General features: G+C 49.0%; 4 protein-coding genes across 12 annotated transcripts in view; 1 reads left to right on the plus strand and 3 right to left on the minus strand.

Annotated features, from left to right (window-relative positions):
* Positions 1 to 22,796: 22,796 nt before the first annotated feature.
* Positions 22,797 to 28,167, minus strand: Pold4 (DNA polymerase delta 4, accessory subunit). Of its 4 annotated transcripts, XR_003711895.1 has the most exons (5): positions 27,872 to 28,150; positions 27,446 to 27,535; positions 27,133 to 27,244; positions 23,556 to 23,649; positions 22,797 to 23,314 (listed from the first exon to the last, which is right to left on the minus strand). XR_003711895.1 is itself a non-coding variant. In XM_028770915.1 (4 exons), the coding sequence occupies exons 1-4, from the start codon at positions 27,966 to 27,968 to the stop codon at positions 23,628 to 23,630; spliced, it is 321 nt and encodes a 106-aa protein (XP_028626748.1). In that variant the 5' UTR covers positions 27,969 to 28,150; the 3' UTR covers positions 22,797 to 23,627. The 4 variants fall into 4 exon arrangements, 3 of the variants coding, with proteins under 3 accessions (XP_028626748.1, XP_028626747.1, XP_028626746.1); XM_028770915.1 differs by having other exon boundaries at positions 22,797 to 23,649; XM_028770914.1 differs by lacking the exons at positions 22,797 to 23,314; positions 23,556 to 23,649 and adding an exon at positions 26,366 to 26,775 and having other exon boundaries at positions 27,872 to 28,167.
* A 9,917-nt stretch (positions 28,168 to 38,084) lies between these two features.
* On the minus strand, positions 38,085 to 48,023 carry Clcf1 (cardiotrophin like cytokine factor 1). 5 transcript variants are annotated; one of them, XM_028770919.1, is made up of 3 exons: positions 48,005 to 48,023; positions 40,978 to 41,144; positions 38,085 to 39,205 (listed from the first exon to the last, which is right to left on the minus strand). In XM_028770919.1, exons 2-3 carry the CDS (start codon positions 41,128 to 41,130, stop codon positions 38,711 to 38,713), a joined length of 648 nt encoding a protein of 215 aa, XP_028626752.1. In that variant the 5' UTR covers positions 41,131 to 41,144; positions 48,005 to 48,023; the 3' UTR covers positions 38,085 to 38,710. The 5 variants fall into 5 exon arrangements, with proteins under 5 accessions (XP_028626752.1, XP_028626749.1, XP_028626751.1 ...); XM_028770916.1 differs by lacking the exon at positions 48,005 to 48,023 and adding an exon at positions 47,260 to 47,740; XM_028770918.1 differs by lacking the exon at positions 48,005 to 48,023 and adding an exon at positions 47,128 to 47,371.
* Positions 48,024 to 60,090: 12,067 nt separating this feature from the next.
* On the plus strand, positions 60,091 to 66,813 carry Rad9a (RAD9 checkpoint clamp component A). 2 transcript variants are annotated; one of them, XM_028771109.1, is made up of 11 exons: positions 60,091 to 60,270; positions 60,354 to 60,424; positions 60,858 to 60,986; positions 61,359 to 61,473; positions 61,570 to 61,669; positions 64,281 to 64,390; positions 64,481 to 64,590; positions 64,664 to 64,728; positions 64,814 to 64,951; positions 65,651 to 65,855; positions 65,934 to 66,813. In XM_028771109.1, the coding sequence occupies exons 1-11, from the start codon at positions 60,237 to 60,239 to the stop codon at positions 66,027 to 66,029; spliced, it is 1,173 nt and encodes a 390-aa protein (XP_028626942.1). In that variant the 5' UTR covers positions 60,091 to 60,236; the 3' UTR covers positions 66,030 to 66,813. The 2 variants fall into 2 exon arrangements, with proteins under 2 accessions (XP_028626942.1, XP_028626943.1); XM_028771110.1 differs by lacking the exons at positions 60,091 to 60,270; positions 60,354 to 60,424 and having other exon boundaries at positions 60,869 to 60,986; positions 61,262 to 61,473.
* The window catches only part of Ppp1ca (protein phosphatase 1 catalytic subunit alpha), a 3,287-nt gene continuing 1,794 nt past the window's right edge, over positions 66,588 to 68,080 (minus strand). Inside the window, exons 5-7 of the mRNA XM_028771111.1 lie at positions 67,332 to 67,555; positions 67,116 to 67,250; positions 66,588 to 67,040 (exon numbers count right to left, since the gene is read on the minus strand). Coding sequence (XP_028626944.1) covers positions 66,930 to 67,040; positions 67,116 to 67,250; positions 67,332 to 67,555 — 470 coding nt within the window. The 3' untranslated portion in view covers positions 66,588 to 66,929. The remainder of the gene's footprint in view (positions 67,041 to 67,115; positions 67,251 to 67,331; positions 67,556 to 68,080) is intronic.

Raw genomic sequence — 68,080 nt, forward strand, 5'->3', positions numbered from 1 at the left:
CTCCCACGGCCAGAGTCAGATATCCCTGCGCTCCAGGGGCCCCATTCAATTCCCCCATACCGCAGCCTCTGATTTGAAAACTTGGGGTACGAGGAGCTCTTATCTCTCAAACTACCCCGATCCTGGGCTAGGTTCCACCTTCAAGTCTTCTCCTTGTGTCCGGAGTCAGGGTAACACCTCATTAGGCTGTTTTAAAAAACAGCAAAATCAACTTCTCCTCACAGCTCGGGCTTCCGCCCCTACTCCGCACCGCACACTCCTCTGAGGCAGGGCATCCAAGAGTACGACCTTTCAGTACTGGGCGGCCTCTCCCCAGGCCGTAGCAACAGCGTCAGCAGAGACTCCGGCTCGTTAAAACCAACCGCGACGCTCGGGCGCCATCTTGTGTCCATTCCTCAGGTCTATTAGTGGCAAATTGGAAACTACATTTCCCAGCGTGCCTAGCGCAACTGCACAGGCGCAAAGAACGTCCTCTTGTTTCCATGGGAACCTCGACCCAGAGTAATCGGGACAGTTCTGCTCTGAGGAGTTAGTTAGAATATTGCCTTCTCAGACACAAAGGAGGTAGGACAGGGTTTGCAGACAATTACGGAGACAAAGTGAGGAATTTACCTTGCCTCCCGGGACCAGCACTGCCAAATTCACCTGGGTGTCCTGGAATCCGCGCGCTCCCGGGGCCTCGGCGTCCTAAGGAGTCAATCCGGCGAGACTAGAATTTGGCTCTCTGGCCTGCCAAGGTGCCACTCGCCTTGAGCCAATTTCTAAATCTTGTCACCCTCCTGCGGAGGGCCTACGCGGCACACACAGGTACTCCTCGGGAACGAGCTGACAGAGGGCGGGGATGGTGGATGTTGAGTGAACGTGGAAGTAGAATCTTACCTGGGAGATACCCATGCATCTAGGTCTTGGACCCGACTCTGTCTCCAAAGAAGTTCGAACCCCAGGCTGATCCCCAGTTTCAGTATTCGTCCTTGTTCCGCCCAGTACAATTGAATTTACTCTGGAATAGAAGACAAATCCCTTTATTATTTTGTTGAACCGAAGTTTCAGTCTCTGTAAATAAGGAAGGTACTTGAGTAGGTTGTAGTGGTGCATGCCTTAAGAAGAAATGGGTATCTCCGAGTTCAAGGCCAGCTCTACATATATATCAAGTTTAGGCCAGCCAAGGCTACATAATGAGAATCTGTCTCAAAAAAAAAAATACACTTAATCTTAGCCAAAAGGCTGAGAAACGATATAAAATAAAATAAAATAAAATAAAATGACACTCGAAACAAATAATCCTCAAGATGTTTTCTAGCCATGCAATTTACCTCTAGCTATAGTTGCTGCCTCTCCTCGAGTGCAAAGAAAAAAGGGGGTGGAGGGTGGGGAATGAGTTGGTTTAAGCAAGAATCTCAGCTTGGGATGTGAGCTGTCAACCTAGATTTGTGATTTGGGTACAGGTTTATGTTCATGGGTGTTTTGTCTGTCTGTCTGTCTGTGCACCATGTGAGTACCTGGTGATAATGGAGATCAGAAATGATGTCAGATCCTCTGGAACCGGAGTTAACGATGGTTATGAAAGACTCCCCCCCCCCATGTAGATGCTATAAATCAAACCTAGTCCTTTGCAATAATAATTGCTCTTAGACCCCCACCTCAGGATTTGTTTTGTTTAATTTTTTGTTCAAGATAGGGTTTCTCTGTGTAGCCCTGGCTGTCCTGGAACTCACTTTGTAGATCAGGCTGGCCTCAAACTCACAGAGATCCCCCCATCTCTGCCTCCCAAGAGCTAAGATTAAAGTCATGCACCATTACTGCTCAGCCCAAGTCAGGTTTTTAATGATTAAATGAGATAACATTGCATTTTTAGTTAAATGCCTACATACAGTAAGCACTATTCTAAGACTAGTGCTTAGAATAGTCCTAATTCTTGAAGTAACTTCTTTTATTTCTGGGCATGTCTGTTCTCCTCAAGCAGGGCTAAAAAAAGGAAGCTTGAGTCTCCTCATGCAAGTTTCAATGCTGAAGGCCAGTACACTTCCTGGCACAGCATGGAGGGAGGATTCAGAGTCCCGCATCAGGTGGTGGGGAAAATACTCTTCCTTCCTTAGGATTCGTAGAGGATGTGAGCACTTGTTATATGAAAGTTGCTGAATATACTTAAATATTTTTTAGGAATGTATTTGAGTGCTCTATCTGCATATTCACTGCAGGCCAGAAGAGAGCGTCAGATCCCATTACAGATCGTTGTGAGCCAACATGTGGTTGTTAGAAATGGAACTCAGGTCCTCTGGAAGAGCAGTCAGTGCTCTTAACCGCTGAGCCATCTCTCCAGCCCTTACAAAACATTTTCTTTCTTTTTTTGTTTTTTGTTTTTTATTTTTTGTTTTTTGAGACAGGGTTTCTCTGTGTAGCCCTGGCTATCCAGGAACTTACTCTGTAGACCAGGCTGGCCTTGAACTCAGAAATTCGCCTGCCTCTGCCTCCCAAGTGCTGGGATTAAAGGTGTGCACCACCACCGCCCGGCAAAATATTCATTTTTTATTTGATATGTATGGGTGTTTGGCCTGTGGATGTCTTACACAACATACATGCAGTGCCCACAGGGGTCAGAAGAGGGCGTCAGAGCCCCTAGAATTGGAATTAACAAGCACTTGTGAGCTGCCATGTCGAAGTTGGGAACCCAACCTAGATCTTCTGCAAGAGTGTCTAATGCTCTAAACTGCTAAATCGTCTCTCGGCCCCCGATACTCTCTATACTCTAATCTGGGTGTCCCCCCCCAGATACTCTCTATACTCTAATCTGGGTGTCCCCCCAGATACTCTCTATACTCTAATCTGGATGTCCCCCCAGATACTTTCTATACTCTAATCTGGGTCCATAGTGTCACAGAGGAGACTCCGTTCATCTAACAAGCATTTTTTATGTGGAAGCTATTCCATAAACATTTGTTTGTTGATTTTAAAATTTTTTACTTTATATGTGTATGCATTCTTGCTTGCATGTATGCATGTATATAGTATGTATGTATGTGCATCATGTGTATGCTCAGAAGAGAGCATCAGATCTTCCTGGAACTTACATTTGAGCTTCCATGTAGGTGCTCTGCAAGGTAACAAGTACCCAAAGCCACGGAGCCACCTCTCCTACCTCCGCCCCCAGCACTTTAAATTCTATTATGTATGTGATACTGTGTATATACTCTGAGGCATGTGATGATGTATAATGCAGCCTTTGCCCCCAGAAGACATAGTATCTGACAGAGAAGTAGTTAGGAGTCCAAATACGTAAGTTAAGTCCAAATACGTAAGTTAAGTAAAAATTAATGTAGCATTCAAGGACTAGGCCACTGTGCTCTGGAGATCCCAGAGCAAGAGAGACCACTCCCAACTCACAATACACCTAGAAAAAGAGGAGGCTTCACATGAGCTTCCTAATGAATGAAATGTATTAGGAACTATAAAGCATGTATGTCAAAAATTAGGGCAAAGGTATTCTGGGGACTCTTCTCACAGCTTGTGACCATAGAAAAAAACTGTCTGTGCTCCTGACTAGATGGTCCCAGAAGACAGGTTCTGGTGATTGCTTTACTCTCCATGTGATGTATGATCCACGTATATGTATCAGTGAATAGTTCTCCTGTAAAGAGAAACTGGCTGGGCACTTAATGACACTAGGCATTCATACACTCCTATAGGAGGAAGAACATGGTCAGGCAGGTGACTATGAGGCACGAGCCAGATTGTTGGCATATTCTGTACAATACCAGCCCACTGAGAAAACAAGCCAATAGTCTCTTAAAAGTGTAGAAAGTCTATGAACCTCCTTTCCTGGAGCTTCAAGGAAGAGCTATAATGGGAGGAATGAAACCTAAACCACAAGGCAACCTTAAATAAACAAGGAGGACACCTCTCCCTTCAATTCAACCCTTTCCCATAACCAACTCTTCCACAGGGACATTTGCCTCCTATCTCTAACCCACTTGGTAGCAGGAAGCTATTTCTACCACACCAGGCTACCAGGCTGCTGCAAAAGGGTGAGCACCAGCAGCTCCATCTGCAGGGTGGTTTGGGGGGTTCTGATTTTCTCCTAACCCAGAAGTTAGCCCTCAGAGACAGGTGTCCAGGGGTTCAAGGCAGTGGTGTCTCTTAAGTAAGGCACCAACAGACATGACTGAACAGAGGAAGCCTGGAGGAAGGGCCTCTTTACAAAGATCTGAAATTTTCCAGTCCTCTGGCTTGAGGTGGGTGTAAAGTTACCTTCGAACCAGGGAGACTGGGGAGATGTTGTACAAGACAGAGAGCACACAACCAATTGCCTTTTTTGTCCCTAGATATGGGATGGTTCAGAACTTCAGGGGACTACAAGTGCTCCCTTTATTGGAAACCTAAACCAAGGAGAGATCTTAGCCTCCTGATGGCCCTTGTTTGTACCTGGAGGCCTGCTGTTGCACTACATTTGCTTCTTCTCCACTGGCTGTAGGTAGGTAAGTGCTTGCACAGTGTGTGAGATTCTTTTGCAGCTAACTGTCATATGAAGCCTGGTAAGTCCAGGCCAGATGGGTAAGAAGTTATGGTGGTTCCATGTCTACATGGAGGCTTGTGCCAGCTGGTTTCAAGAGTATAATGGTCCTTTACCATTTGCAAAGCACTGCCACTTACATGAGACCTCATTTGGTCTCAGCAGCAGCAGATTCTTGTGAGATAGCTTCAGTTTTCAATCTGAAGGTCCTATTCTTAGGGTATAGATCAAAGCACTAAATGATAGCGTGGAGACAGTAGTCTTTCCTGCCTGTTACCACTAAGGGACTGGGGAGGTTACAGTCCTCAGCTGGATTCCAGAGAGCAACTCTCTCTCTCTTCCCAGTTCAGCCAGAATTTCCTGCCTATTTCCCACAACTTCCCAGCATCTACTAACAGATATCTTAGAAGAGTCTCTCATTCTCATGCCTCATTAGATGTAAATCTGTTCCTATATGGACAGTCCCATTGAGAGGTATAGCTCCTTTCCTTGATTCTGCCAGGTTTACCCTCTGGCACATGGGTACCCAGATAGCTGAGACACTTGGGGAGTTGTGTATCTGGCTATAGGAGAAAGAATAGGAAATCTGTTACCCCAACTGCATGGGGAAGGAAGCTATAAAAGTTTGCCTGGTAAGGCTGGCCTGGGTAGGAATTCCTACCCCACCCTGCTGGCACCCCCAGATTCAGGGAGCTGCAGAGGTACAGGGACAGGTGAGTATGACAAGGAAGGGCACACATAGTGTAAGGCCATGCCAAAGCAGAAACAACTATGGGGTGACACAGGCCTGGGTAAAAGGCTACATTGACAAGAGGGTGTGTCCCTGGTGTACTGAGCTTCCAGGAAGATAGCTCTGATTCCATTCCTATTCTCTGACAAAGGAGAAAGGACCCAGATAAGAGAGGAGGGCAGGGCAGGAGTGCCAGGAACTTGGAGCCTAGGAGAGAAGAGACTTGGTTAAAGGGATGCCATCATGGAACTGAAGACCAGGGTACTAAGGTGGCTTGGCCTTCAAGGTTTCTGACAATGGGTTGTGGAGCCAGGCAAAGGCTGGTCTGAGCAAGGAACTGTCCTTGGAAGGATTCTTTTCCTCCTTGGAACTATGTTGGATTGGAGTATATGAGGACCTGTGAAGGGTCTGTGTGTCAGGACAGCTGGGACACAAAGTCCATTCTCTTTCCTTCCAGCTTATCTCTGAGTCTGGGAGCTCCCAGCCAACCTCTTGTTGACTCCTCCATTCTACTTCTGTATCCCTTACACCCAGATGTAAGCCTCTGGGTGACAATCCAGTTTCCACACATAATGACCAGATTCTGATGGTCTTTCTTCAAACACCTCCTTTTTGCTCCCCTGTCCTCAACCTTGCCCCAGTCCCTGTCACCATGCCTTCATGGTTCCTAGGCCTTCACTGCTGTTTCTAGGCTAATGACAGGTCATGTCATTCCATAGCCCGGAGACTAGGTCCATCTTTTGGAAGCATTACATTTCTTTCATGTTATTCCATGTCCAGTGCCTTCAGTGGTGCTTTCCTATGGCCTCGCCAGTACAATTCTAACTTTTGATTCCTTCATGACTCAGGGCCATTTTCACACTGGCACCAGCCTGCCTTTCTAGCTTTATCCTCTAGGAATCCTTGTGTCTTCTTTTTTTCTCTTCTCTTCTCTCCTCTCCTCTCCTCTCCTCTCCTCTCCTCTCCTCTCCTCTCCTCTTCTTTCTTTCTCTCTTTCTTTCTTTCTTTTCTCTTTTGTTTGTTTGTTTGTTTGTTTTAAGACAGGGTTTCACCGGGCAGTGGTGGCACACGCCTTTAATCCCAGCACTTGGGAGGCAGAGGCAGGCGGATTTCTGAGTTTGAGGCCAGCCTGGTCTACAGAGTGAGTTCCAGGACAGCCAAGGCTATACAGAGAAACCCTGTCTCAAAAAAACAAACAAACAAACAAAAACAAACAAACAAACAAAAAGACAGGGTTTCTCTGTATATCCCTGACTGTCCTAGGACTCACTCTGTAGACCAGACTGGCCTTCAACTCAGATCCGCCTGCCTCTGCCTCATGAGTGCTGGGATAAAGGCATGCGCCACCACAATGACTGTCCCTTTGGAGCACTTCCAGCTTTTTGCACTCATTGTTGCTGCCCACTCTGCCTAGAAGGGATCCTCTAACCTGTACCTTTTTTTTTTTTTTTTTTTTTTTGGTTTTTCGAGTCAGGGTTTCTCTGTATATCCCTGGCTGTCCTGGAACTCACTCTGTAGACCAGGCTGGCCTCGAACTCAGAAATCCACCTGTCTCTGCTTCCCAAGTGCTGGGATTAAAGGTGTGCGCCACCACTGCCCGGCAACCTTTACCTTTATACCTAAGAAATTTTTACAGGAATGGGGAGAGGGCTAAGTGTAGAAGATGCTTGCCATGCAGCCCTAAGGACCGAGATCCTTAGAACTGTGTAAACTCAGACACAATATCGTAGGCACCTGAAATCCCAGCGCTGCTATGGGGCAAAGAAAAAACAACCTCTGGAAGCCTGAGGCATGCTCAGAAAAGAAGAGCTATCCTGTTTCAAAGAAAGTAGAAGGCAAGGACTAACACCCCAGATGGTCCTCTAGCCATCCCCTGCATGCTGTGGCATGTATGGGTCCACACTAGCACACAGACATATCATACATATCCACAAAACAAAATATTAGCACACCATACACATGGGCAAGACATTTCATACAAATAAATATTTTTAGAAAAGGAAAGAAAGAACAACAACAGAAACTATACTAACAAAATTACAAACGGGGCTGGCAAGATGGCTTAGCATGTAAAAACACCAACAACCCTGGCTCTCTGAGTTTTATCCTTCGAACCCACATAGTGGAAGTAGAATGGGAGAACCAACTCCTTCAGATTGCTGTCTGACTTCCACATGCTGTCTGTGGCACAAGTGCGCTCCCCTTCCCCTAGATAAATAGGTAAATTTTTTGAGGGGGTGGTTGTCTCTGTAACCCTGGCTATCCTGAACTCTATAGACCAGGCTCTTCTGGAAATCAGAGATCCACCTGCTTCTGCCTCCCATGCACTTGAATTAAAAGTGTGCATCACTACCTGGCGATAAATAAATGTAAGAAATTAATGTAAAAATAAATAAAACATTGCTGGGGAGATGGCTCAGTGGTTAAGAGCACTGACTGCTCTTTTAGAGGAAACTGAGTTCAATTCCCAGCAACCACATGGTGGCTCACAACCATTGGTGATGGGATCCAATGCCTTCTTCTGGTTTGTCTGAAGATAGCTACAGTATACCCATACATTAAATAAATAATATTTAAAAAATAATTTTGGTAAAAATATGCGTAACATAAAATTTACTATTTTATCCCTTTTTGTAAAACAGGTTTTTGCTAAATAGTTTAGGCTAGCCTTAAACACTTCCTGATTCAGCCTTCTGAGTACTGAGATTCTAAGCATGCACTACCATAATTTACTTTAGATATTTTAAAATATATAATTAGGCCAAGCATGGTGGAGCATGCCTTCAATCCCAGCACTTGGGAGGCAGAGATAAGCGAATCTCTGTGAGTTCGAGGCCAGCCTGGTCTACATACATAAAGTTCCAGAATAGCCACGATTCTGATAAGATGACCTGTCTCAAAAAATCAATAACAACAGAAAACCCAACGTACATAATTGTTTGAGGGCTGAGCAATGCCTCAGTGGTTAAGAATAGTTAAAAGTTTCAGAGGACCTGGCTTAAATTCCCAGCATCCACATGGTGGCTCACAACCCTCTATAGCTCCAGTCTCAGGGGATCTGATGCCTTCTTCTGACCTCTGTAGGCACCAGATATGCATGTAGTGCACAAACATACATGCAGGCAAAACATCCATACACGTAAAATACATAAATAAAAATTTGAAGTATGCCGGGCAGTGGTGGTGCACGCCTTTAATTCCAGCACTTTGGAGACAGAGGCAGGCGGATTTCTGAGTTTGAGGCCAGCCTGGTCTACAGAGTGAGTTCCAGGACACCCAGGGCTACACAGAGAAACTCTGTCTCAACAATGCAAATTTTTTTAATTAATAAAAGTTTTAACAAGTATATAATTGTAGCATCAAAAGTATTCACAGGCTACAGCTATAGCTCAGTGGCAGAGCATTTGTCTGTCATGTATGAGTGAGATCCTAGATTCAGTCTCCAGCATTGGACACACAAAGTACATTTGTAATGTTATACAGCCCTCAGCACTATCTGTGTCTAGAAATTTTTCATTATCACAATCAGAAACTCACCTGTGATACAGTATGCTTTCTGTGAATTTGCCTCTTTCTGTACTGCTGTATATGGAATCTTACCTTATTTGGGTTTCTGTGTGTGGTTTAATTCACTTAGCATAATGTGTTCAGGTTTCAGCCAAGTTGTACCATAATCAAGATTTCATTCCTTATTAAGGTAATGATACTCCTTTTATGTACATATATATACACCGTTTATTCATCCATTATCGTGTTCTTAGGCATTTGGATTCTTTTACCTTTTGTCTGTTGTGAGTAATGCTGCTGTGGACCTTGTCTCAAGTCCCTGCTTTCAGTCTGCATGCATACCTAAGGGTGGAATTGCTGGATCATTCTGTGCAACTTTATGAGGAACTGCCAAACTGTTTCCATACCAACCAAGAAATAATAAGGAAAGTCTAGACTATAGACCATAATCACAGTAAACAAACTTAAACAAAACACTCTAGTACTATCTGAACCAACTCCTCTATCAAAAACCTGCCCCTTTTACTGTTTTTACCAAGTGATAAGTTGAAACCATGTGGATATCCTATTCCCCAATAATCTATCAACCATTGGTTTTATTTTTATTTACTTTGTGTGTGTGCTAGGTTCTCTGTTATTAAATTGCACTCCTAAACTCTCAATCACTAGTTTTAGCACCAGGTAATAATTTTGCCTAGATTATTTATTTCGCTATATTTTTAAAATTGTGTAATTTTTCTAAATTATGCATTTGTTTGACTTAGTAAGCTATTATTTTTCAGTAAAAAGACTTTTTTCTTGTCATATTTATCCTTGCAGATTCAATGTGTTACATTATTGCAGTCAGAATTGTTTTTGAGGATTTATTTATTTTATGTGTATGTCCCTGAATGTATGCATGTGTACCATGTATGTGTGGGTACTTACTGAGGTCAGAAGAGGGTATTGGATCCCCTGGAACTGGAGTTAGAGGAAGTTGTGAGCTTTCAGGGATATAGGTGCTGGGAGCTGAACCTGGATCTTCTGCAAGAGTAGTATCAATTGAGCCATTCTCCAGCCCCACATTGTTCTTTCTGGTATTCAAACTATCCTGTATTTGGGCAGTAAGAGCTCCTATAGCTGACCCTAGGTCTCTGAGCATGTTGTTGCTCCCGTCCTGTCATAGTACACTGTTCCAGGTACACCTTGTATCTACCCTGATGACTATGAGCCATTCGTCCAGAGATCCTTAGGTTCTTTAAGTGGGAAAAGCTGTTTTCCGAAACTAAGAGCAACTCCAGATATGCTTATTGCTACAGCGGTTTACTGCTTCTAGGCTTTTATGATGGATGGTAAATGGGAAAAGATATTGAGTTTTAGGACTGTTAATTCCACCTATGGCAGAGCCCTGCCATTGTAAATGGCTCTAAAATTGGGTAAAGTATATATGGCCACTATTATTGACTTTTAGAAATAGGTAGAAATGATCCCTGAGGGAAGGAAAATATTTGAGGTTAACCCCAGATAACTGGTTCCTCCCGTCTCCTGACAGAGCACAGAGTTGGCACTCTAGCAGAGCACAGGGGTTCTGCTGCACTGTTCTCCTGACAGAGCACAGAGTTGGCACTCTAGCAGAGCACAGGAGCTCTGCTGCACTGGAAGGCAGCACTCATAGTTGAGGTTCACCAAAGCAGGTGGAAATTCAGAGGCAAGCTGCAGGAAAGATAGGTATGGAGAATGCCCAACGTCTGTATGTGGCTTCTCTGTGCATCCTTAGCTGAGGCTGGCTGCACATGTGCAGGGTGACTTTGAGAAGCTGATAGAGATTTACGATTGCTGGATGTGAAGTTGAGATACTAAAGATCCCATGGTCCTATGAAAATTTGGATTGTGGATTAATCAGAATGAAAATACTTCATTAATATTCTGGTTGACATCAGACCTCAGTGAAGCTATGCTGTAGGAACAGAGACCGTGACCTGGAAGCTGGGAGGACAAACTAGAGCCTGCCCAAATGTGGCCCACCACAGGCCTACCACAACCTGTGCATTTGCTTGCCTCCTCTATCTGGCTGATCTCTACTACAGTGGCAGATACCATATGGGCTAGAATAGCTGAACCCACTATCTTGCTCTTTACAGAGGTCAGCTCTTTTCTAAACCCTTCTGTAGAATAAAGCTATGTCAAGCCTGTCTAATACAGCCTAAAATCAAGTTGTAAAGAGATCATGGAGAGGAAGCTGGAAAGATGGCTCTGCTGTTTAAGAGCACTATTTGTTCTTTCAGAGGACCAGAGTTTGGATCAGTACCCATGTTGGATAGCTCACAACCAGCTCCAGGGGATCCAGCATCCTCTGTTGGTTCTGTAGGCACTTACATAGGCACACAGACACACAGGTGCATACATACACACACATGTTCAGGTAAAACATTCATGTACAAAAAATAAAAATAGAGTATTTCTTAAAAATTTTAAAATTTGCCATGGTGGTGCACACCTTTAATCCCAGCACTCAGGAGTCAGGAGGCAGAGGTAGTCAGAGCTCTGAATTCAAGGTGTGGCTCTTGGTTATGGAAGTCTGTCCTAGTTCTTTTGTGCTGTTGCAATATAATATCTGACTAAGTAATTAACAAATAATAATAACTTTATTCTTTTACATTCTCAGATTCCAGGCATGCACATAGTACACACATATATAAATGCAGTCCAAATACCCATACACATAAAAGAAATACGTTTTTAAAAAAATTTTTAGGCCGGGCAGTGGTGGCGCACGCCTTTAATCCCAGCACTTGGGAGGCAGAGGCAGGTGGATTTCTGAGTTCGAGGCCAGCCTGGTCTACAGAGTGAGTTCCAGGACAGCTAGGGCCACACAGAGAAACCCTGTCTTGAAAAACCAAAAAACAAAAAAAAACAAAAAAACAAAAAAAAAAAAAATTTTTAAATTTTAAAAATTCTTTTTATGGGGTCATGAGAGATGGCTCAATGGGTAAGAACACTGGCTGCTCTTCCAGAGGACTCAGGTTCAATTCCCAGCACCGCATGGTGGCTCACAACTGTCTATAACTCCAGGATCTGACATTCTCACACTGACATACATGCAGGCGAAAAGCCAGTGCACATAAGATAAAAATAAACTATTTAAAAATATTTTATGGCCGGGAGGTGGTGGCGCACGCCTTTAATCCCAGCACTTGGGAGGCAGAGACAGGCGGATTTCTGAGTTCGAGGCCAGCCTGGTCTACAGAGTGAGTTCCAGGACAGCCAGGACTATGCAGAGAAACCCTGTCTCGAAAAACCAAAAAAAAAAAAAAATTTTATGTTTGTTGGATGTTTTGTTTGCATCTATAATTGTGTACTACATGCATGCTGTGTCCTCAGAAACCAGAAAAGAGTGCCTGGTCCTCTGGGACTCGAGTTACAGATGGTTGTGAGCTGCCATGTATGGGCTGCAATTTGAACCCTGTCCTCTGGAAGAGCAGCCAATGCTCCCAACCACTGAGCCACCTACTTAGGAGTCAATAGATAACTACATGATTTTGTTTGTTTCATTTTCAAGACAGGGTTGAGATGCACTCGGGAGGCAGAGGCAGGCAGATCTCTGAGTTCAAGGTCTGTCTGGTCCACAGAATAAGTTCTGGGACAGCCAGGACTACACAGTGAAACTTGTCTCAGAAAAACAAAAACAAAAACAAAAAACAAAGCCGGGAAGTGGTGGCGCACGCCTTTAATCCCAGCACTTGGGAGGCAGAGGCAGGCGGATTTCTGAGTTCGAAGCCAGCCTGGTCTACAGAGTGAGTTCCAGGACAGCCAAGGCTAAACAGAGAAACCCTGTCTCAAACAAAACAAAACAAAACAAAACAAAACAAAACAAAACAAAACAAAACAACCAAGCATGTGAACAGGCCCAGCTTGGTTGTCCATTCCTTTAAAACAGAAAGACCACATATTGCATAATTCTATTTATTTATTTTCATGTCATATTTATTCAATGTTTATGTTTCACCTGCAGGTATCTGTGCAGTACATGCATGCAGTGCCCACAAAATCCATAAGAGGCATCAGATCCCCTAGAACTGAAGTTACAGATGGTTATAAGCTGCCATGTGGGTGCTGGAATTGAACCCAGGTCCTCTGGAAAAGCAGCATGTGCTCTTAACTACTGAGCCATCTCTCCAGTCCTGCATGATTCTGTCTGTGTGAAATGGTCAGAATAGAAAAATTCATAGAGACTGAAAATATGTTGGCTGTTGCCAAGGGGACTTGGAACCGACTGTTGGTGGCTGCAGAGTTTCTCTATGGAGTGACTGGAATGCTGTTGAACCAAGTAATCATGTTAAAGATATGGTCCCCTGGTTAAGAGCATGTACTGCTTTTCCATAGGCCCCAAGTTGAATTCCCAACTCTCACGTCAGATGACTTACAACCACCTGTAACTCCAGCCTCAGAGGAGTTAGTCTCTACAGACACCTGCACTCATCTGCACATACAATAACCCTTGCCACACATACATAATTAAAATCTTTTTAAGCCAGGCAGTGGTGGCGCACGCCTTTGATCTCAGCACTTGGGAGGCAGAGGCAGCCAGATTTCTGAGTTCAAGGCCAGCCTGGTCTACAGAGTGAGTTCCAGGACAGCCAGGGCTACACAGAGAAACCCTGTCTCGAAAAACAAAAACAAAACAAATAAAATATTTTTAAAAGATGTGTTTATTTATTATGTATACAGTATTCTGCCTGCATGAATGTCTGCAGGCCAGAAGAGGACATTAGATACCATTATAGACAGTTATGAGTCACTATAAGGTTGCTGGAAATTGAACTCAGGACCTCTGGAAGAGCATGTGGTGTTCTTAACCTCTAAGCCATCTCTCCAGCCCTGTCATAATTAAAATCTTTAAAAAACTCCTTTACATGCATTGGTGTTTTGCCTGCATGTGTATCTGTGTAAAGTTAGTGCTCCAAACCACTGAGCCGTCTCTCCACATGGACTGCTGAGATGGCTCATAGGGAACAAACCCTTGCTGCCAAGTCTGGCAACCTAAGTACAATCCCCAGAACCCATGTAAAGGTAGGAGACTCAATTTCATAAAGTTGTCCCTGACTGCATGCTTGCACACATACGAATCTGCCTTGTCCTCTGGCTGCACACCTGCACACACACACATCTGCCCTGCCCTCTAACAGAAGACCAAGCTTTCTTAACTGCTGAGCCATCTGCCCACCCCCAATTCAGACATTTTTAAGAAGAATGACTGAAACTTAAAAGGCCAGTACCATTAGTTGTTGGTGTGGATCTAAGGCTCTCAGGCACCTCCACTCTTCAGTTCTGGAGATAGAGCTCAGGGCTTCACACATTCGAGGTATCGATGCTAGCAGCATTTGGGCGACACCCCCTAACACTATCCTGCATGTAGATGGGAATGTAAAATGGTAGACTCATTTCTTCTAAAATTTATATACATGGGATGGAGAGATGGCTCAGTGGTTAGGAGCACTGGCTCCTCTTCTAGACCTGGGTTGGGTTCCCAGCACCCACATGACAGCTCACAATCCTCTGTAACTCCAGTTCCAAGGGATCTGATGCCTTTGTCCAGCTTCCATGGGCACCAGGCACGCACATAGTGCACAGACAAATGTGCAAGTAAAACATTCATACACATGAAAAAAGTCTCTAAAAATAAATAAAACTGAATACACATATGATATACAACCCAGTAATCTGATTTTTTGGCATTTACCCAAGAGAAAATAGAAAACATTATACAAAGACTTGTACATGACTCCTTATAACGGCTTTATTCATCAGGGTTCAAAACTAGAAGCCATTGAACATGTCCACCAGCTGACAAATGGCTAATGCATCTGGGCTTGTTCACATGATGGAATATTACACAATCATAGAAATAAATGAGTCCAGCTTGACTCATTTGTGACCTGCCTCTGCCCCAGGCCTGCCTGTGGCCATGGAGACAGAGTCATCAGGTATTCCTTCATTCCTGACTAGGCCTGGGTAACAAAAGCATCACTCTTCTCTGGCTAACTGGCTGGTAAAGCTCAAGCCCGTCTATCTCCAGATCTCACTCCTGAGCTGCCATGTTACTCACATCCTCTCCCTGGCTGGTATCAGGGAGGGGCAATGTGGCCTGAACCTCCCTCCCCATCTCTGTCACCTTAACCCTGCTCTGCTCTCACTGGCCCCACCTCACATAGTCAATGAAGTGCCTGACGCCCAGCAGTGTGCCTGGACCTCGTGGGGGATTACTAATTTTAATCTTTAAAAAAGTTTTATTTGGAGAGTGTATTGACAATTTTGGAGTTTTGGTTTATTTGAAAAACACAGAAATATTATAAGAATATGTTTTCATCTTAATCCCAGGTGTGGGATATGGGCTGCTTCAGCTGTAAAGCATCAAACTTGCCCCAAAGGACTCAACATCCACTAATCATCAGGAAGGAGCCTAACTAACTTTACCCACTTGCCTTTCTACCCTTTTTTTCTTTCCTACCTTGTGGTATGGGGTTGACAGGGTTAAAAAAAGGGGGGGTGGAGAAGTATAGAAGAAAGAAAACCCCACAAAATAGCAAAAGTCAGGTTAAAGGGGTGGGATATCCATGTGTAGGTCAGAGTACAACTTTGTGGAGTCAGTCCTAACCGACAGCTGTGTGGGTCACAGGGACTGAATTCAGCTTGCCTGGCTTGAACCTTCATCTGCTCTGCCTTCTTATCAGCCCTCTTACAGATATCATAACGTGGTGAAGCAGGCAGGCTCATGGTGGTGTTTATGAGAAATTCTAGGAAAGACAAGGTATGTCTGGTTACAGAAACCATGTTGTATATGATGAGGGATATACAAGGAAGAGCAAGAAGCTTCCTGGGCTAACGGAACGTTATAAATTCTCATGCTGTTGGTGGTTAAGATAGTTTATACATTTGTCAGAGATGTGCACTTAAAATCCAATTCTGGGGGCTTGGTGTATATCTGATCCCAGTTGCCTAGCTTGCACAAGACCCTGGGCTTCATCACAATACTGCTAAAAACAAAACAAACAAAAACCCTGTAATGTTGTTGTGGATAAATTATATCTTAGTAAAGATGATTTTCTAAAATGCACATTGCTAATATATCTAATTCCAGATCCTACCCTGGAAGGTTTTCTCTCATAATTTTTCTCCAATTTTTTCCATAGCATGTGACCTTTTATGGGGAGGGTTGTAACCTTATGTGGAGAGGGTTGTCCAGACAGGGAGGATTTCTCTGTGTAGTCCCAGCAATCCTGGAACTCAGAGGTCCTAAGTTAAAGATAAAGATAAAGATATAAAGATAAAGATGTCATAGAACATCTTTAACATCGTTACCCAACTCAAGAACCAAACTGTATGAAATGTCCTTAGAGAAGCCTGGCTCTGACCGCCCCCCCCCTTCTTAGCTAACCCAGCATTTCTACTTACCTTTCCTATAATTTGTTTTATTTATCAAATATATAGTTTACTTCTTTTTCTTTCCTAAAACAAATGAGTTTCCTATGGATTTTACAATTTATCTTGGAAACCAATCACTGCACATCAGCCAGGAAATCTTCCATGTCGGTAGCTATAGAGCTACACTGGGCAGCCCGCTGGGGGCAGGGTCGAAGGCTGTTTTCAGTATTCTGCCCTTCACACAATACCACAGTGAATAAGCTTGTGCACGTGTTGTTTTGTTTGTTGAAGCAATTCTTCAGGGTAAGTTGTAAGTTCAGGTAGCATTGGGATTGTTGAGTCAAGTAATAAATGGCATGTCCTCATACAGCTTCAGATCCTCCCAGAGCCTGTCTGCTGTGCCTCAGTAGCAAAGGGTGCTGTCTGAGGGTACCAGAGTGGAGCTGAGCATATCAGATGAGATGAAGCAGGGCTCTTCCTTCCACATGCTACCACACCTACAGGTGTCCCATATGTGTTTGGTTTGTTTGTTTTTTTTTTTTGTTTAATGTATGTGAGTACACACAGTCGAGTAGATGTACCAGAAGAGGGCATCAGATCCCATTACAGATAGTGTGAGCCACCATGTGCTTGCTGAGCATTGAACTCAGGTCCTCTGGAAGAGCAGTCAGTGCTCTAACCGCTGAGCCATCTCTCCAGGCTCCATATGGGCTTGTTAACCAACTAACTGAAAGTGTCTGTGTTTATTTTAAAGTCACCATATTTGAACTTCTGCTAAGCCTGTTGTCTTGACAAGTTGCCCCTTGTCCCACTGTTAGGGCACTGCCAGGTAAAGGGGCAACGAAGCCCACTAGAAATAACATTTTGAAAGGATACCTACTTCAGGACTAGGTAGGAATCTCTTCTCTCTCAGTGACTGTAACACAGAGAGGGCAGTATTGTGAGTCCAGATTTTACCTAACACTGTTCCTCTTCCTCCTCTTCCAGTTCCTCCTCCTCCTCCACCACCATCCACCACCACCATTGTTTTTCTGTGACTAGGTGACAAGGAACCCACGTTGACCTCAAGCTCACAGTATAGCTGAGGCTCCCAATCTCCATGCCTCCACCTCCCAAGAGCTGGAGTTATAGGAATGTTTGGTATTTCTATTATTTTTAATATTCTTTAAACACATAGGCATGAATTTGATAATGTGTTTTTTACTTGATTGAACAGGTAGTTTAATTAAATAATTCAAATTTACTACTCAAATACATTTTTTTCTATTTTTTTCTCCTTTTTCTGAGACAGGACCTCATGTTTTAGCCCTAGCTGTCCTGAGTTCACTGAGTAGATCAGGCTGCTTTTAAACTCACAGAGAGCCACATGCCTCTGCCTCCTGACTGCTGGGATTAGAGGCGTGCATCCTGTACCCAAATTAACTCCCGTCGAAGGCAACTAATATTATAAATTTATTTTTTTTAAAGATTTTATTTATTTTATGCATACGAGTATACCACCATTGCTCTCTTTTGACACACCAGAAGAGGGCACCAGACTCCATTACAGATGGTTGTGAACCACCATGTGGTTGCTGGGAATTGAACTCAGGACCTCTGGAATAGTAGTCAGTGCTCTTAACCACTGAGCCATCTCTCCAGCCCAATAAATTTATTATTTTAATTACATTTATTTACTTTAGTGGTAGTGGGGGCACATGCCATGGTGCATGTTTGGAGGTCAGAAGACAATTTGTGAGAGTTGGTTTTCTCCTTTGGTTGTGGATAAGGATCCAACTCCTGAGGATCAAATAAGGTTTGGTGGCAAGTGTCTTTACACTGAGCATTCTTTTTTTTTTTGTTTTTGTTTTGTTTTGTTTTTTGTTTTGTTTTTTTTTTCGAGAGAGGGTTTCTCTGTATAGCCCTGGCTGTCCTGGAACTCACTCTGTAGACCAGGCTGGCCTCGAACTCAGAAATCCGCCTGCCTCTGCCTCCCAAGTGCTGGGATTAAATAAAGGTATGCGTCACCACTGCCCGGCTTACACTGAGCATTCTTGCCAGCCCTAATGGCATAAAATTCTTGAATTCTTTTTTAGAGGAACTGTATGCATGAGGCAAATTGTGTGTGTGTGTGTGTGTGTGTGTGTGTGTGTGTTTTACTGGGCTCAAATTCAGGGTCTTACACATACTAAACACATGTTTTACTACTGAGCCACACGTTCAGCCTTATATGTACATACTTTTGCTCAAATGCTTTTGAGCAAAAAGTATTTGCAAAATACTTTTCTGTAAATCTTTTCCTCACCTCTCTATATGTCTTAAAACTAAGTCAAATAAGCCAGTTCATGAACAGCTTTGTGGAACTTCTGCAGCTTTATATCCATCAGGTACTTAAACTTCACTCTTGGCACTTTTATGCCTTTATATTCTGCTCTTACAAAAAGTGTTAGTTAGACAGGTGTTTTCCACAAACAGGTGGACCTGACAGATAGGTTTCTAGATAGAGGCTGCAAGGAATACATCTACACTCATGATTTCAATGAAGGATGTCAAACTAACATCCTTGGAGTTGGATAAGTTTGCCCTTCAACAGTGTGAGACTGTAACAGTAGCATCCTGGCCAGTGACCTAGGAGCACCTGGAGAAAAAGCTGGACAGTGCCAAGTACTCCCGAGATGAAGACTGTCTCTACTGTGTTCCTCAGTGCACTGAATAGGCTGCCCACTGGAGGCCTAGGCTTGCAAACAGGAAAGGGCCTGCTTCTTAACCAAAATGTTATTATTTATTTTATGTATATGAATACACTTTAGCTGTCTTCAGACACACCAGAAGAGGGCATAGGATCCCATTACAGATGGTTGTGAGACACCATGTGGTTGCTGGGAATTGAACTCAGAACCTCTGGAAGAGCAGTCGGTGCTCTTAACCACTGAGCCATCTCTCCAGCCCAAGGGCCTGCTTCTGAATGTGACAGAGAGTGATTTAGGTAGAGCCTAAGTTTCACTGAAGCTTAGGAGCAGCTTTCACACTGTAAATTATTCCACAGACTGGAGAAATAAACCAAAAACAGATGTGAGCATGGCGTGGGAAGGGTGTCAGCCACAGCACTGACCCTGCTGGGGGTCGGGGAGGCAAAGATCAAATCCTCTCTAGCAGTGATGTCAGTGGTGTGGACTGTTGTCCTAACGTGATAGGTCATAACAAATACAAACAGACCACCACAGCTCATCTTTAGGCAAGGATTCACAGAGAGAAAACCAAGATTCAGGAAAGGCTAGAGCCAGTAAGAGGAGAACCTCATAGTGTGGTGTCAGAGATAGCCTCAAAGTTAGAACAGGATACCTTTTCCTTCAAGTTACAAAGAGCCAAACTTGGGATGGAGAGATGGCTCAGCGGTTAAGAGCACTGACTGCTCTTCCAGAGGTCCTGAGTTCAATTCCCAGCAACCGCATGGTGTCTCACAACCATCTGTAATGGGATCTGATGCCCTCTTTTGGTGTGTCCGAAGATAGCTACAGTGTACTCATATACATAAATAAATAATTCTAAATAAAAAACAAAACCCAGTATACAAAGAGCCAAACTTGGGCCCAAGAAGGAGTGGGACCTAGCACATCATCTATGATCACTTGAACCCTGCTGTGGGCTCATCTGTCTAGTCCTTAGGCAGCCTCTGTGGGCCCTCCCATCAGGCTTGCCCTGGCTGGCAACATGTTCTGAGGGAGGATGAATGCTGCCACACCTGAATCAGTGCGAATGAGTCAGTGTGCGCCCCAAGGGTACTGGGGTCCCCATTCTCACCACAGCATGGAGAAAGCCCAATTAGACGCACAAAGCAGAACAGAGGGGGGATGTGAGGGGATGTGGGTTCTTCTCTGCTGTTCCTCCTAACAGCACCTGTCCAGAGGTGCTCTGCAGCCAGCCTCCTTCTCAGCCTTGTGACACTGCACCTCAGTCAGTCTTCCTGCCATGCTAAGACCTTCCTCTTTGGTTGGCTGGATCTTCTTTCAAGTTCCAGACAGAATTTTCCTAAGTGCTGTCTTTGGTCTTCTTGTCCTACCTTTTCCTGTCTCTTTTCTCTCAAAAGATTTACCCATATTCTTGGGGTCGGTGGTCACTTCTGTGCACAAGTCTCTTCTGTCTCTGGATGTCATCCCTCCCCTGTCCTCGCTTCTGGACTTAATTCTGTTTACATTGGCAACCAAGTTTTCCCTCTGAATATCTGTCATCACCTCAGAGTAACCATGTGCAAAACTGACCCTATTCCCCTCTCATCTCTACTTTTCTGCTCGAAAATCAGTGTTCTTTTTTTTTTTTTTTTTTTTTTTTGGTCTTTCGAGACAAGGTTTCTCTGTGCAGCCCTGGCTGTCCTGGAACTCACTCTGTAGACCAGGCTAGCCTCGAACTCAGAAATCCGCCTGTCTCTGCCTCCCAAGTGCTGGGATTAAAGGCGTGCGCCACCACCGCCCGGCGAAAATCAGTGTTCTTTCAATCACACAAACTCAAAAGTCAGATCTCATGCCTCCTCCTGTTCCCAACCTCCTTCCTAACAGTCTTTGTCCTTCCCTTTGTCCCTGTTAATACCAGGTCTTAGCACTCCATATCTTTAATATTCAGTAGCTTCCTATTTGTTTTTTTTTTCCCCTGGGATACTGGTCCCCCTGCTCCAAGACACACACACACTCTGTCTCGCTCTCATTTTTTTTTTTTTTTGAGACAGGTTCTCTCTATGTAGCCCTGGCTATCCTGTAGCTTTCTGTGTAGACCAAGCCAGCCTTGAACTTACATAGATCTATCTGCCTCTGCCTCTAGAATTGCTGGGATTAAATGTGTGTGCCACCATTCTGGGTGACAATCTTTCTTTCATTCTTTCATACCTGACCAGACAGATGTTTTTAAGACAGCTCTTTTGGTCTTGTCTCTTCTTCCCAGAAACCTTCAGGCACTCCTATTACCATGGCTCAAGAACCTCTTCTTGGCCCAAGCTTGCCTAACTGACTTTATTACACATGACAAAGAGTACAGGCTTGGAGCTGGACTCTAGGATCAAACCTCACATGCCATGTTGCCCAGAGCCAACACTTTATTTTCTCTGCCTGAGCAACCTTTTAAAAATTGCTGTGTAAGAAGTGTTATAGTTGCCAGGCGGTGGTGGCACACATCTTTAATCCCAGCACTTGGGAGGTAGAGGCAGGTGGATTTCTGAGTTCGAGGCCAGCCTGGCCTACAGAGTGAGTTCCAGGACAGCCAGGACTACACAGAGAAACCCTGTCTCGAAAACCAAAATAAAACAAAAACAAACAAACAAAAAAAGAAGAAGTGTTATAGTCAGGCTGGAAAGATGGCTCAGTGGTTAAGAGCACTGACTGCTCTTCCAGTTCAATTCCTACCAACCGCATGGTGGATCACAACCATCTGTAATGGTATCTGATGCCCTCTTTTGGTGTGTCTGAAGACAGCTACAGTGTACTTATATACATAAATAAATAATCCTTAAAAAAATAAGAAGTGTTATAGTTGTGTCTAGAGAAGCTGTGAGGATAAAATGCACACAGACCAATGCTGGACACGTAAGTGTGTCTTTTGGCTTTTTTAAATGTTATGTCTCTGTGTATGCATGTGTAGCACTTGCGTGCCTGGTGCCAGCAGAGGCAAGAAAAAGGTATTGGACCCCCTGGCACTAGGATTACAAGTGCTTGTGAGATGCCGTGGGGGCTCTAGGAACCAAAGCCAGCTCCTCTGCAAGAGCAATGACTACTCTTTTCCTTTTTTTTTTTTTTTTTTTTTTTTGGTTTTTCAAGACAGGGTTTCTCTGTGTAGCCCTGGTTGTCCTAGAACCCACTCTGTAGATCAAGCTAGCCTCAAGCTCTCGAACTCAGAAATCGGCCTGTCTCTGCCTCCCAAGTGCTGGGATTAAAGTCGTACGCCACCACTGCCCGGCTGCAATGACTACTCTTAACCTGCATAGCCATCTCTTCAGCCCCCTAGATAGCTTTTGGTTGTACTACGACAATACACATGATATGCCCTGCATACATCATGTGTCCTGGCCATATATGTCCCCTGTCTAAGTTTGATTTTTATTGCTATGATAAAAACCACAACCAAAGGTAACTGCAGGAGGAGAGGGTTTGTTTCGTCTTATACTTCCAGTCCACCACTGAGGGAAGTCAGGGCAAGAACTCAAGCAAGGCAGGAGCCTGGAGGCAGTTACTCAGGCAGATGCCATGGAGGAGTGCTGCTTACTGGCTTGGTCCTCCTGGCTTGCTCAGTTTACTTTCTCATACACCTTAGGACCACTTGTCCATGGATGGCATCACCCACCATGGGCTGGGTTTGTCCACATTAATCATTAGTCAAGAAATGCCCTACAGGCCAATTTGATAGGAAAATTTTCTCAGCTGAGGTTCCTTCTTCTCAGAGGATCCCACTCTCTGTCAAGTTGACAAAAACCACCAAACACCCCCTGTCCCCAACACACCACACACAATGTTTGCTCAGGCCACAACGCCAGTCTCTGCCTGCAGGCTCTAGCTCACCCTTCAAGGACTGGATACCTTCCATTTCCTCTGGCTGGGTGCTTATTTACTGTTACACAGTGTTGCTTAGACTGAGCTAAGCTGTGATAGGTGTCAGAGGCTTATGAAGCCAGCCTCAAGCTGCACAAACACATCTTCCTGAAGGGTTTTATTTTCATGTTAGAACAGCTACTTCCAACACATCGATAGAGTCTGGAGTCAAATGTAAAATTGGCAGATTTTAAAAAGACCAAACATAAAACTACTGAGAATACTCAGAGACTGAATTAATTCTGTAGTGGAAGGTCTAAGAAGAAGGAACACTGTGAACCCAAAGGCTTGGTACAAATGAGGGTCAGCAGGATGACTTCAGTGCAGCAGGGGGAGGCTTCTGCAGAATGGTTTCTGTACACCCCTGCCCCAGATGCTCTCTGCTTCCTGAGAACCGGGCACCTCTGTGTCTCTAGATTCCTAGGTTGCCTGGGGGCAGCACTTGTATTACATGAGGTTTTTTTTTTTAACTTTCCCCATATGTAGGCCTTATCTCATCAAGTCCATCCTAAACATCTGGAGTGCAGGTGTTTGGCTAGCCTGGTGGGGCAGCTGTGAAGGCTGGCTTTGCTGTTTGCTGGCTGTGCAGAGCATTTTCCCTCTCAGCCTCAGTTTCTTTATCTGTAAAGCACAGACAATAATTAATGTTCTCAGGTTTCAGCTAATAACACGCATGCAGTCCTCAGCACAGCAGTTGGCAGGATAAGCACTTAACAAACATGCCATGCTACCCAGCACTGCCAGGCTCTCAACGAGCATCTGCTCCTCCAGCATCCCCACCCTCAAGACGTCCTTTCCCTATACCTACCTCTCTTGCATGGTCACAGTCATTTACCTAGAGCATCCTGTCCTCCCAGCTGACCTTAACAATCACCTCCTTCCCGTGCATCACATCCTGTCCTAGGCACCACTCTTGATTGTGCACACTGTGTAATTAAGCTGCTCTGCTGCTCCATCTAAAACAAGAGACAAAACAAACCGTTCCTTTGATCTCATTCCTTTTCCAGCTACTACTGCAGTCTCCGGTCCTTTACAGTAAAATGTTCCTCAAAGAGTTGGCATGTGCTCCTGTCGGCAGCACTTATGCTAAAGTTGGAATGACAGGATGGCATAGAATTTGTGAAGTGCTCCAGATTTTTCTTGCTCATAGCCCAGTGTTAGAGTCAGAGGCACTCCTGCCATTATCCCTTCCCTGGCATGATAATACTGCCTTTACCACGAGCCGAAATAAATCAAACCCAAACTGACAAGCTTCCTGTCCCCAGTTCTCCAGGAAGGCTCTTACCTCAAACCACAAAGCTGTTCCTACCAAAGTTCCCAGGGACCTCTGTGTGGCCAAACCCTCTCAAATTGCATTTTACCGGCTTCTGGGGGACACCTAAGGGTTGAAACTCTCTGCTAGGACTCTCCAGGCTCTCCATTGCCTCCACTGTTCCGCTCTGCAGGCTACCCTCACCCCTGTCTCCTTTGCTGTATTCTCCCACTTCCCTGGCCTAAGAGTAGGGCTGGGCCGTTCTTGGATCCCTCTTCTCTCAATACTCTTAATATGCTGTGATTGATGATTAATATACTAGATTAATATACTGATTGATGGATGGATTTGGATTTTTTTTAAGACAGGGTCTTTCTGTGTAGCTCTGACAGTCCTCGAACTCTCTACATAAACCAGGCTGGACTTGAACTCACAGAGCTCTTCCTGTCTCTGTCTTCTGAGTGCTGAGAACATTTTGGAGGCAAGGTCTTGCTATGTTACCAGACTGGCTTTGAAACTTTAGTCCTGAATCAGGTTCCAGAGTGTTGGGATTTTACACATGATCAAGAACTAGTGTGCCCAGCTCATTCTTGTGACCTTAAATGCCATTTGAAAGTTCCTCCAAAGTTATATCTCAAATCTAGACCTCTCCAGAACTCCAAATTTACCATATCTTCTACCCACACTCCATCTTTACTAGCATACATTGCGAACACTTCAAATGGGACATATTGACTGGGGGTGTAGCTCAGTAACAGAGCTCTTGCCTGTTATAGGCAAGACCTCAGGTTCCACCCACAGCCCCTCCCCAAAGCCAAGCATCTAAAGCTCTTTGTTCCCTTCCTACTCTGCTCTTCGCACTCCTCCTCCTCCTCCTCTACTATGCGATATCTGAGCTTCCAGTCACTCAGGCGCAAATCCTTGGAGTTATCTTTGGCTCCTGCCCCTTAAATCCCAGTCAACATCAGCAATGTCTGGTGGTCAGTTGTCCCTTCAAAATACAATCTGGCCACTTCTCACCAGCTCCAGCCCCCACCCTATTTCAGACCACATCCCTGTCATCTCTTCTCAGACAGGTTTCATTAGCCTTGCTGAGTAGAGCAGTTTCCCCACCTGTCTGCTTTCCCAACTCCACAGACTGTTTCCACCCACAGCTGCACTTGTATTTTCAAAACATAAGTTCAATGATGTCACCCCTTAAAGTCATCCATATCTCTTTTCACTCACAGTAAAATCCAGATTTCTTATCATGGGCTACAATGCCCAATGGGACTGGCCTGCTACTTGTTTGGCCTCATTCCCTTGTCTTCTCCTTGTCCCCTGTGTTCTGACCTTCACATTCTTCTGTGAACAGTCTGGAAATGTTCCTGCCATTGAGCCTTTCTTATCATTCTTTCTGTCTGAAACATTTACTCAGGTATGAACCTTCTCTTCCTTACTTCCTTTGTATCTCTTCTCAAATGCTTTCTTACTATGGAGTCTTTCCTGTCCAGCTTCTCCAAAATATTTCATTGACATTTTCTAAACCGCTATGAACCCCTCACCCTAATTTTACTTAATGCTTACCACCACATGACATAGCTGATTTCCATGATTGTTTTGCCTATATTTTCAGTGATAGTAACACCCCATGGGGACCTATCATAGCAGGAACTTAGAAGCTGTTCATAAGCTGGACATATTAGGCAGGTTTTCTGCTGGCTGGTCAGGGAAGGAAACTTAGACTGGGTTTCTACCAGAGAATACTAGAGGCCACTCAGCTTTTGAAAAGACTTCTGTAAAGCAGGAGGAGGGGGGATGGGATAGGGGGTTCCTGGGCGGGGGGGGGGGGAATGGGGTAAGGGGAGAACATCTGAAATGTAAATAAAATATCCAATAAAAATAATAATAAGAAAAAAGAGAAAAGAGAAAAGACTGCCTTAGAAAAATAGATATGGAAGCCTGGTGGTGTAGAAACACAAGCCTCTAATCCCAACACGTGGGAGACAGAGACAAGTAGATTTCTGTGAGTTAGAAGCCAGCCTGGTCTATATAGTGAGTTCTAGAACAGACAGAATTATATAGTGAGACCTTTTTTCCCCATTAATTAATGAGTTTATTTACTTTAGATCTCGATCATAGGGCTGCACCCCATCCCCCCATTGAGACCCCTTAATCTCAGCATTCAGGAAGCAGAGGCAGGCAAATCTTTGAGTCTGAGGCCAGACTAGTCTACAGGACCAGGACAACACAGAGAAACTGTCTCAAAACAACCAAACAAAAAGCCTGTAGCTCGCTCTCCTGTAGCTGGCTCTCCTGTAGCTGGCTCTCCTGTAGCTGGCTCTCCTGTAGCTGGCTCTCCTGTAGCTGGCTCTCCAGCCTAACTACATTTTGGGAACTGCCAGCTAGAGTAGAGCATATGAAAAGACTAAAGGTCAGGATTTCAGGTTTAATGTGCTTTATTATAATCATCAGTGAGGCCCTTGATTCAATAACTCAGTCAGTTGTGCCCTCAGCTAGATGCCCAAGGTGGGTCCTTTAGGTTATTTGCCTACATCTGATTTTATGCCAGGCTGTGCTGGATTTGCCACACCATAGATCAGAGAGGGTGGGGCAGGCATCTGGTGGTCATGATTAGGGCTTAGAGGTGCTCAGCTTCACAGGTCCCCAGGAGCTTCAGCAGTCTGTTGTTTAGACAGATAAGAAGCTGAATCAGGAAGAACTCCAAAGTCAACCTGCTGACTTTCTCCAAGGATGAGATGGGAAAAGCAGGCCATGCTGTTTGTCCTGAAGTTCTTGGCGGCTAGGGACAACCAAGGTGGTACCTCAGAGTGGGTAGAGATGCCAGAGGCTGTGGAAGACAGTGTGGGAGAAGGAACTCATAGCCAAGTCAGATCTGTTCCTTGATGGAAAGTCTCTAGTTCATAACTATTGCCTGTGGTTCTGTGGCTCTGGTGAACACCTCAGTACACGCATGGATAGCCCCATGGGCCCTAGATATACACTTCCCCCACCATTAGCTCATAGAGGATCATTATAGAGACCTATCTCGAGCCAGGCACCTAGAAGACCCTTCTTGCTTGTCAGAAGGGACCCTTTAAGTCTGTTTCCATTTCTCCAAGTCAAGGCAGCCCCTATGTTGACCAAGAGGGTGGCAACTCCTGGAGAAGTGCCTGGTTCCCCTGAAAGCTATCCCAGCTGTCCTGACCTGCACTGGAAGCGAGGGTCTTCAGGGTGTGTCTTCAACACTTGGTGTACCTCTAGGGGAGGCTTCAAGCCCATCTGCTCTGCCCGATGCCAGCGCTGCAGCCTTGTGATACCTGCCATAGGGAAAGAAGACAGGATGGGCAGGACAGTCCACGCTAGAGAAGACAGAGGGCAGTTTCTTGAGCCTCCATTGTCATTCTCAGGAGACAGAGTCCAAGAGTTAGACAGGCACTTGGATTACTTCTGAGACACACTGATGGCAGAACTGATTCAGAGCTGTGCCTGATGGATGGGGCTGGAAATGGGGTTCTCACCTGTGCAAGGCCCATATTGCCAGGCCAGGTCAAATTGCCTCAGCAGCTCCAGCTCTGTTTCCTCCTGGCTGAGGGACTGGGTGTCTTCCCCTGCAATAACATGTGACCCCTCAGTCCCATCCAGGCCTTTGCCCTACCCTGGACTTAGAGCTGTGCCTCTATATCCTGGCTATCTCCTCACTAGTTTGCCTTTGCCATCAGCAGACAGACAGCTCATCGGAAGTGCGAGACATGCTAGCTTCCTCTTTTAGCCAACACACACACACACACACACACACACACACACACACACACACACACAGAGAGAGAGAGACAGAGACAGAGACAGAGACAGAGAGACAGAGAGAGACAGAGAGGGAGAGAGGGACTGACTCCTTTCTGGTCACTTCTTGTCCACTCTTCCTGCCACCCCCACATTTCAGAGACCTATCTCGGGTGCCAGCTCCCCCTTGCTGTGCCCAGGGGGCCCCTCCCTCTTCTTCACAACAGGGTAGGAGTCAGTGATGAACCGCTTCCGACCCATGGCGGCCACCCAGGCAGGCGGAGCAGGAGGCAAAGAAAAGGCAGGGCAGCGGGCCTGTGAGAGACAGCTGCTGAGGGTGAGAGAGGGGGCCAGAGAGAGATGGGCCAGCAATGGACAGACAAGTTGACCCAGACAAGCAGAGAGAGGAAGTCCCTAGGTTCCAGGGAATGACGCCTGTCTTCCGCCCCCACAAGCACGCAAACATCAGAGATCTAAGCAAATGGCAAACCGCCTTTGCGGGGCGGGGTCTTAATTCTAGCCAATGACAATCGGCAGAAGGCAGGGGGCGGGGTAGCTGCTGCTGTGTTCCGAGTGAGAAGGGGTTAGGCAGAACCAAGAACCTGTCAAGATGCCCCAGACTTCACCACCTCCTCGGGTTTCTAATTGGTCCACTTGGGTCCCCAGGGACATATAGAGAGTTATCCTCGGCCTCTCACTTCCCGTTTTTCCTTCCTAGGCAAATGTTCTTTTCAGCCTCACTAATCCCCGTGGCCAGTTTGTAAGTCCCCTGAGAATCTTTTACTCCTGCTGGTTGGCCCTAGAGCACTGTGGGATCAGATCTGTAGGTCCAAAGAGAGTTTGGACTAGTCCAGGTCCTTCCCTGCTCCTACTGGCCCCAGGAGACCTTGCTGGAGAAACCCATGAGCTCAGAAGGCTCCTTTCTCACAGTCTGCTGGCAGAGACACTGTCCACCCAGCCCAGGCATGCAGTTGCTGTGTCCTCTGTCAAGTCCCACAGCCTGCCTCTGTCCACTTTACTAGTCAGGAAGATTCCATTTCAAACAGGACACCGTAATATAGTCCCCACTCCCCATGGATTCATATCTCCAATTCCTAATTGACAGATCTGCTCTGTTTTTTTCTGAATGTGTATCATGAGCAGAAAATAATTTCAATAGACCTAATCCCCATATTGGACTTACCATGTGCCAAGTTCTAAGTATCTCCCACATGCTAACTCAAAATAGATATCAAAAGAGTTTTTTTGCAAGTGGGAAGTGTAGGCAAATTGTGATCAGTGCTCTTAGTAACAGATACTGTATAACAAACTAGCCTTCCCTGTGCTCCAGAAGCTCCCAGACTTGGAAGATAGAGGGTCATACACAGTTGTCAGGCCGGACAGAGAGCAGGAGAGCTCCTGAGAGCTAGAGAATGGTAGGCATTGGGAGAAGACCTCCAGGAGGTAATTGCTGTAAACAGCGTCTCTCAATTCTCTACCCATGACCTTTGTTTTGGGGCTCCTGTCATCGCTGACTCACCCCTACTACCACCTCCCCCTCACCAACTTCCTGGCAGCGGGTGAAAGTGCTGGCCTGAGGGAGTCTGGGAACCAGCACTGGGACTGACCCAGCACTAATCACCCTCTGGAGAGCCCATCCGGTTCTTCGTTCCAGGGGTGCAAGGTCTAAGGACGGCTGACTGGAGGCCTTTGCCCTCCTTTTCGGAAGCTCTGAGATCTGGCTTAGGAAGCACTCGGCTGGCCTCCCGTGTGCCTGTGTGTGTGTGTGTGTGCGCGTGTGTGTGTGCGTGTGCCTGTGTGAGTGTATATATATATGTGTCTGTGTCTGTGTGTCTGTGTGTCTGTGTGTCTGTGTGTCTGTGTATGTGTGTCTGTGTCTGTGTATGTGTGTCTGTGTGTGCCTGTGTGTGTGTGTCTGTGTGTGTGTGTGTGTGTGGCAGAGAAGAGGATCACTCTAGAGAGGAGCCCATCAGTGGTGGACAGAAGGTTGTGTCTCCAGGGGCCTCCTCTTGCCTAGTCTTCCCCCATTAGCTTCTTAAGGGAGCTGTGGGCACACTGCAAAGACCTGGAATGCCTTTCTCTGACCCATTGTTTGGGGTGGCCCAGGTCTGATCCCTCCATCTGTCTTCTGGACAGTGGAGCCCAAGTCTGGGAGAAAGGACTCTACAGAGTTGGGAAGGGGGAGAGGCATTCTTTACTAGGAAGGGAAAAGCATAGGCATTAGGTCTCATCAAGCCTGGTGCTCTATAGTGGTGTAGCTCCTAGGCTCTGTGGGACTGTCCACTCCTTAAAAGGGTCTCAGAAAGGTACTCTGGGGCTGTTCCCCAAGGTATGTGGCACCCACTTCCTGAGTCCACAAAGCCCTGAGGGAACAAGGAAGCCTGGGTGGGGCAGACCCCTCCTCATTCCTGGTCCCTCCCACCCCTGAAAGCTGATAGCCGTGGGGCCTGCCACCGCCCAGGGAGCGTGAAATGGGGTGTGCCGCTGGGCGGCCACAGCAGCTCCCATCACTCCCTGGGCCGATTCCCCTCTCTCCTTTGACAGCTCCTGACACCCTGACCTGCTCTGTGGATCTTGGCTGGGCCATCGCCACCTGCCCTCCCTCCAATCCCTACCCCAGATCTTCTTGGCTCAGGTCCAGGTAGCTTCTCCTACACTGTCTAGAAAGATAGCTCCCAGGGGCTTTAGGTTCCCCTCAGCCCCTCAGGGATCTGGAGTGTTCTGTCTCAGTGCAGGACCCCTAGCACTGGCCTTCTGGTGGGGTTGGGGAGTGGAGAGTGGAGCTCTCCCTAGGAAGCATGTTGTCTTTTCCATGTGAGCATTGGGATCTTCCTGGCCTGCTCAGCATCTGATGGTCCTCTAAAGTGTTTGGGACACTGACTTGTTCTCCTGTCTTTGGGTGTTTTCCTACTTTCTTCTCTAACCTCCTCATTTCCCTTCCTGCCTAGAACACTTTGATTGATGCAGGCAGCTTCTTGGGCCCCATCAAACTGCTGTTCAGTTCTCAGAGTGGAGACCAAACTGGTGGTCTAAGTTAGTGGCTCAGTTCTGTCTTGAATGTGAAGTGCCTTTGGTCAGCACTGATTCCAGAAGCTGGCGATAGAAGGAGACACAGTTAACGTACACCTTGGAAATGTCAAAAGCCTTACTAGGTTCAAGGTCAAAGTCCTGGAGACCAGGAGAACAAAGAACCTGAACAGAAGCCCAGAACTCACTGGGGCACAGCTCCAGTGGAAAGCAGATTAAACTTGGCGTTACTCGGTGTGACAGTTCCAGGTGGAGTCAGCACTATACACCAAGATACATCCTGAAAGTCCTTGTCCTTCCGTTTGAGATGGATCATATGGAGAAAGCCAGATAGTGCTGAGAAGATGGGGCAGGCAGAAGAGAGGGAGGAGAGCAGTTGCACGGGGCTCAGTGGGATGGGAGGTCTCTCCTATTCCTTTCCCTCTCCTTAGCCACACCCCCTTCAGGCCCCACTACTCATTCTGAGCTAAAATCAGTCCAGTTTAGGGGATTTTGTGCATCCAGGTGAACATCCCAAAACGTTTTACTAGCCTTCGTTCTTTCCCCCAGGTACCATACTTCTCCAGGAGCTCCTCCTAGTTCCTCTCTACCTCTCAGGCCCAGCACCTTAGCCTGGTAGGTTCTGAGTTTCATGGATTTAAAGAGTGGGAAAATTTGCCGGGCGGTGGTGGCGCACGCCTTTAATCCCAGCACTTGGGAGGCAGAGGCAGGCGGATCTCTGAGTTCGAGGCCAGCCTGGTCTACAGAGTGAGTTCCAGGACAACCAGGGCTACACAGAGAAACCCTGTCTCGAAAAAACAAAAAACAAAACAAACAAAAAGAGTGGGAAAATAGGAAGGTTTCCCTGGGTCCCTAGTGTCTATTCTGCCCTGCCCAGGAACTTTCCACGCAGCTCCACTGGTCAGCTCCCCTTTCACCAGGGCCAGCAGTTCAGAAGAAATTCTGGGGATTTGAAAAGTGCCCTTTTAGCCGGGCAGTGGTGGTGCATGCCTTTAATCCCAGCACTTGGGAGGCAGAGGCAGGTGGATTTCTGAGTTCGAGGCTAGCCTGGTCTACAGAGTGAGTTCCAGGACAGCCAGGACTACACAGAGAAACCCTGTCTCGAAAAAACCAAAAAAAAAAAAAAAAAAAGAAAGAAAGAAAGAAAGAAAAAAAAAGAAAAGAAAAAAGTGCCCTCTGGTCATTCCTCACTATGCCCACCAGGTGTCAGACTTTGTCCAGCAGGAAAGAGGTCCTAGTTGGTCCCTAAGCCCTATATTCTGGAGGTAGAGGCAAGTTGAGGAGGTACCTTCAAGTTATCTCTTAACTGGCCACTCTAGGGACCCTGAAGAATAAGACAGAAAGGACTGAGACTCAGCCCCACAGGTCTCTCACAATTACTCCCTGTATGGCGTTGGTATGAGTCTGCTGGCAAGGGTTTTTTTCCCTTCTAGGAAATTTGGATACCAAACTGAGTCAGGGAGCTCAAGATTAGAGAGGACAAAGATAGGGACAATTATGGCTGCCTAGAAGGGAGAACTCAGAGGGAACTACCATCAGATTATGCAGTCTCCCCTGAATTGCTAACCTTTGCCCTCTAGGCTAAGGAAAGCCAAGGACAGCCCTCTGCCTTCCCAGTTTGAGTGGCTGTGGTAACTGGTAAATGTTTTTGTGTAAGATGAGTGTTTGAATGAGTTCTCTTGCTGCTGAGGGGATCCCTAAGCCTTGGCTGTTGTGTCATTCTCTGGTGAGGTGTGGTGATTTGCCTCTACCTAGAGCCTCCTCAGTACTGGCTCTCAGCCTCAAGGAAGCTGCCTTCTCTCCTAGGTGCAGGTTTCCAATACACATGGGCTCTCTGGGGAAGACAAGGGAGAAGTCAACCCCTCTCATCTCTACTCTCTCTCCTTTCCCCCTAAAGACACAGGACTTCTGGAGACGTAGGCAAGAGGTTGAGGCCAAGTGAAGAGGGTATTTTCTGATGCTGAGGACCAGCAAGACAAGCATGGCAAAGTCAAGAGGTGAGGGACCCTAGGTCACTAGAATGGAATTGTTGAGCAGTTGTGACCCATTGCGCCACACACTACAAGCAGAGAAGACACTAGAAGGAACAAAGGCAGGGAATGGATTGAAGAGATGCTTCATGTGTGGAACATTGGATTCATACACACAGATGGTGAGGGTGGGGCCTTACAGAGCAGCCACAGGTACTCTCAGAGAACAGGCTCAGAGAGTACTTCAGAGCTCTTGGGTTTTTCTTTTTCTTTTTTTCCTGGTTTGTTTTTTGAGGCAGTCTCTTGACTGAAGACTTTGAATTTACTATGTAAACCAAGGCTGGCCTTGAACTCCTGATCTTCTTGCCTTCATCTCCCAAGTATTGGGATTACAGATGTGCAGCTTGAGTTTTTGACATACCCACTAGTAATTCCCAATCACAGTGACTTGGGTTTCAGCTCTGTATCCTACAGAGCATCTTGTGGGAATGTCTGCTGCTGGGCTGGTAGCTCCCAGTAGAAGAGAAGGTTGTTTCATGTGCATTTTTGTCATGGGGATAATGAACTGTCTTTGGCCATCTAGGCTATAACTTTTCTTGTTTTTGTTTTTGTTTTTGTTTTTTCGAGACAGGGTTTCTCTGTGTAGCCCTGGCTGTCCTGGAACTCACTCTGTAGACCAGGCTGGCCTCAAACTCAGAAATCCGCCTGCCTCTGCCTCCCAAGTGCTGGGACTAAAGGCGTGTGCCACCACCGCCCTTGTTTTCGTTTTTTGAGACAAAGTTTTGCTGTGTACCTCTGGCTATTCTGGAATTCTGGAACTTGATACATAGACCAGGCTGGCCTTGAATTCACAGAGATCTGCATATCTCTGCCTCCTGAGTGGCAGAGACAGGGACAATTATGGCTCCCTAAAAGGGAGAACTCAGAGGGAACTACCATCAGATTATGCAGTCTCCTCTGAATTGCTAACCTTTGCCCTCTAGGCTAAGGAAAGCAAAGGACAGCCCTCTGCCTTCCCAGTTTGAGTGGCTGTGGTTGTGGTAACTGGTGAATGTGGAATTAAAGACATATACCACAAGGCCTAGTAAAAGTTAGATTGTTCTTTGAGATGTAATTTGGGGTTGGTTTTTTCAGGTTTTTTTCTTTGTGTGTGTGGGGGTAGGCTTTGAGGTACTTGGAGATGTTATTTTGTTTTGGGGGTCTTGAGGAGGACAGGTGTTGAGGTACTTGGATTTGGACTTGGGGCCTTATGCATGCTAGGCAAGTGTTCTACCACAGTTATGTACTCAGTCAAGGGGGCATGAACATATGAGTACAGATTCTCACAGAGCATAGATCCCAAAGGAGTCAGATTCCCCTGGAGCTGGAGTTACAGGCCATTGTGAGCCACTGTACGTGGGTGCTGGGAACCAAGCTCGGGTCCTCTACAAGAGCAGTATGCACCCCCCTTTTTTTAAAGATTTATTTATTTATTTATTTATTTATTTTATGTATATGAGTACACTGTAGCTGTCTTCAGACACACCAGAAGAGGACATCGGATCCCATTACAGATGGTTGTGAGCCACCATGTGGTTGCTGGGAATTGAACTCAGGATCTTTAGTCAGTGCTCTTAAGGGCTGAGCCATCTCTCCAGCCCAAGTTACAACTCTTAAGTAGGGTGTTTGAGTCAGAAGCCCAGGTATTGAGAAATGAACATACAAATCAAGACTACCTGGATATCCGCAGTGCCATAGAGGCAAAGAACTGTCCCCAGAAGTCCTGTGTCCTTAAGGGAAAAGGAGCAAGAGTAGAGATGAGTGGGGTTGACTTCCCCTTGTCCTCTCACTGTCAGTTTACATGCTTGGAAATGTTCCTGTGTCTGAGAAGATGTGAGGGAGATGAAAACCTGTACTTAGGAGAAAAGGTAGCTTCCTGGAGGCTGTGAGCCAGTACTGAGGAGGCTCTTGGTAGAGACAAGATGTTTCTGGGTTGCTAAGAAATGCCACAAACAGGACCCACAAGAAAGATATGTCTGTGATCCCCTAGTTATTCCCTGTGTTTGCCCAGCAAGCTTTTGCATTCTCTCTTTCTTATCTCTTCAGTACCCCAAACCCTCCATTCTTCAGCTATTACTTCCACACTTGGAACAACATGTTTAGATTTCTTCTATTTAAAACAGACAAATGATAAGCCTTCCTTGATCCTACCTTTACCACAGGACAACATGTATTCACTTCTGCTCTCCTCACACTGTATCTTTCTTGGACTCACAATTTGGTGTCTGCCTCTCATCTGCTATTTCAAAGGCTCCTATGGGGTGTGCATGGCGGTACACACCTATAATGCCAACACTTAAGACACTGAAGCAAGAGGATCACTATGAGTTTTTTGTTTGTTTGTTTGTTTGTTTGTTTGTTTTTGGTTTTGTTTTGGGTTTGGTTTTTCGAGACAGGGTTTCTCTGTGTAGCCCTGGCTGTCCTAGAACTCACTCTGTAGACCAGGCTAGCCTCGAACTCTCGAACTCAGAAATCCGCCTGCCTCTGCCTCCCAAGTGCTGGGATTAAAGGCGTGCGCCACCACCGCCCGGTGATCACTATGAGTTTTAAGTGAGCCTGGTCCCTATATCCAAAACCAAACAAGTTGCCTGTGGTTCCTAACTGCCCAAGCTGGTGTGTTTCCTCTATTTTCTCTTCTTAGTTCCTCCAGAGCATGAGATTGCTGATCAGCTCTCAGCTTCTAAACCCTTCAAAAACCTTCTTTTGGACAATCTTTACATCAGTTTAAATCAAATTACCAAGAGTTTCACTGTGTCTAGCATTATGCTAAACCATTATCTGGATGCACGGCTGAACAATCCTGGAGCCTGCCCCCAAAATACTGTCTTCCTGAAAAGGAGACTCAACTGTGTCCTGACCCATCTCTACCTATCCAAAATCTTCCTGTCCTCTAAGAACAGTACTGAATCTTACCCTGTGCAGTTATGCAAAAGGTATACTGAGCACTTGCTATGTTCCAGACACTACACACTTCAGTCAATAGGCAGATACACTGCTTCTTCTCTATGCACGCTCAGCCTAAGCCCTTCACCCGTTAGGCACTGCCCTCTGTCCTACTTTTTCATTTGGTGGATCTGCCTGCTTGACTCCCTACCTTTCCTAATATTTACTGGTTCTCTTCTTCTACCATGTGAGTAACAGAGATCAAACTCATGTTTGGCTTGGCAGCAAGCACCTTCACCCACTGAGCCATCTCACTGGCCCATTGCCTAGGTCTTTCTACATTTAAGTAAATCTGCCTCCTCATATCCGTACATTTATAAGCTGTCATCCTGCCCCCTTTCCTAGATTGCTTTGTTCCACACTTACAGAATACATTAATGAAACACCTCTAGGTTGGACCCTGAGCTGAGTGCTACACAGAGCAAAACAGAAAAGAGCAGAGGATGGTGTATGCTTTTTAAACCAGCACTGCAGAGGTAGGGGACAGGAGAATTGCAAGTTCAAAGGCAACGTAGGCTACAAAGTGACAGAAAAAAAGCTGGGGTTGGGGAAGGAGAATGAAGAGGAGGCAGAGAGGAGAGGGGAAAAAGGAGGGAGAAAGGGAAAATGGAGGGAGAGAAGGAAGAAGGAACAAAGGGAGAGATGGGGAAGATACTACAGAGGAAGACTGGTATTGGCCTCTAAGATAGTCACCAGCTAACACTGTGAGATCCCTGTGAAGACAGGACCCTTGCTTTCCCTTCTGGCTTCCTCATATATCCTTGTCCAGTGTTTTGAATATCACAAGCCAAGATATAGTTTGCCTGTTTGTAGAGAAAGTCTGATCCCCTTTCTAGTGTGTCTCATTAGGCAAAGGGGTTTTGTTAAGTGTCTGGACAGGTATCTCAGCCCACAGAATCAGGACATGTTCCCCTTGTACAGGTGACTCTAGGACATGATGCTGAGGCTGGCTAGCCCATGCATGGCAGTCAGAAAACTCCTCATCCTCCACCTTCACCTCACCCGTTCCTAGGACTCATGCACTCGCCTTGTCCACTGACCGATGTAAATGGGCTTCTGTACCTTATTATTTCAGGGAAGCTGAACTTTCTTTCTCAAGTAGATTGCAAGATCCACAAGAGCAGGAGTCAAGTTAGGTTTGAGTCTTCTTTTGGTTTCAATCTACCCAGCAAGTGTAGTGAAGGGAAGAGAGTTAAGTCTAAAGTAGCTGTCAGCTGAGCGGCACCTACCACCACTTGTTACTTCCTTAATGCAGAAGGCATTGTCTTTAGGAGACTCTAATGAAACATCCATGTGTTTCCTGGGAGCAATTAACCCATTAATTTGCCCAGTAGCTCATGACTAGAATGTCATGACACAGTGATATGGTCCAACTAATCTGCAATTATTCCAATGGTTGTTGCTATAGCCAAATACCTTTAATATTTCCATCACCCACTCCAACAACTGCATAAAGGTATTTAATTACCTCCACTTTACAGACAGGGAAACCAAAGACCAGAAAACTTTGTCTAAAGCTACCCAAGTAACAAATTATAAGATGAGATTGGAGCTTAGATTATCCCTTCCATCTATCCCATTCTCTTCCTCCAAATAGGCTTTTACACTGGAGGAAAGGGACGGATCCATAGGAAGAACTCTGACTTGGCTGTCCATCAGCCTTCCTAGGAGAAGAGTAAGGTGAGGGCCCCTTATGGGACTAATGGAAGCCCAGGGAAGCTTGGGACTGAATGTCAGGGGTTAGTGATTAATAAGTCAGAGAGGAACATAACAGCTCTTCCCACCAAGTGCAGGCTGAGCCAGAGTGGGGAAATTCAAGGCCAGACAGACCTGGGAGACCAGACAAGCAGTCCAGAGGCAAGGAAGACTGGCAGACAACATGAAACATGCACAGCTATCTGGGAGGACCAAGGCATTGTGGGTGTGGCAAGGGAGCAGATAGGTTGTTCCAGGACCAGCAGAAAGAGCCTGTACCCCAAGGCCTGTGTACCTCTATGGTATAAAGAGACAGTGAGAATTATAGCAGGTAGGGCTAGGGTCACCAGCAATGTATCCTAGGAAGATTACCAAGCTAGGCAAAGAGTCCAAGTTCTGGGGAAAGCATTTTATTTGTTAATACAAGAATAGAAATTCTGCAATAAATATCATCTAATAAATAACATCTCCAAATAAATAAATATTAATACAACAAACTTAGAGTCATGAGTGGGTGGGGCTGGGGATAGAGCCTGGGGGAGCCATCCCCCTCACCCCACAATGCTACTGCAATGTAAACTTTCAGGAAACCCTGTGGCTATGGCTACGGCTGCCCTCCCCAGCCCAGGCAACCACAGATACCCTGGGAAAGGGGGCAGAGAGGAGGCACCAAGATGCTGGCAAGAAAATTCAAGGCAAGGTCTTAATGTTCAACATGGCTTTTGTTTTCCGCCCTGGGTCACCAATTGTCCTGGTGACTTCTAGGTCTGGTCTGTCCCTGCCCTTCTCTTTTAGAATTACATCTTCTGGTTTCTAGGCCACCTCCAGCATAGACCCTACCCCTCCACTTACTATCACACTCTTCTTTAGACTGGTCGATTTGTTTCCTGAACTGGATATGTAGTTATTGGGGTAGGAGAGCAAAACCCATCCAAGGAGAGGGAAGGAAACCAAGGGGCCTTATCTCAGAAAGGCACATGCTACAGTGACCCCCACCCATGCCCTCCAGGTGTGTTTCTGCAAGTGCCACATGAGGAACTGAGTGGATACTGGCAAGTGGCAAGCAGAAAGCAGGAGGCAGGGAGAGCCTTTATACCCACTGAGCCATTTGACTCCCTCAGGCATTACCTCTTGGTGCCTACTGGACCTTTTCCCCAGACCCTAGGAGCTGGAGGGCTTATTAAATTACACTCCCCATCCAAGGCTGAGGAGAGCAGAGCTCCCATGGTCTGTCTCCTGGCTCAACAAATGTTGGTATACAGGATTTTTCACTCCACGATGGAAGCACAGCTGACTGGGGCTGGAGCTGCAGGAGTTAAGGGTCAGAGATCAGAAACCACGGGCCTCCAAATGCAGGGTGACGGAAGCTGCTGGAGGCTGCATCTTCTTCTTAAGCCGGTTGAAGTCCTTGGCTGACCGCCATAGCCAGGTCTGCAGCTCCTTCAGCAGCCAGAAGTCATCCATCTTCTGGAGGAAGTCACTGTGGGCAGGGCCAGGGGCCCAGGCTGGCTCAGTCCCTGGCAGAGGCTGGGGCAATGGGTAGCCAAGAGTTGCCATGACACCTGCAATGCTGCCCAGCAGGCCCTGGAGACTGGTACAGAAATGGGCCAGACTGTGTCGTAGTTCAGCTGTGGCAGCTTGACGGTTGAGGCCACGCAAATAACACAGGAGGTGACTGTAGGCCTCATAGTTCTGGGTCAGCCGCAGCCTGTCATTGAGGCTTCGCCACACTTCCAAGTTGACCGTGGCCCTAGGCAGAGTTTCTGCCCCCAGCCGAGGAGGATTGAAGTCAGGCTCGTTGAAAGGGGGCCCCAGGTAGTTCAGCTGTGAAAAGGAGAGGGCAATGGGGAGGGAGCAGAGCAGAGCTGCCAGCTTGCCACCAGAGAGATACCTCCTCCCAAAGCTTCTATTGCTCTTGACCCTGACATGGGAGGCCTCTGGTCATAGACCTCCCGAGTTTTTCCAGCAAATGTGTCAGCTGCATGGAGGAGACAGGTGAAGCAGTGGGGTGATGAGTTCTCCTATGGAGAGGTGTAGAAAGAGAAAACCACGAAGGAGCCACGCAGGAGGGACGTGCTGATTGTCTGGGCGGAGAATGCCCACCACAGGGCAGGGCAGAGAAGAAGAGGAGCCGGAGGAGCCAGGAGACCAGGCTGGAGAGGTAGAAGGTGGCCTCTGAGAGTGCAGGCCAGGGAAGAGCTCAGGACGGCAGCAGAGCTCCGCAGGGCAGTTGCAGAACATGAGAGTGAGCCGCAGAAAATGCTGTCGGGTTTGGTGAGAAGGAGATGCCTGATGACCTGGGAGAGATGGTTGCCGTGGCCTGGAAGCCAGATTGCAGGGGGTTAACAAGTGAGTGGGTGGAGAGGAAGTGGAGGCAGAGGGTGTAGACGACTCCTTCAAGAAATTTGGCAGGAGTTAGGAGAGAAAGGGTCGGGAATTAGAGAGGGTAGCAGACTTAAGCAGAGGTTTTCTGTGCAGGGAAACCAGCCAGAGGAGAGTTCGTATCAAAGGCAGAGGGATCTGGTGACACCAAAACTCCTCTTGTACAGGCCCAGTTCTTTAAGCCAAAGGGACAAGAGATGGCAATATACTTACCAACACCCCAAGAAGAGGATTCAGTTGCTAGAAGCAGAGCTGTAAAGGAGGAAACTGAGGAAACGTAAAAAGAGGACAGGAGGAAGGGCATGGAGGCAGAGTAGGAAGAGTAGGAAGAGGGCAAAGGCCTTGCCAATGTCTCAGGGGAATGGCCAGAGGCCCAGGGAAGGGGATGTGGGAGATATGCAACTGGGAGGGAGAGAGAAGAGGGGCGAGGCCTGGATAGGCACTGGCCCAGGGGGAGGTTCACACGCTGACAAGCACAGAGACAAACTAATTTCCTCGGTGTATCCTGGGGCTAGAGCCAGCTCCCCCGCCACCTCCTCCCTTTTTCTTCCCTGGCTCAGGAGTAGGGTCTGGGATGTGGAAGAGGAACACGGGAAGAGGGGCCTGTTCCCCATGGTCCTCATGCCTCTGATCCTCTCTCCTTCTCTCCTGGGCTCTGTGAACATCTCTAGACTACCCTCAAATTCTTATGGTCCACCCACCCTCCAGACCCCGAACCCCTGCCATGAATGACCTTGATTCTTTGTAGACCCCTCCTCCAACCCCCGAAGAGGTCTGTGAAGGGTAGGAGAGGCAGACAGAGGGAGGCCCATGGGTCCAGAACAACAGGGCCCCAGGTCTGGGGGTAGAGGCGAGCTGGAACACAAGCATAGAAGGTGGGGCCCCTCCATCCCCACCCAGCCCCACCCTTGCAAGAGACACCACAACACGGTGTAAACAGAGGAGACTTCCCCAGCCCCCAGGGGGAGGCAGGCAGCTGGGCTGGCAGCCAATGGGGCAATGGGCCAAGGCGGGTTCGAGGCCTGCCCACATGCCTACTCCTGGGGCCAGGGGGTGGGGGAGGCACCTGAGAGGGAAGAGCAGAAGATAGGCCAGATGGAGAAACTGTGTGGACCCAAAGGGCCTCTCATCACCCCATCATTCACTAGGACCCCTACCCCATGGTCTCTCTTCCCAAAAGCCTCTGCTACCTCTTTGTCAAAAGGGATACTCACGTAGGTCCCAGCTAAGCTTCGGAGTTGATGCTCCAGGTAGCGGGTGAGGTCATAAGTTTTCTGGATGGAGGGGCCAGGGCCTGGATCTCCTGTGCGATTAAGAGCTGGCACTGCAGGGAGGTGCCACAGCACCGTGCATAGGCAAGCTAACATCCCCCACGAGTCCCCTGTGGATAGGATGGGCAAGAAGTATGAGGGTGGGCCCAGGCCAGAGTGGGGAAACAGCTGGCAGCCCCTCAGGTGTCTGTCCCCACCTTGGGCTAAGAAGGGGGGGTAAGGGAGAGAGACCAGATGGGAGGTGGAGGGGATGGAGGAAGGAAATGACTTCTGGTCCAAGAGTGTATGTGGAGATATGTATGCAAGGACTAAGTCCTGGCATTTGTGTCTATCAGTAGATGCTTGACTGCTATCAGCTGAAAGTCTTCGGCATGTATGTCCCTGTATGTTCAACTATGTGTGCATGTGTCTATTCAGAGGGGCAGGCCAGGCTTTAGGGGTTCTGTGTCAACATGCTGGAGTTCTAGTAGTGTCCCATTGCAACAGGAACTAAGAGGTGGGAATATGGCATGTTAGCTCTGGCAAGCTGTGAGCAGTGAGCCCTGTGGAAGAGTGAGAAGAGAGGCAGCAACCATGGGAGGTAGGAGTAGTGTTCCACAACCAAGGTCAGGCCATGGGTCCAAGATGGTTTGTGGAGTGAGAAGTGGAGGGTATATACTAGGATATGGTTCCTGGGTGTTGTGAGGGCAGTATAGGATTAATTGAAGGAGACATGGCATGCCTCTTAGTAGCAATGTTAAAGTTTGATCCCCCTCCTTTTCCCCCTGTAGTCCTAGGATTAAACACAGGGCCTGTGCATGCAGGCAGGTGCTCTACCACTGAGTTACAGCTCCAGCCTTCTCTATTCTCGATGCAGGGTCTCCCTAAGTTGCTCGATGAGCTACTTGTGAACTTACAGTCTTTCTGTCTCAGCTTCCCGAGTAGCTGGGATTATAGGCTTGTCCCTACAGGCCCTGCCAATGTCCCCCCTATCTTTAGAGTGTTGTAGAGGCAGCATCAAGGGAAAAGATGTGAGTTTAAAGGGGGAAGCTGATCAACAGAAGACATCAGAGGGTTTGATTATTCCAAAATCCATGAGTTGATGCTGGGAGAAGGGCCAGAATCAGGTGGGAAACATGCTTTTCTTTTTTTTTTCTTTTCTTTTTTTTTTTTTTTTTTGGCTTTTTCGAGACAGGGTTTCTCTGTGTGTAGCCCTGGCTGTCCTGGAACTCACTCTGTAGACCAGGCTAGCCTCGAACTCTCAAACTCAGAGATCTTCCTGCCTCTGCCTCCCAAGTGCTGGGATTAAAGGCATGCACCACCACCGCCCGGCCGAAACATGCTTTTCTAAAGAGACTTTTAGGTGAGGTCCAAAATCAAAACCAGGGCTAGGAAAGGGTAGGAATATAACAAGCAGTGGGCTAGGTTAGGCATGAAGACTAGGTAACATTTCAGATGCATTTAGACTGGGATTTGGTTGAGTGAGTGTGGTTGAGATTTGAGTCCAGGAGTGTGGTTAGGTCTGGGCAGGCAGAAGGTTAGCTGGGACCAAGATCTGTGAATTGGTTGATTTACCCATCAGACAGAATGGTGTTTGGCACGTCACAAAAAGCAGGGCTAGTTTGGGTTTTAAGCTTGGATAGGTATGACATCAAGTGGTTTCTTTCCTCTAGTTTACATTTTATACTTCCAGATTTTTCTATAATGGCATGTTGTTAGAAACAAGTGGATAGGCTTAACAATTTGGCTGTATTCAGACTCAGGATAGGGTTTGGAGTTAAGGAGGCATGGAGACTAGATTAGGGTTAGAGTCTGTTGTAATGCTAAGTCTTTAGGGTTTTACAGGTTACTATTCAGGGCTGTTTGTCACATTTAGAATACAGGAGGCAGCTGAGGGCTTTTGCTATGGCACACATACTTAGTACATGAGCTTGACTAGCTAGCTTTTCAAGTGGACCATGGCAGAGTGGGTATCTCATGTGTGTGTCCGTATACACGTGTGTACGTGTGTACGTGTGTGTGTGTGCGCGCGCGCGCAAGTTCACATGTTTTCAGACAGCACGGTCAGACATTTAACTGCTTCCTGAACAAACAGGCTCCACTGTTCTCTCTCCCATCTGCAGCCAGTGTTCCTCCCCTGGTTGTTCCCCTAGCTCTTACCTGACTCTGTTTTTGTTTTTACTTTCTATTCCTTGATCACTGTATCTCCAAATATGTCCAAGTCCTCCTCCTCTGTACCAAGCCCTGAGGATCTGGCCAAGTCCCTTGTAGGATCCGGGGGGTATTATGTAGGGTCAGTTTTGGAGACTAGAGACATGAGGAGTTGAGCAGTGGCTCTTCCAGCCTCGAGACAGCTTTTAGGATGGAGTATGGCTTTGCTGGAAGGGTGGCATTGCCAAAGTCCTGCCAAAGCAGAAACTGGAGGCTTGGCCGGCCTCTTTACCTGACCCTGGCAGAGGCAGCCCTGTCATCCAGAATCCTGGACTAGGCTCTGTGTGTCCCAGAGCAGGAGATATAGTCAGGAGCCTAGTATGAAGCTTGTTTCTTCCTCCCTTCCTAGGCCCTGTGGGACATCTCTGGGGAGAATAGCTCCTTACGCTGGGACAACAGGGGAGAAAAAGCCTTTGGATAAACAAAAGCTAAGTCATCTGGGCAGAAAAACGGCTCATGAAATTAACCAGACGAGGCCGGTGTTTCCAGGAATATTTCAGTTCTGAGGTAACTATGTCACTGCAAGCTGGGGGGTGGGAGGACACGGGAGAACAGAAGGGGAGCCTACTGGCCAGTCCTAGAGAAGCAGAAAGAAGCATGGGAGTCGGGTCATAGGAATCAGAGTGGAGACCAGTAGAGGTGAAAGGGGAGTTGAAGTATAGGACTCTGCTCTGTCCTATGACAGCTTTGGTCTTGGACAAGATGTGTCCATATCTCAGGCAGCCAAGCTGAAAGTCCTGGACAGAGAACACCTGACCTCAGTATGAGCACTGAGCCAGGGACTCCTAATGCCCAGGGATAGGTTTGGTAGAGCCCAGCTCCCTGTTTTTCTCTCTAGCTCATGATGTATGCAGGTGGACCCCACCATAAGGCTGTATCCCAGCCCTGCCTCCCCTAGCCCCCTCCCCCAGCCCTGGTCCCCAGGCCCAGCCCCCTCCCCCAGCCCCGGTCCCCAGGCCCAGCCCTGCCTCGGCTGCTGCCCGCTGACTGTTTACATCCTCTTCTCCTTGTGTTTATAAATCCGGCTGAGCACGTGAGGAGCTAATGAGTGCAGCTCACGTTTCCTGCCGCAGCACCCCTACACTCCCTATCCTGGCCCCTGCCAGGGCCAGCCCCTAATTCTATCCAGATCCCTGGGCCCTGGGAAACCAGGCCCCCCCTCATGAACACACACATACTGCCTTAGCCCTGGCAAGCCCAAAGGCCACCCCCACATGCTACACAGGCAGGCCTTCAGCAGTCTCCCCTCAGCTCCTGGCCCAAACCACAGGCTGACCACCCTCAGTGAGGGTGGGGGGCTCAGCAGTGCAGATGTCCTGGGTAGATGGGGGAGACTGCACCTGGGACTAGGGGCTAACAGCTGTAAGCCCTAGATGTTGAGTCCAGAAGTTCTACAGACTAGGCTAAAAATGGGAGCCAGAAGGAAAGGTCGTGCCTTCAGTCCATATCAGAACTAGCATCTGGGTGACTTTGGAGTCCACTAAGGGGAACTGGAGGGAATAGCCTAAAAAGTGGTGTGAGATCCAGGGGTCAGACCCAGAGAAAGGTCCACAGAAACCTAGTCTTGGCCGGGCGGTGGTGGCACACTCGCCTTTAATCCCAGCACTTGGGAGGCAGAGGCAGGTGGATTTCTGAGTTTGAGAGTTTGAGGCTAGCCTGGTCTACAGAGTGAGTTCCAGGACAGCCAGGGCTACATAGAGAAATCCTGTCTCAAAAAACCAAACCAAACCAAAAAAAAAAAGAAAAAGAAAAAAAAAGAAACCTAGTCTTTCCATCCTCAAGAATGGCTGCCCTTCTGTTTCTTCCTTCACTGCTGCAGTCCAGGTTCCCTTCCCACGATGGCTGGTGAGGAATGGGGGTAGGCCTGGAAGTCAGGAGACCAAGCTCTACTACGACCTCATCTGGTGGCAGTGGGCTCCCATAAGGAGACTGCACTGTGCTAAGGTTCCTCCCAGATGAATCCTATGGGCTCTACCTCTGAGTCCTTTCCAACAGTCCCATTTCCCCTTCTCTTCCTTTCTAGTCCAAAAGATAGACCAGTGTCAGGGGAAAGGCAGAAGGCAAGGCAAGTCTTTCCTTGTGAAGTCAATCCAGGAGTTGCGCTCAGGCTGAGGGAAAAGCTCCTCCGATATGCCACAAGAGGGCCTTTGGTTACTCAGGGAGATGAGAGTAAAGCCTTATGGTTGAGCAGCCCACTGAGGCCGCCGAAAAAGAAATGAAGGAAATAGCCCAGAGCAAGTATGTGAGTGAACTGGAAAGGATATTGTTTGTGATCAAGAGTGTACAGGAGGGTGTGGGAGGGGCTTCGGAGAGTGCAGGAGCCAGGGTGTGAACAGGCAGGTGGGATCATGGGGGAGGAATGTTAAGTGTCAGGAATCAGTAGCTAAAGTGTAGGGGTGGCTTGCAGAAGTGTGAACTGGACACTTGAGTGTGCAGCTGGGGAGCCCATTACTCCTGTCAGCAGACACTTCAGGGGTTGCCCAGGGACAGAGGCGTCCATTTCTAGTTTTTCTTCCTCTTCCTTGAAGTACGGAGCTAAAAGGGTTCACCTTGTCTGTTAGAGAAGTAAGGACTTATGTGAGGTGGCGAGGGGAGCGAATGGGATGGCGGTGTGTAGTAGACTGAGACAGACGTCTGTCAGGGACAATGAAAACCAGAAATTTCCCTGCTCAGATTCCGAGAGAGAGAGGTGTGTATGATGTTTCCCACCTCTAGTCTTTCTCTAAGATTCGGACTGCGCTGCCATCCATCCATCCACTGTCTGCCCTCCTCCTTTTGGCAGGTTCTTCCTGCTCCTAGGCTCTGGAGAACACAGGGATTGGGGGTCTCCTAGAAGGAAGCCTTCTGCATCCCAGTGTAATAGAAAGGTAGGTGAGAACATGAGTGTGGGTACTTTGAAGAAGTTACGCGGACTTTGCTTGAGGGCATTAGCCCCGAGAAACTGGGGCGGTGGGAGTTGGCAGTTCGCTGGCCCTACCTTCTCGACCGTAACCTCTCGATCTCGGACCCCTCCCGGCGGCGGTGGCGCCTTCCCCTTGTGTGGCCCCGGCGCCCCCGGCCCCGCCCCCCCGTCCGCTCCCTTCCCGGCGGCGGCGGGGGCGGAGGCGGGGTCCGGGCGCCGGGCTTCGGGGCTCGGCTGAGCCGCTGCCCGCTCCAGCGCGTCCACTCCCTGCCCGACCCGCCCTCTTGCCATGGGCCGCCTAGCCAGCCAGCCGCTCGAGGGGCTGCCGGCAGTCTTGGCGCTCCCGGGCCGTTGACGGACTTTTTCCTGCTGGGTCCGGCCAGGCTGCGTCTCCCCCACAACTCCCTCCCGCAGTAATCACTCCCAGGCCCCCGCGGGCCCGGAGCCCCGGCCACCCTGCCGCGCCTACCTGCCTCTGCCTCCCAGGCGGTGGGCAGCATGGAGGGCTCCGGCCACGCCGCGCGCAGCGTAGTAGCCGGAGTCCCGCGGCCCGGCCCGGCCCGGCCCGGCCCAGCTAGGTTTGCTCTGCCCTCCGCCCTCCTCTCGTGCGCCCTCCTCCTCTCCCCGCGGGCCGAGGAAGGAGTTCAGCGCGGCCCGAGGTGTCGGCCTCCCCTTCGCCTCCCGCTGCTCGGCCGCGGGCTCCCCCTCTGCCTCTCTCCCTCCCTCTTCCTCTCCTGGCCCCCTCCTCCCTCGGGCCGCGGGCCCCCCCTCCCCGCACCCTCGCTGCCCGCCTCGGACTCGCTGGTCCCGACTCTGGCGCGGGGCTCTGTGTCCGCGGGTTCCCTGGGACCCCGCCTCGCGTGGCTCCAGGTGGCCGCCCATCCAGGTCTGAGGGTTGTCCAGGCTCCCCGCCGCGTTCTCAGCCACCTCCTGGCTCCGCCAAGCGGACTTCAGGAATGCCGCGTCCCCACCCGGCCCCTCTCGAGGGCGCCCGGCCGTACCTCCCCAGCCTGAGCTCTGCTCCCCGGCCCGGCCCTGGCTTGGGACTCCGAGGGTGGGGAGGAGGACGGGAACCGGATCTCACTGGTGCTGGGCGGGGGCGGAGGCCTCGGCCTCGGACGCCTGGCTCCTACCTGCTCGGAGGTCCATGGGGCTGGGGGCCGGGCCGGCCGGGCGCGGCTCCTCTCCCAGAGGCTGGCGGAGTGGGAGGGCGAGCCGCGGCTCCGGCGAAGCTTTAATAATCCCATCCGCCAGGCCCACTCGCAGGTTTTTTTCTCTCGGTTTCGCATTTTTTTTTTCGGTGTGGGACATTCTGCAAACTTTTTTTTTTTCTGACGTGTAAAGCTGTAACCACAAATTGTAGCAGCCCTCCCCGGGTGGGGGGGAAGAGGGGGGGAGGAGGGAAGGGAGGGCTTCTGGGGCTCCTCTCCCTCCCACAGCACTAAGGGGGGGTGGTGAGGTGAGGCAAGGCTGCGACGGTACCACCCTAGGCCTCCTGGGGGAGGGGGCAGGGAGGGCATCGTCCCTCTGCAAACTCTTGAGAGCTTGGAAAGGGAGCTGGCCTCGGTGTGGGCTTCTTCCTTGGTGTCGGCCAGGGCATGCTAGCCTCCTTCCCTCTGCTCCTTGCCGGGTTGAGGGTCCCTGTACCCACCCTACCTCTGCCTCTTCATTTCTGACCTTCCCTCCCCCTCCCACTTGAATAAATGCAATGACACATTCTCTCAAATGCCAGCAAGCTGGCCTCCAAGCAAGTGATGGTGTTTTTCCTGCTGCCCTTTGTCTGGGCTGACCGCCCCCCTTGCCTATTGTCCCGCCACTTGTCCGACTTCCAAAAGCTAGAGCTAAGTGAGGCGCCAGGGGCTGGGGCAGGTGACTAACCAGCTCACAATGCCCCCTGAGGAGGGGAGAGGGCAGCAGGGCCCAGCTTCTCAGTCAAGTTCACAAGGGTTTTCATTCTTCCCAGTGACCAGGGAGAGTGCACATGGGTGGGAGATTTGTAACTCATTAATCAGCACAAGGCACCGGACCAGTTTCAACACCAGAGGCTTCACGGGTGACTCAGCGGGAACTCGAAGATTCAAGGCCATGGATAGACCCAGCATCCCGTTTGTGAAATGCTTCCCCATCGAGACATTTGGCATCCTCTTCCCTTTGGGGTTTTGGGTTGTTGGTTTTTCCGGTGGTGAGGTAGGGGTGGTTTGGCAGTGAGCACTCTCCCTCCTTCCCCTCAGGCCTGGGTTGGGACTTTCTGAGTGGGAGACCTAGGGGACCCATAAGCCTAGACCCTCCCAGGAGGGTCTCCTTTCCTCCTTCTTCCTCCCTCTCCAAAGGGCTGCCAGGGAGAGAGAGTGAGCAAGAAAGCTAGCGCAGAGGAAACAGCTGTCATCTAGGGCTTGGAGACAGCCCCATTTTGTGATTTTTCTTGGGGGACAGTCATTTGGTCCCCAAGTCTTGGATGCCTGTGGAAGCATAGCACCAATTAAGTCATTGATAAGTCGCTGTGCTGTTTATCTGTAGTCTCACCGGGGCAGGTACGAATGGCAGCCAGACCGGGAAGGTGATGCCTGTCTCTGGAATGGCATGAGACAGTCATCCCCCACGTCTGCTGGTACCCCTGGGGAAGGAGGGCACTCTGCCAGTCTAGCGCAGCCCCTCCAGCCTGTGGGTCAGAGTAGGCATCAGTCATGGCCAGTGCTCGTTTCCCAGGGCAGCACTTCCCTTTTCTGCATTGGAGAACTGGGGTGGGGGGGGTGGGGGGGTGGGGAAGAAGTTTGTTTTCAATTACCTCACTGGAGTGGGACAGACTTTGTTGTTGGGTTGTTTCTTTCTATTTTTTTCCTTCTCTCCCTTCCTTTCTCTCTCCCTCATCCCCCCCACCCCTTTTTTCTGAACAAGAAGAAAAAGCTGAGAATGGAGAGCTGGTCTGGGTGGGGGCAGGGGACTCTAGAGCATCAGTAGCTGCTCTGATGAAAAGTGCCTTGGAGGGGCCCTGTGAAAAGTGCTTGGACCTCCCTCCCCCAACTCCCCACCCCCCACCAGCCAGGGCTCTGGAGTTTCAATGACATTCTTGGCCAATGAGCCTAACCATCTCTTGATGCGCTTGCCAAGGTCAAAAAGGCAGATGCCCACAAGTAACTGACCCCGAGTGGACCAGGAGGCCCCCCTAGCATCTCCTACCCCTTCTGAAGGGAGCAAGGACGAGAAGAGGAGCCCCCTGAAAGCCCAGCTTGGGCTGTGCAGCTCCTCGGCTCACCCCTGGTGGGAAGGCTTTGCAGACAATGTGGTTTGGATTTGGCTGAGCCCCGCAGCACCTTATAAAGCACCTTGCTGAGTCAGGGGAACAGCTTCGATGAAGAGAGAAATAAGGAGGGCTGAGGGGGAGAGAAAAGGAAGGAGAAAGGAGAAGGGACCTGGGATAAGAGAGAGGAGACACAGAGACCGAATGAGGAGAGCTGTAGTAACTAGCAGGCGGGAAAGGAAGACAGCCACGAGGAGAAACACCTTCTTAATAAGGCGGGAGAGAGGGTCTACGACTTACTCCACCCAGTTGTGTCTCGGAAGGCACTGGCTTGCAGAAACTGGGCAGTTGTTCACAGCAGATTCAGCCCAGGTTGGGAGCAGGACAACTGGTTTACACATGGTTCTTAGGGCTCCCTGTTTGCCTTTTGATTCTTAATGTAGTGACCCCCACATTCTAGGAACGTCAAATTCTCCTTTGGCCCTATGTCTGGACTTGCCTCTCTGCCCTCTCCCCTCACCCAGTGTGGGCCACCCCCAACTCCTGCAGTGCCAAAGGGAAAATCAGCTCCATCTCCAAGCTGCAGTGCCCCTCTGCCATGTCTGGGCAAAGGCAGCAAGCTGGAAGCTGCCAGTTGGGGTGGGGTGGGGGCCAAAGTAAAGACTTCACCTCCTGCCAAATCCCCAATAGGGGTGGGCTGCTGGAGTTTGGGGGAGAAGGAAGAAAAGAAAGTGAATCAGGAGAGCCCCCCAGGGTTTCTGTGGAGCAGGGTGGGGCAGGACAGGTGCTCTCTTCTGGTTTCCAGCTGAAGAGGTAGTGAAGCTTCTGTTCTCACTTCCTTACCCTTGCTGGCTCTCAGAACCTGGTCAGGGCCCTTCCAACTCCCAACAATCTGGGAGTGGCCGTTTGGGTAGGGGAGAGGCTGCAGGAGAAACTGTATACCCACCCCCTAGCTCCAGATAAGCTTCCTCAGGAAGACAGAGTCATCCCCTTTGTCCTGTGAGATCCTTAGGCTGCCTTCTCAGCTTCTGTTGGGATACTCTGTCTTGTAACAAACAGAAAAGGAAATCCCAATGTTGCCTTCAAGATTTTCGGTTTGGGGACACTTATTAAATGTCATCACTAGCCACAGTGGGAGAGTCCACTGGGCACCACACAGCTCCCACCAGTAGCAGGCATGGTGGAGAGTGAGACTCAGGGTACCTGGGTTCCAGTTGACCTGCATACAGTAAGGTTTGACCACATCCACCCTCCTTCTCCGGTATTCAGTGAGTTAATGTTTGATTGGCATGCTAGTTTGCCACCTCCTTTGACCTTCCAGATAGCAGGCCACTGTTAGATGGTAAGTAGACCCAAGAAATGTGCTGAGTGAGGGGCAGAGCTGAAACCAAACTGCCCTCCAAGGAATGACTAAAAGTAACTGGGTATTAGCTCAGGGGCTAGCTATAATCCCACCCCTTTCTCTTTTCCCTCTCCCTCAGGCTCCTGTTCCTCTTTTGTCTTATAACTGTCATGGGAGGGAGCTCTCTAGGTACCCCAAAATACTATATTTGATACAGCTATTGGCATTGACGGGGTCCTGGCCTAATGAGGTCCTAGTTCTTGAACTAGGGAAACCTCTAATCTGGACTCCTCTTGACAGGTGATCAGGAAGGACGTGGACAAGCCCATAGAGGGTATAAAGACATTTTCCTGAGAGCCTCCTCCATGCCAGTTACTAAGGAAAACAAAGGAGCCTTAAGGGGCTGAGGGAGGAATGACAGAGGCTGGCCCATGAGGGATAGACATGGGCAAGGCAGAAGTGACTCCTCAGCCTGGTCAGCCCACTGAGTCTCCTTCCCCTCCCCTTGGTTTGTTGTGTTTTGTTTTTGTTTTTTTGAGACAGGATTTCTCTGTGTAGCCCTGGCTTTCCTGGAACTCACTGTGTAGACCAGGCTGGCTCAGAGATTCAGATCCACCTTCCTCTGCCTCCTGAGTGCTAAGTCTTCTCTTCTTGATGGTTATTTGGCTTAAAGATTATCATAGCCTTTTCAAACACCAAGCTCCCTTTTCCTCAGCGGCAGGCAGTCGTCCTTTTCGGGCCCATCTTTGTCCCTTTCATCTCACCTTTGCAGGAGCCCTGTGAGACAGATGCTGTCCTTTTCCTTAAACCAGGAGGAAGCAGGTGAAGTCACTCTACATCCTACACCAGACTGCATGGTACGAAAGGGATGAGGACCCAGCATTGTCTGACCTCAGGGCCTATGACCAGTTGACTACACCATGCAGGTACCAACCTGGGGGCTGCCTTGAGGGGATTCCACAGAGAAGAGGCTGAGAGCACATTTTGTGTTGTAAAACTTTATTGAGTCCCCTGGCTATGAGGTCTGTGGCTATGGGCACAGGGGGTCTTCCAAGATACCAAGTTGCACTGGGCAGTGGTGGCGCACGCCTTTAATCCCAGCACTTGGGAGGCAGAGGCAGGCGGATTTCTGAGTTTGAGGCCAGCCTGGTCTACAGAGTGAGTTCTAGGACAGCCAGGGCTACACAGAGAAACCCTGTCTCGAAAAACCAAAAAAAAAAAAGATACCAAGTTGCTCCTTGAGACATGTGCAGATGATTCTAGTGCTTGGAGGAGTAGTAGTAGAACCCTGGCCACTCCACCACATGTAGCACCGTAAGCTGGGCTAGGTGCCTTACCACCATCCTCCTGTGTCCAAGAGAGGCCAGATCCTAAGAACACTAAAAATCTCAGCTAGATTCCTTTAAAAAAAAAAAGATTTATTTATTTATTGTATACAAATACTCTGTAGCTGTCTTTAGACACACCAGAAGAAGGCATCAGATCTTATTACAGATGGTTTTGAGCTACCATGTGGTTGCTGGGAATTGAACTCAGGACCTCTGGAAGAGTAGTCAGTGCTCTTAACCTCTGAGCCATCTCTCCAGCCCCTCAGCTAGATTCTTGATTCCATTAGTAGGGAGCTTGGAGCCACACACTGAGCATTAAAGTGGAGGTTAGAAGTCATCTCCCAAAGCAGCAAGACGGGGCTTCCTTCTATACCAGTCCACAAAGACATTCCCTAGATGGCTTCAGGGGCCCAATCCCAGATACCCTTTGGGAGAGTTCTGCAGGGTGTACCGAAAACTCCTGCAGTGGTGCGAGGAGAGGAGGAGGCTGAGAATAGGAGAGCTGGTACTTTCTCTTTTTCTCCAACACACTCCAGCACAGAGGGCCCTGCCTCACCCTGAGCTGGCCCTGATGTCAGGGGAAACCCCAGGGGCAGAGGGCTCCTTTCACCTCAGCAACTTCCCTGCCCTGCCCTGGCTCCCCCACCCATACCTGGCCCAGCTCAAGCCTCCCCAAAGGACACCCCACCCTATTTCCCCCTTGGAGCTGGAAGGAAGCTGAGACGCACCCGTACTGGCTATGTGGTTCTGTTCCTGTCTCCCCTCTGCCCCACCATGGCTTTATCTGTCATCCATAGAGTGTCTGGGTGATGGGTGTGGGCAGAGACAGAGGCAGAAGGGATATCCCTGGTTGTTTGACTTTTCCTTTGCCTGCCAGGAATTGTCCTTGCCATTCTCCCAGGATGTTCCATTGCCCTGGCCAACCCATGCTGCAGGCTCTGTGACTCTGTCTCCCCTGGCAGAGGAGTGGGGTTACCTCTCCCAGGGCTGGGAGATCCTTATCCTGCCCTGCTGAGTCACTGCTGGCTCCTCCCGCCTGCCTTCTCCCCTCCCTTCTCCCCACTCTCCTCTTTTCAGAGCTTTCCCAGTTATCCAGGCCAAGGGTCAGAAATAGCCCTCTTCCCTGAGACCATCAATGGTGAACTGATGAAGAGGCTTAGTGACAGAGGACAGACTATGTTCCTCCTCTATGATCTTGGGCAAGTCAGTATGTCCTCTACTCCTCCATGTCGTCTTCTTCAGGGATGGTGGTAATATGACAGTAGTACCTTCCCTGTGGTCCCTAAGAGAACATCTGCATAAATACAGCAGGAGCTGGAGCTGGGTTGGAGCTCAGTGGCAGAGTGCTTCCCAGACATACACAAGGCACTGCGGACAGACAAACAGCATCAGCAGCAAAATGGTGATGATGAGCACAGTTCATCCTAGCCCTGAGGAGGCAAAGGCACTTCGTGTGAGCTGTGGCTATATGAGATCCTGTGATAATGAAATGGAGGCTGAGGGGATAGGCAAGGTTGTGGAGCTTGGAGGTGTCAAGGAAGACCTCCCTGAGTGGTCGGAGAGAATTGCATGGCCAACAGAAAAGTACAGAGTTGGGGAGGAGCTGGCACCCACATCTGTGCTGTCCTGTTACCTCCCAAGGTTTCCCACGGCAGCTGCTGTGTATACCTCACTATCCAATGTGGACCTAAATACTGCCTGCCTTCCAGGACCACATGGAAAGGTGACTTTAATAGTGACTAGACACACACGTGGGCAGCTCGCTATGAGGCTCCAGTGCAGACAAGAGTGCCTGGGGCCAGCCTTTCCTCAACTCCAACTCACACGGACTCTAGACAGATCCATCAGGTTTTTTGTTATCAGAAATTCCAGACTGGGATTTTCAGTGGCTCAGCATGCACAAGCAGGGTTCTAAGTTTGAGCCCCTGTACTGGGTTAGAGTGGAGTCCCGATCCACCAGATACAAGTGACCCTCTCCACTGCAACAAATCCTTGGAGTCGTGGTGAGGCTCACATGAAACAGTGAAGTAAAGGCTTTGCAAGTTGCAGAGCTCCAAAGAGATTCAAGGATCTTCTAGTCTCCACCCATGCATGTAGCTGCTGCTTACTGAGTGCTTACTAGCAGTGTAAAAAAATATTTAAATACTCCCCACACAGAGTATGGGGAGTATCTAATCTCACACAGCCCACCTGAGGTGCGTGCTATTGCAGTTGCCACCTTACCACGTGGGAATCCGAAACACAAATTATACAACTTGCTTAAGATCATAGAGGCAAGCAGCTTAGCTCTGAAGCAACCCTGCTTTTAATCAGTGGCCCCCTCCCCATTCTGTTCCTATATCCTTGAAAGCCTCTTCCACCTTCATGTCCACCCTGGGAATGACACCTTTTCTGCCCTGTTTCCCTATAGGACCTAGAATAAAGCAGGGCTCAAAACTGGTACCTACAGATGCATGCCTGACCCAGGGTCAGGCCAGCTACCCTGGATTTGCCCTGGGATCTGGGTCTGGATGTGGTGTCTGTCTCCCTCTGCTGGTCCCATAGGGGGACAGCTTGGCTGAACTGCTTTCCCTAGAGCTCGTTGATGTCCATGTCTCCCCAGTAATGGCTGGTTAAGTGTAGGGGACATTCAAGAGACAGAGGACTCGGGCCATATCCTGGTCCACAGAAATGCCAACGTCGCCTTATGGAATTCCTGTGGCCATAGAATTGTCTTTAACAGAACCCCCAAGGGGTAATCTTTAGGGAGGTCAGGTTGCCTCCCTGATGCCTGCCCAGGGGGCCCCCAAACAGCCCCTTTCCCCTTCTAACTCATGAATGGAGCTGTCATCCATGGATTTATCTGAACCTTTTGTGAAGCTATTTATATTTCCAACCGGGACCACATCTTGGGGTAATGAGTTCCATCGGTGTCCTCCCCTGCTGGGTGAAGCATGCTGCCTTTGATCTGTCCTAAACTTACCTCACTCGCACTCCAAGGGGGCCCTGTAACTCCAGTGTGCCAGGTTTTGGTGAACAAGCTGAGCTTCCCCCTTTCCATCCCCCTGTGGGTTTAAAAAATTCCATTCCATCTTCCCTCTACCTCCAGCCCTGCAGACTGAAAAAGACCTGGTCCCTCATGTGCGTACCGTGTCTGTGTGTCTAGAGTGTGGCCACATCTTTATCTCACAGGAACCTCCAGGAGACTTTGAGAGACATAAGCACTACCATTCTCCCTGCTCTGGAGGCTAAGGACCAGCGAAAGTCCAGAATGGAAGGACCACGTGGTGGCTCAAAGGAGCAGCAGCCTGCTTTCTTAGCTGCTCTCAAGGGCCGATTCTTCTTTCTGTCCCAGATACAGTCAAAGAAGGTTCTCCAGCCTGTGGGCTCCATGCCTTTCTCTAGACCCTTTTACTGGGGAGACTTTCCTCTAGGACCCCTTCATCTCAGTCTGGTCTGATAGTCTGCTCGGTTGCCCTCTGGGATGCTTAGGCTACAGTAAGGATGGGCTACACAGACAGTAGGTAGGGTACCATCATTGCACAGCAGGCTAGAAGTTTTGTACACATGAACTAAGTAAATGTGCACAGTAGCTCCTCACAGGAGTGGCTCTGAGTACCTCCAGTCTATACATGAGAAAATTCAGACTTTAAGAACACCAGCCTAACGCCCGTTTCACACACTTGTGATGGAGCCAGGATTCAGACCCAGGCAGACCTGGCACCTCACCTCATTCTGTGTCTCAGCAAACAACCGTGGATTCCAGTCTGAATCTTTGCTCTTTACTTATTCAGCATAGATGCACCAACTAATGCTGCATGCCAAACATTGTTCTGATTGATGGGACAGATGCCAGGGAACAAGAAACCCTGGGCAGGGCTTGGCAGTGGGGGCTGGCAGCACCCGGTGTGCTACACGTGTGTCACAGGCAGGCCAAATGGTGTTCTCCCTTCCTAGTGCCCCAACAGCTCAGGGCTGCCACGTCTACTTGGTTATCCCAGAGTAAGCACACAAATGCCCTATCTATAGCCTATATATATATCAAGACAAACCCTAGTGAACCCCAACTCTCCAAACTATTCTGCACTTCTGTTTTTTACTCCTGTTTGGCAAAGTGACAGAGCCCTCCTGATAAGCCTGTGAGACAGCATATTACCAGAGCCACAGATTCCTGGCTTTCTCCAAGGTGCAGCTTAACACTGACTGTAGTGAGCCCTGTTCATTGTCAACTGTCTTCAGTTACAGTTCCTGTGTGACCCTCCCACACAGCCCCAGAGCTTTGGCCCTCACTTTGCAGCTCCCTCCCTCAGGTCTTCAGGCAAATGCCTAACCTAGACATGCTGTTTTAGAGGAGGCTCTACTCTCCCAGCATTCCTCTCCTTTCCCAGCATCCTTCTGTCCTTCTCACTGTAGCACCTACACACTTTACTTGGAGATCAGGGAGCTTTATCTTGTCTCTGTCCCAGACTTGGAAAATTGCACCCAGTGTGTGCTGTATGTGTTGACATAGTGGTAATGAATGGCTGAGCACCAAGTCCCGGCTTTGGGCTTCCTGTGATTCAGCCCTAACCAGCTGGGGACAAGTGGCTCTGGAAGGGAGGGGTCCTGGACTGAGAATGAGTCTGAGGGTTTGAAGTGGCAACCACCCTCCATCACCATCCCAGATACACTTGCATTTACACAGATGAAACTTTGTAGAAAGCTGCCTCCGACATGGGGTGAAGTGAACACTGTTAAGTTTGGGGGTTGACTCTTGAGAGGCCATCTCATCTCTCCCAACTGCATCTGAGGGAGAAATGGAGATGCAGAGGGGCCAAGGCTTGCTCCAGGACATCTGTGAGTAGAGCTGGAGTCACAATTGGCTCCACTTTCAGGATGGACCCAAGTCCTCTTTGGGTGATCCATCTCCCACCCAACATAACGCCCGTGGGTCCCAGCTCCTTCCCTCTTACTGTGCTTCTCCAGTAATTATGCATGACTGGATGTGCCAACTGCAAGACAGGGTGGTGGATTGGAAGGCTCCTCACTAGACTCACAACCCAGGAACAGGATGGGGAAGCAAACCCTAGAAGAGTTTGTCTCCCAGAATTACACCACAGGGAAGCCCTTCAGGATGTTAAGTGTTAGGTTGGAGGGGGTTTGGGTGAGCATCCTGTTCCCTATTTTTCCCAGTCCATTGTACTACTTACTGAAAGTTTCTGGCATTGAGCAAGAAAACGGGAGGGTGACCACTCTAAAGTATCTCCTTTTGCCTTTTCCTAGTATATATGACCCCAGGTGGATAGCATCTTACACCCAGTATGTCAGAGACAGAAACAGGTCAATCAGCAGCCTTCTCCTTTGCTTCCAGGGAGCCTTGCCTTCTGTCTCCTGTTGAGCCTGGCTGCTTAGGCAGGGGGCAGGGGAGGAAGTGGAGGACATTTGAAGATCTCACCCAGTCCTAGGTAGAGTGGGAGGATATCTTGGGAGGAAGAAACAGGAAGCACTACGGATTGACTCGTCATTTGTTTCCTTGTTTGTTTGTTTGTTTTTGAGACAGTGTTTCTCTGTGTGGCTCTGGCTGCCCAGAACTCATCTGTAGATCCCTCAGAAGAATCCCTAGGAGTAAATGTGTGCCCCATCAGGTGTGTGGTTTAACCCAGGGCTTTTGAATGTTAGGCAAGTGCTCTACTCAGAGATACATTCCAGCCCTTCTTTCATCTATTATTAGTGTGTTTGAGATTGTCAGCACTTGAGGAAGTCAGAGGACAGCTTGCCCTGCCATGGCTGCTGGCTGTAGAGCCCATGGCACAGCAAGCATTTTATGCCCTTGGCTCACCTTGAACTTTCTCTGTCATCTCAATAGGCCTTGAATTTTCGATCTTTCTGCCTCAGCCTCCCAAGAACCTGAGATTACAAACCTGTACAAACCATGCCTATAGTTAAATTTTGGGAGGCTAAGTATAGGGAGAGTAATGTTATCAGAAGAGGAGGCGCTGTGGTCAGAGGGTAGAAGGGTGGTCCAGAGCAGCCTGGCTTAACTGTGCCACATACTCAACTTTGTTCTTTCTTTTTTAAAGATGTATTTATTTATTTCATGTGCATGGGTGTTCTATCTGTACACCTGCATGCCAGAAGAGGGCATCAGATCACCATGTGGTTGCTGGGAATTGAACTCAGGTCCTCTGGAAGAGGAACCAGTGCTCTTAACCACTGAGCCGTCTCTCTAGGCCTTCCACTTTCTTTCTTTCTTTCTTTCTTTCTTTCTTTCTTTCTTTCTTTCTTTCTTTTTTTTTTTTTTGAGACAGGCTCTTACTGTGTAGCCCAGGCTGGCCTCTCAAGAGTCCCTGGTGGTAGGATTATAGGCATGAGCCACCATACCTGGCTTAACACCTCTTTATTGATACAGGGCTGTATGTGAAGTACACAGAGCAACAAATAAAACAGAAGCAGTTCCTCCCCACATGCAGCAGCCACAGCAGCAGGGGGCACAGGTATTAGACACATAGGAAACTGATAAGCACCATAGCTTAAAGCCTAGGGCTTAGCCAGTTTTCTGTGCTGAAGGAACCTTTGCTGTCGAGCCCAGGAAGAGAAGCCAGCATGGAAGAACCAGGCCACAGCCTTGGAAGCAGCCAAGGTGGCAGCCAAGGGCCTGACAGGGCTTTGGAGATAGGCGATCAGAAGTAGGAGACAGTGGAGGTGTGTGACCTGGATCCTGAAAGTTCCAGATCAAGAGACTGGACTTTGGTCAGAAGAGTTAAGCTGGTGGAGCCAGCTCACTGAGGGTTGTGTTTGGACAGTGGAGACGGAAGGAGTACCACTTTGCCATCTGTTTGGGAAATGGAGCAGTCAGAATCCACCCAAGAATTGAGCAAGTGAAGAGGAGAGGATGATGGTAACAGCTAACTCCTGGTCTAACAGCTAACTGGACGCCTCTAAGTTGTTTGTGTGTGTTGCTGTGGATGTGGAAAGGGAAAGCAGGTGCTTTAAGAAAGAAGAGGCTAGAGAGGGAGAGGAGCCTAGAAAAACAAAGAGGGGCTAGGTAACAAATATAGCTTCCCTATTATCCAAAGGCCCGTGGGGGAGGATGGGCAAGTGTTGCTCTAGGCTGTTCTTTTGACTTTTGAAGTAACTAACACCCAGAGCAAGGTGAATGCATCCCAGCTGATAACCCTCATTCTTTCACACTGAGTAATTGGTAAATGAACACAAACCACGTTTAGTGCTTAAGCCTTTCCAGGGCTTCCCAGTTCATCCCTTCAGCTCTGACTACCCCCCAACCCCCCGCAAGGCTCGGGACACCCCATCCACCCATATGCGCCTACCCCATTGTGTTTCTGCCCCTCCTTTTTTTTCTTTTTTTTTTCTTTTTTTTTTTTTTTTTTTGGTTTTTTGAGACAGGTTTTCTCTGTGTAGCCCTGGCTGTCCTGGAACTCACTCTGTAGACCAGGCTGGCCTCGAACTCAGAAATCCACCTGCCTCTGTCTCTCAAGTGATGGGATTAAAGGCGTGCGCCACGACCGCCCGACCCTGCCCCTCCTTCTGACCCGTCCATCCTTCTACCCTTTTCTGTCCCAGAACCTTCTGATCTTTCCGTGTATTTATGAATGTCAGTGAAGGATTCTGAAACCAGAATGAACAGCCCCTTCTCATCACTCTTGAAGCAAGTTACATTAATTTTTTGAGGGGAACTGGTGGTGGCTGCCATGACAGAATCCCCAGCCCAGATTGAGCGGGGACTATCTTGCTTTGACCCTGAAACCCCACACATTGAAGTTAGCGACCCGGGAGGGTCTATTCTTCCCACGTTCGGACTCTAGTCCAGAGCTCGATCCTTGGTGCAGGCACCTTTCTCCTCCACCTAATGTGCCCTTCACCACGTGTGCCCAGCGGAGCCTAGTGGAGCCTGCAGAACTCTGCAAGGTGTGCAGGGCTCGGGTTCGGGTGGGAAAGCCAAACCTGATGAAGGACGCAGGAGCGCGCCCTCCGAAGTCAGGTGGTCCAGGCCACACCCAAGGAAACGACTAAATCACGTGACACCGAGCCTAGGAACGTTTTTCTCACGTGACGGAGAAACCCCGGGTGGACCAATAAGGAAGCGGAGGCCAGGCTGGCGGCGAGGAGGGGACGGTGCGCGGGAAGAGAACTTTAGAGATTCCTAGTAGCTGCTGGGACTCATTGTGGGTCCTATCCCGTCCCGGTCTGGTTGCAAAACAAGCTGGACTTTAGTGTTTTTGTACCATGAAGTGCCTGATCACCGGGGGCAACGTGAAGGGTAAGTTTGGACCTGCGTTGTAGCAGATCATGTGAGCAAGCCCCAGGAATCCCCCTAAACACTTTCTGCTCTCCTCCCCGCAGTGCTAGGCAAGGCTGTCCATTCGTTATCCCGAATCGGGGACGAGCTCTATTTGGAACCCTTGAAGGACGGGGTAAGAGACTGGGACGCAGGGTTGGGAGCGGATTCAGTGGTGAGTGGGGAGCCTAGGCTTGGAGTTCACTCAGCCTTACAGGGTGATGGTGGGCAGGTATTTCGGCGCAGTTTATTTATCTCTTCGGTTGTTGGGACATCAGCTTAAGCTCTGTCTTCTGAGGCTGCATGTGTATACAGAGGGTACTTGCTTTTCCTAGAGCGCCTAGTGGCAGGCAGTGTGGGGCTAAAGTAACTTAAGGGAAAAGCAAGCATGGCAGACCCTGGGCCCCGGAAGACTGAGAGGTCTACATGCAGAAGGTCTTGCTACACAGAAGGCGGAGGGTAGTTTCAGTAGTAAGCAATGGAAGGGAACTGCTACAGGATGAAAAAGCAGGCCACCGGGTTGGGCATGCCATTGCCCCTAACTGTCTTCCCTGCTTTTTGTGTCTCAGCTCTCCCTACGGACTGTGAACTCTTCCCGTTCTGCCTATGCTTGCTTCCTCTTTGCCCCACTCTTCTTCCAACAGTACCAGGCGGCTTCCCCTGGTCAGGACCTGCTGCGCTGTAAGATCCTAATGAAGGTAAGGACCGCTTGAAGCATCTCCACAGCTGTGCCTCTGTGCCAGGTACTCCGTAAATGATGACTAGGGAGTTAGTCTCACATGGGAGCTGTTCCATGCAAATGCAGTGAGATAAAGATGTTTAGACTCTAGGGGGTTATAAGAGCTGTGTGGAGAGGGGGTGACATTTGAGTTGGTCAAGAAAAGATTAGGAGCCTTTCCCAATAAAGGGAACAGCATGGACAAGGCCTGACAGTGTGCAGACATCCTGCATGCAGTGGGAACCCCTTTCACAGCTTTGTGGGCCCCGGCCAGTGATGGACCAGGGCCTACATGGGATGTAGAGCTGGTCCATGGAAGCAGAGTGCCAGGCTGATGTCCTACCCTGCCCAGTCCTTCCTGTCCGTCTTCCGCTCTCTGGTAACGGTGGAGAAGACTGTGGAGAAGTGCTGCATCTCCCTCAGTGGCAGCAACAGCCACCTTGTGGTCCAGCTCCACTGCAAGTATGGTAAGCAAGACCTGGCCCACCAAGAGTCACTCTGTGGGTTTGGGGGAGTGGAAGTGAAGGTTGTCAAGCCCACTGAGACCATTCCCCCTCATCCAGGGGTCAAGAAGACACACAACCTCTCCTTCCAGGATTGTGAATCCCTGCAGGCTGTCTTCGACCCAGCCTCATGCCCCCACTTGCTCCGCACCCCAGCACGGTAAGCACACTTGCTTCAAACTTCACCTGAGTCTCTCCCTCCTTTGGGGCTTTAATGTCATTCTAGGAACGGTCCATTTTCAGTGGGCCTGGCTAGCCTATGCCTGTCATCCTAGCAGTTCTTAGATGAAGATGGAAGGATCAGGAGTTCCAAGGCCAGTGAGTACGTTTCTAGGCTAGTCTAGGTAATATGAGACACCATCTCAAAAAAGGTTGCCTGTGCTGGGGAGATAACTCAGTGAAAGTGTGTCTGATATGCAATCGTGCAGGCCTGCTTTAAGTCCAAGGGAATATATAAAAACATGGAGTGTCAGTCCAGTGTTGGTGTTCGCACACGCCTTTAATTCCAGCACTTAGAGGCAGACAGGCAGATCTCTGTGAGGCCAGCCTGGTCTACAGAGCAAGTTCCAGGACAGGCAAGGCTACTACAGAGAGAAACTGTCTTTTTTTGTTTTGTTTAAAAAAAAAAAAAAAAGGAACACAACCAAACACCAAGATGGACAGCACCTGAGAAGCAGCAGCACCATCATGCAGGCTTACAGGCATGCACGCTTATACAGAACACAAAAGCATTTTTGTCTTTGAGGGTTTCTGTGTCAAAGGCCACACAGCCCAGTGCCTAATTGAACCCTTACCTTGTTCTTCAAAAGCAGAGGCTACTGCCTCTCCCCATTTCCACAGACTGTGAGGTCCTGCCTTCTGTATCCCCGAGGCCTGCTCTGACTGCCTTTCTAGAGAGAACCTATGACCTGCCTGCAGATCTCTTGTATGACCTGAATAACCCTGAAGGCCTGTCCTTGACCCTGTGTTTCAAAGTCCTCTGACCTCATTCTTCTGGTACTGTCCTCCTTATAGTGGCTTCTTCCTAACTGCCAGGGCTCTAGACTCTGGGCCAAAGGAAGATCCTGGGGGAGGAAGCTGCAGTTTAGGAGGGCTGCTGTACAACCCACCAGTCAGCATCAAGACACAGCACGGCAAGGAGACTGTGCTTCCAGCAGAGAATAAGGTCACTAAAGATAAGCCCAGAATTCAGTGGCCTCTCCCTTGCCTGTGCTAGACACTGTTAGCATCCAAGTAGCCCAAAGTCCCATTCATTTCTCAGACTGAAAGTCCCTTCAGGTCTCAATGTCAGCTTCCCCAGGGTCTGTTAATAGTGGTGATAAGAGTTCCTTTTTGGAGGGGCCATTGCTTTTCTTTTTTCTTTTCCCCTAAATACTGGCAATAGAATCCAGGACCTTGTATTTGCTAGGTATTCTGTACCACTGAGCTAAAGTCCCAGCCCTAACTGCTTTTCTTTCTCACGTACAGTGTCAAATATAGAAGTCAGTACGATGGCTCAGCGATTGAGACTTTTGCTTTAAGCCTGACCAGTTCAGTTGTCAGGTTTTAAATCCCCACAACCTAAACGGGGGAAGAATAGACCCCTGTGGGCTGTTCTCCAGTCTCCACATGGACACCAGGGCATCAGAACCGCGCTTTTTTCCACAGCACACACACCCACACAAAATAATTTTTAAAAATTTAAATATGCCAGCTGGCGCCCCCCCCACCCTCCACCCCATCCATGCTAGGGACAGAACCCAAACACCGAAGTCTCGAGGCAAATCTAGGAGTTATTTTTCTGTAAATGTTCAGCAGTATATATCCTTAGAGGGTGGGAGCCAAGGCCTGGCTTGGTGTCCCACACCTTTAATCCCAGATCTTAGGAAGAAGAGGTAGGCAGATCTCTGTGAGTTCAAGGCCAACCCAAGCTGTATAGTAAGACTCTATCTCAAAAAAGAAAAACACAGCCGGGCAGTGGTGGCGCATGCCTTTAATCCCAGCACTTGAGAGGCAGAGGCAGGTGGATTTCTGAGTTCAAGGCTAGCCTGGTCTACAGAGTGAGTTCCAGGACAGCCAGGGCTACACAGAGAAACCCTGTCTCGAAAAAACAAAAACAAACAAACAAAAAAAAACCAACAACAACAACAAAAAAACCCCAGAAACCCATCAACCCGACCCGTTCCTATTCTGTGTGGGTGTAGTGTGTTGCTGTTTTACACAGGGTGGTGTTGAGCCCCTGGGCTCAGTAGCTGGCTTGGGCATAGTAGTGCACACCTATGATGCCAGCTCTTTAAGAGGTAGAGTTGGGCTACAGAGATGGCTCAGGAGTTAGAGCACTTGACTGCTCTTCCAGAGGTTCTGAGTTCAATTCCCAGCAACCACATGGTGGCTCACAACCATCTGTAATGGGATCTGATGCCCTCTTCTGGTGTGTCAGAAGACAGTTATGGTATATTCATATAAGTAAAATAAATAAATTAAAAAAAAAAAAACCCTAAGTTTGAGGTCAACAGTGCTACAAATAAAGAACCTGTTTTAAAACAACCCCCACCCCAAAACGTAGCTGGGACTAACAGCGATGACCTATACCCAGCCTTCCTTTCCCCCAGTGCTGTACTCAAGTGTTTCCTGTGTCCCTACACCATGGCTGCCTGCTCCCCTCTGCTGTGTCTAGGCTTTGGTTTTATTTAGTCTGTGCTTCCACTGCCTTAGGAGCTTCTGACCAGGCAAGTGACATATGAGAGTAGACAGCACATTTCATGCGAATCTGTTGTTTGGACTTGTCACAGGGTTCTGGCAGAGGCTGTTCTGTCCTTTCCCCTCGCGTTGACTGAGGTGACACTGGGTATCGGCCGTGGCCGACGGGTCCTCCTGCGCAGCTACCAGGAAGAGGAGGCAGGTGAGGGCATTAGACCTGTCCCAGGAAGGAATGGGAGCCAGGAGTGAAGCCAGCACTCAAGGACTTTAACTCCTCTTGTGTGCCACATAGATAGCAGCAGCAAAGCCATGGTGACTGAGACTAGCATTGGAGAAGAGGACTTCCAGCAGCTGCATGCCCCAGAGGGGATAGCTGTCACCTTTTGCCTCAAGGAATTTCGGGTGAGTTTACTGTGGTTGTTACCTGGTCTGTCAACCAAACACAGGCTCTCACTACCTGCTTCTGTCATCCCAGGGGCTCCTGAGCTTTGCAGAGTCAGCGAATTTGCCTCTTACCATCCACTTTGATGTTCCAGGCAGGTAATTCCAGGCTTTTAGACTGGGAAGGAGGTAGGGCTCTGGGATACCCAGAGCAGGATAACCTAGCTTAACCTCTGTCACCCAGGCCAGTCATCTTTACCATTGAGGATTCTTTGCTGGATGCCCACTTTGTCTTGGCCACACTCTTAGAGCAAGACTCATGTTCGCAGGACCTGTGTTCCCCAAAGCCCCACCAGCCAGTGCCTCAGAAGCAGGCAAACAGGTAAGGGTGATCACTACCTAGCTCTCCCTCCACTTTGCACTCAGGTTGCGTCTGCTACTTGTAGCTTCTGCACCTCCCCCATACATCCTTCCTGTCAGGCCCAACCTCACAGGGCTTCCAGCCTTAATGGTCAGCTGTGCTGAGGCCCCTCCCATCCATAGAGGCATCCCCCAAGGTCTTGCTGGCTTCCTTCTCTGGCTGAGGCCTCCCCTCTGAGCCTCTTTCCAGACAAGGAGAGAAAGGGCTGCTTGGAGGCAGGGAGCTGCCTGGTGTAGGGGAAGCAGGTGGCTGAAAGGGCAGGTGGGTTGGGAGGCTGGGCTCAGTATAGTAGAAGCAGAGGAAGTTTGGTCTGGCTCTCGGCCCAGCATATCCCTGGGCTCCTGTGCTCTCCAGCTCCTATCCCCTGGGAAGGTGAGGGATTGGGCCCCACGTGGCCCCGTTCACAGGACTTGTTGCTTTCCTCCCCCAGCTGAGCTAAATTGGCCCCAAGATCCTCCCTCAGGCCCCTACCTGAACTCTGATCAAAGGGGTTCCAGTTCCACCCCCTCCAGGAAGCTCCCACTTAACCCCTGCATCCTATCCTCCCAGCCAAATCAGGAAGTAATAAAATGGAAATCTCACCAAGCAGTCTTGAGGCCTCCAAAGTGGGGCCTGCCTCTGTATCCCTTTTTTTCTCTACCTTGTTATCTCTGCCTACAGCACACCCCACTTAGATGACTTTACCAATGATGACATTGACTGTTACATGATTGCCATGGAAACCACCGTGAGCAATGAGGGCTCTGGGGCACAGCCTTCCCCTTCCCTCCCACCAGTCCCCCAGGCCTCCCATGACCTTGCCCCCACCTCAGAGGAAGAAGAGGCTGAGTCCAGTACAGTGCCTGGGACCCCCCCACCCAAGAAGGTATAAAAGCTGGAGGTTGGGATGGGAACTGAGGGAAGGAAGCAGCTTCCAGAACTAACTGGGCGTTCTCTCTTCCAGTTCCGTTCACTTTTCTTTGGCTCCATCCTGGCCCCTGCACACTCCCCCCAGGGTCCTAGCCCTGTGCTGGCTGAAGACAGTGATGGCGAAGGCTGAACTTGAGAAACTAAAGTCTGTCCAAAGGCTCATGGACCAGAAGCAGGCCAAGCCACTGGCAGAGCTGGGCATCAGTCTCTGGACATGGACATGGAAAAAGGTCTATGCCTTGGGTAGGCCCCACTTGACTGTCCGCTGCAGAGCTGCCTAGGCAACCATGTTTGGTCCGTGTTCTATATTTACTCAGCCTGTACCAACCATGTCTCTTTCTGGTGCACAGCTGTCACCTACAGATTCTTCACCTCTTACTTTGAGGCTCTATAGTATCTGGCCAGAGCCAGAAACTTAGCTTCCTCAGGCTCCCTTATGTCTAAAGCCTCTAAAAAGAGATCAGTGTTGAACACACTCTGCCAATCATGAGCTCCACTCCCGTCAACCCTTCTGTGGTCCGTAGGAACTGTTCCCTTTCCTAACACTTGGGCCTTGGCTTAGAATCCTAACAGCGTCTGGTGTTGCCCTGGCTGGGCCTGTGTCCAGCCATTCAGTCTGCCCTCCCAGGTGGCTTTGTACCAAAGGACTACTGGCCCACTGTCTGGGATGAGGGAAACACAGGCCATGGCGAGAATCCAGCTTTGACCTTTATTCAAGAGACCAGATGGGTTGCCCCAGGATCTGGCTGCCAGCCATGCAAGGCTGGAGACCCACAATCTGGTCTGCCATTGCCCTGAGCTGCAGCCTGGGCCCCAGGATTCCACTTGCAGCCACCACAGGTGCTGGTGGGAGGGAGCCCTGGGAGGTTAGATGCTGCTATTGATTCTTTAAAAAATAAAGGAAAGACACTTAACGCTGTGTGTTCCACATGACAACAGGTGGGCCTGAGGGGCCAGTGTGACCCATGGCAGCATGATTTCTATACAAATAATCCGTCATCTGGGGCAGAAGGGCAGCAGCGCATGGAGGCTATTTCTTGGCTTTGGCAGAATTGCGGGGTGGAGTGATGGGACGGCCTCCAGGGTTCAGGCCACTGAACTGCCCATACTTCCCCTTGTTCTTATCAGCGGGCTTGAGGATCTGAAAGAGAAAACATTCATCAGGGTCCTGGTGCTGAGCCAGGCATCTGGCAGCCTCTTCCCTCCCCACACCCACCTGGAAGGAGCACATGAGGGTCTCATCCACACTCATCATGGCACCAGCATTGTCAAACTCTCCACAGTAGTTGGGAGCTGAGAAGAGGGTCACCAGCTGCCTTTTGGCAAAGAACTCATAGCCATCTTCTACAACCTGGGCGAGAACAGGAACGGTTTGATCTGTACGTTAAGCAGCTGGCTGTCCTCCCAGCCTGTCCCCCAGCCACTAGCCCACCTGATGTGCTCTGCAGATGAGGTCCAAATCATGCTTGTGCAGGAACTTGGCCACCACCTCAGCCCCAAAGGTAAAGGAGACACCACGGTCATTCTCGCCCCAGCCTTGAACATCTTTGTCGGGGTCAGACCACAGGAGGTCACACAGTAGGCCCTGGTCAGGCACATCTGTGGGCCGCATAATCCGTCTAATCTGCTCCATGGACTGCAAGTCTGGAGACAGGCCTGGGGTGGAGTGGGAACAGTGTTCCTTAAACCAGAAAGTAAGTGCTGTCCCATGCCCAGAAGCCCTCGGGGTCAGCTCCACCTTCCCCACCATGGCTAGGTTCATCTCTTAAGATCAGGGAGATCGAATCCACTAATCCCCCGCTGGCTGCATTTCTCTGTGTGGCCTTGGCTGTCCTGGAACTCACTTCATATGACACTACCTCCTGGCCATCCCTCAGGTTTTAAAAGTGCAGACAACAGACTGACCGCCATGGGGGGAAGGAGATGAATGAGTTGCCTACAGGATACCAAATGCCACAACAGGAAAGAGTGCAGCCAAACTGGGGTGTGGAGCCAGATGTGATGTCACAGGCCTTTAATGCCATCACTTGGGAGGGAGAGATAGGCAGAACTCTGACGCCAGCCTGGTCTACAAAGTGAGTTCCTGGACAGTCAGGGCTGTTACACAGAGAAAGCCCATCTCAGAAACTGAGGTGTAAGTGATCTCCTATAATACGTGACACCCACGATGAGATTCTGTTA

The sequence above is a fragment of the Grammomys surdaster genome, unplaced genomic scaffold, assembly GCF_004785775.1.
Source record: "Grammomys surdaster isolate TR1022 unplaced genomic scaffold, NIH_TR_1.0 205, whole genome shotgun sequence".
Lineage (NCBI taxonomy): Eukaryota > Metazoa > Chordata > Mammalia > Rodentia > Muridae > Grammomys > Grammomys surdaster.

Excerpts from the sequence above, each read along its gene's own strand:
- Pold4 (XM_028770913.1), bottom strand. The coding sequence starts at position 27,968 with ATGGGTCGGAAGCGGTTCATCACTGACTCCTACCCTGTTGTGAAGAAG. Across the intron at positions 27,245-27,445 it reads GCAATATGGGCCTTGCACAG|GTATCACAAGGCTGCAGCGC; the intron begins GTGAGAACCCCA and ends TCCCTATGGCAG. Across the intron at positions 26,728-27,132 it reads GACCCTCGCTTCCAGTGCAG|CCGCCAAGAACTTCAGGACA; the intron begins GTCAGGACAGCT and ends GGTTGTCCCTAG.
- Clcf1 (XM_028770916.1), bottom strand. The coding sequence starts at position 47,437 with ATGTCCCACACCGAAAAAAAAAATGCGAAACCGAGAGAAAAAAACCTG. Across the intron at positions 41,145-47,259 it reads CCCCATGGACCTCCGAGCAG|GGGACTCGTGGGGGATGTTA; the intron begins GTAGGAGCCAGG and ends TCCTATCCACAG. Across the intron at positions 39,206-40,977 it reads GAAGCTTAGCTGGGACCTAC|CTGAACTACCTGGGGCCCCC; the intron begins GTGAGTATCCCT and ends TCCTTTTCACAG.
- Rad9a (XM_028771109.1), top strand. The coding sequence starts at position 60,237 with ATGAAGTGCCTGATCACCGGGGGCAACGTGAAGG. Across the intron at positions 60,425-60,857 it reads TGGAACCCTTGAAGGACGGG|CTCTCCCTACGGACTGTGAA; the intron begins GTAAGAGACTGG and ends TTTGTGTCTCAG. Across the intron at positions 64,952-65,650 it reads CCTCAGAAGCAGGCAAACAG|CACACCCCACTTAGATGACT; the intron begins GTAAGGGTGATC and ends CTCTGCCTACAG.